At 43.3% G+C, this 72,089-nt stretch overlaps 1 protein-coding gene across 1 annotated transcript; it reads right to left on the bottom strand.

Moving 5' to 3' along the window:
- Positions 1-12,725: 12,725 nt before the first annotated feature.
- Positions 12,726-65,957, bottom strand: LOC138740795 (NACHT, LRR and PYD domains-containing protein 12-like). Its single transcript, XM_069893897.1, has 17 exons — positions 65,365-65,957; positions 61,841-61,969; positions 58,351-58,517; positions 49,344-49,515; positions 49,188-49,241; positions 42,002-43,739; positions 40,445-40,531; positions 37,379-37,549; positions 36,515-36,685; positions 35,780-35,950; positions 34,720-34,890; positions 33,663-33,833; positions 18,755-18,913; positions 17,849-18,019; positions 17,010-17,180; positions 16,211-16,378; positions 12,726-15,829 (listed from the first exon to the last, which is right to left on the bottom strand). Exons 2-17 carry the CDS (start codon positions 61,935-61,937, stop codon positions 15,742-15,744), a joined length of 3,927 nt encoding a protein of 1,308 aa, XP_069749998.1. The 5' UTR covers positions 61,938-61,969; positions 65,365-65,957; the 3' UTR covers positions 12,726-15,741.
- Between the last annotated feature and the right edge of the window lie 6,132 nt (positions 65,958-72,089).

Genomic DNA, 72,089 nt, shown 5'->3' with positions numbered 1-72,089 from the left:
GCAGATTCACCAGTGAAGGGGAAACACATTTCAGGGCTTCGGACAATCGCTTCAAGGGTGGTGAAAATCCGGATCGATTTCACAATGCAATTTTTCACACTATGTATTAATCAAAATACACACAAACATTTCCCTCTTGAATATACACAGTGGCATTTTCTCCCCTCCCTTCCCATCCCCCTCCAAACCCACTAAACGTTCAACATATACAATACAATAAACACATTAAATAAAAACATGAAAATAAACAAGAAAATTGTTTGATCTACTTTTACACACTGGGTCAGTTCATTTCATCTTCTTCTCATTCTATCATTTTAGGGGGTGGAGGTCCGTGGTAGGCCTGCTCTGTTGTGTTCCATGTACGGTTCTCAAATTTGTTCAAGTGATGTCTTTATTTTTTAAATTATGTTATTTTTTCCAGTGGAATACATTTATTCATTTAGCCTTTGCTGTAGCAAAAAAATGTTTAATGTCAACTTAGAAATCAGAAGAGAGCCTGAGAATACAGCAGTGGTACGTGGAAATGAATAAATGTATTCCATTGGGTCTCACTGTTGAGGTCATCAATTCCTTGCCAATGTATGGAATTTCCCCCTTTTAATCAACAGCACCCTGGTTCATTTTAGTCAGTCAGATCTGAACGCCAACGGGAGGAACGAACTGAGAGATGAGAGACCCGCACAGGTTGATGGCGTTGTGAAAAGGGCGTACAGTCCAAGGGCCTTCATTAACTCTGCGATCGCATTCAAGAGCCGCGAGGTAATTTGGCGGCAATGCAACTTTAGTCAGGCCCCACTTGGAATATCGGGTTCAGTTCCGGCTGCTTCACTGCAGGAAGGACATTTCTCAAACATTTTTAGACCATTTCGGCCCCACAAGCCTGTGCCTGCCCAATTTACACTCACGGTACATTTTGAACAGCGGGAGGAAACCGGAGCCCCCTCCCCTGGGTAAAAACCCGCGCAGACACGAGAGAGAATGCACAAACTCCTTCTGGACAGCATGGGATTCGAACCCTGGTCTGGTCCCGATCGCCGGCACTGCGCCAAACCGCACCATCCTGATTTACATGCACACTGCTTGGATTGGAGAGAACAGGTGGAATGAACTTGGCCTTTTCTCCTTGGAGCGACGGAGGAGGTGTCCTGATAAAGAGCTGCATAAGACGATTAGAGGCAGAGGCACAGCTACAGGCCATTTCGGCCCATGAGTCCGCGCCACCCAATTAACCTACACCCCGGGGGAAGTTTTGAATGGTGGGAGGAAACCGGAGCCCCCGGGGCCCACGCAGACATGAAGAGAAACTCGGATGAGATTCAAACACTGACCCCGATTGCTGGCGTTGTAAAGGCATTGGTGCTAACCACGCCAGAGCACATACATGGCAATACATATAGCCCTGAAATTCCTCTCTCCTGTGGGTGCCACAGAATTACAATTGCAAAAAATAAACTGTACGCAACGTAAACAAACTGATAACAAATAACAAATGTAAACAAACTGACTGTGCAATACAGAGATCAAAAAGAAAATCAATGAAGTGCACAAGAGTCCTTAAACGAGTCCCTGATTGAGTTTGTCATTGAGAAGCCTGATAGTAGAAGGGTAGCAGCAGTTCCTGAACCTGTTTGTGCAAGTCTTGTGGCCCTGAGTCCTCTTTCCTGATGGCAGTGGTGAGAACAGAGCACGTGCTGGGTGGTGAGGGTCTTTGATGATCGCTGCTGCTCTCCGACAGGAGTGTTCCCCGTAGATGTTCTCAATGGTGGGGCTTCGCCCGTGATGTCCGGGGCTGTGTCCACTACCTTTTGGAGGGCTTTCTTTGGCTTGGCTTCGCGGACGAAGATTTATGGAGGGGGTAAAAAGTCCACGTCAGCTGCAGGCTCGTTTGTGGCTGACCAGTCCGATGCGGGACAGGCAGACACGATTGCAGCGGTTGCAAGGGAAAATTGGTTGGTTGGGGTTGGGTGTTGGGTTTTTCCTCCTTTGCCTTTTGTCAGTGAGGTGGGCTCTGCGGTCTTCTTCAAAGGAGGCTGCTGCCCGCCAAACTGTGAGGCGCCAAGATGCACGGTTTGAGGCGTTATCAGCCCACTGGCGGTGGTCAATGTGGCAGGCACCAAGAGATTTCTTTAGGCAGTCCTTGTACCTTTTCTTTGGTGCACCTCTGTCACGGTGGCCAGTGGAGAGCTCGCCATATAATACGATCTTGGGAAGGCGATGGTCCTCCATTCTGGAGACGTGACCCATCCAGCGCAGCTGGATCTTCAGCAGCGTGGACTCGATGCTGTCGACCTCTGCCATCTCGAGTACCTCGACGTTAGGGGTGTGAGCGCTCCAATGGATGTTGAGGATGGAGCGGAGACAACGCTGGTGGAAGCGTTCTAGGAGCCGTAGGTGGTGCCGGTAGAGGACCCATGATTCGGAGCCGAACAGGAGTGTGGGTGTGTCCCCATCCCAGGCTGTGACGCAGCTGGTCAGCGCACTTTCCACCGCACCTCTGTAGAAATTTGCCAAGGTTTCTGGTGTTGTACCGAACCTCCTGAAGAAGTCAAAGTGCTGACTGGCTTTCTTCATGATGTCACTGGTGTGTTGGGTCTGAGATAGTGACTCCAAAGAACATAAATGTTCATCCTCATCTGATACCCCAATGATCACTGGATTGTCCACCTCTGGTTTTCCCTTCCTAAAGCCAACCATCAGCTCCTTGGTTTTGGTGACATTGAGTGTGAGATTGCTGTTGGTGGACCATTCAGCCAAGTTTTCAATCTCCCTCCTGTAAGCTGACTCATCCCCTTCCTTGAGACAACCCACTGCGTGGTATTGTCAGCAAATTTGTAGAGTGTACAGGACTGAGCAACTATCGTGAACTCTCACCCTTCCCTGGATCCATCTCCCAATCCACCACATCATCCTCCCCTCCCTGACACCCCACTGACCCTTCTCCCTAACCCTTGCCTGGTCTTCACCATCCCCTCCGGCCTTCCCCTCTCGGAGATGGAAAGCTCTGTCCTCAGAGTAGACACCTCACCCTCATCCGCACCTCAACGGGTTCTGCACACCGCAAACTCCGTGCCCACCTCGACAACCAGGATTCTCCCCTTCGCTTTGAACCTTCGTTCTCGGAGTCACGTGATGGAGTAGTGGCCGGTATGGGAACTCTAGACCTCTCCAGAAAAGTTTAAAAAAGATAGAGAAAAAACAAAGGCACAAACATAAAAACCATAACAAAGTGAAAGTAAAAGTGTGGAGAAAATGGCAGCGAAGAAAGAAAAACCAAAAACAACGGGAAGAAAAGAAGGAAAGACGTCAGAAGAAGATGAAGGCCTTACCTATATGAGGAGGCCCGCCGTGGAGAGAGAAGCCCGCTCCCTGAGGTCAGTCGAAGCCCCGAACTCGGAACTACAAAAATGGCTCACGGAGCCAAACAAAAGTGGGCAACACAAAAATAACACTGACGGGAGGGGGGACCAGCTGAGGAGTAGATCTCCACTGCTGAAACAGACAACTACAATACAACAGCAAGAGGAAAACATAGAAAATAACGAGAACAAGAAGGAAGAGAATAAAAATAAGAAATCAAAGAAACAACAGATGACCAACCCAGAGGAAGAAGACCAACACCAAGACACTTCTAATAAAAATAAGACCAAAAATACCCAACAAAATAAAACAAACAACCCAACAAGAAAACCAGAAGAGACAGAGGTAAAGGACACAGATCCTGGAGTGGACTCAGAAGAAGAGAAGGAAGAACACAGAGAAATGGAAGATGAAGGGAAGGGCAAGTACATGGATATATATTTTTTTTAAAGAATATATGGAAACAGTAAAAGAATGGCAGACGCAAGAATTCAGTGAAATAAAAAGAATAAAAAGTACAGAAGAAAAAGTGAATAGATTAGAGATGATCATGACAGATATAGGAAAAAGAGTAGACAAGGTGGAAGAACGAGAAACAGCCGTAGAAATAGAGGTAGATGACTTAAAAAAGAAATTAGAAGAATCTGATAAAAAAGTTAGAGTCACAGGAGCTGTTAGCTCAGAAGATAGATATAATGGAAAATTATAATAGAAGAAACAATATAAAGATAGTGGGCCTTAAGGAAGATGAAGAAGGCAAAATTATGAAAGAATTTATAAAAGAATGGCTCCCCAGGGTCCTAGGAAGACCAGAATTACAGGAAGAAATGGAAATAGAAAGGGCACACAGAACATTGGCCCCTAAACCACAACCACAACAAAAACCAAGATCCATTCTAGTAAAATTCCTAAGATATACAAGAGAAAATATATTGGTGAAGGCAATGAAAAAAATAAGAGAAGACAAAAAACCACTGGAATACAAGGGTCAAAAATTTTTTTTCTAACCAGATATAAGTTTTGCACTCCTGAAGAAGAGGAAGGGTTATGGAAAAAGGGTTATAAATGTATGTTAAAATACCCAGCGGTACTTAAAATAGTTATTCCGGGGAAGCAAAACTATTCTAGGATCCGGAAGAAGCACGAAAATTTGCAGTACAACTACAAAACAGACAGAGAGATGAAGAGATGTAACAAGAACAAAAATGACAACAAACTACATGTATGTGTGAATGTAGGTGTATATGTGTGCATGTACATTAAAATGTACTTTGAAATAAATACGGAATCAGTGAAAGATAAGTTTATACTATGGGACGCAATGAAAGCGTTCATCAGAAGGCAAATAATAAGTTATGTGTATATATATATATATATATATATATATATATAAAATAAAGTATAGGTAAGAACTAAGAAGGGAAAGAAAGGAAGTAAGGAGGGAATTAAGAGAGTGACTTTTGTTATACATGAAGATTAAAATCTTTTCTGGGGTGGGCTGGGTGGGGAAGTATTACAGTCACTGCGAAATCAGTTGACACTTGCGAACGGATTCGCAAATCCAAGTGGAAAGGGGAGATGTGGTTGCCTAACAAGGGACAAAGGGCAACTCAGAAAGGGGAGGGACTATTGGGGTTAAAGGAATTTTAGATATGAGAATAGTGGAAATATTTTATGTTTTAGAAATGTTGTCTTATAATATGTTCAAAAAAAGAAAGCAGAAATGGATAAGAAGGAAAGGTGATGATGAGGAAACGGAAAGGAAAGATAAACAAAGTATGAAATGGCTACGTTGAACTATATGACTTTAAATATTAATGGAATACATAACCAAATCAAAAGGAAGAAACTTAAATTTACTGAAAAAAGAAAAAATTGATATAGCATTTGTACAAGAAACACATCTAACTGAAGTGGAACACAAGAAATTAAAGAGAGATTGGATAGGACATGTAACAGCAGCATCATATAATTCAAAAGCCAGAGGAGTAGCTATATTAATCAATAAAAATGTACCAATCAAAATAGGAGAGGAAATAATAGATCCAGCAGGGAGAGATGAAATGATAAAATGTCAAATATATTCAGAATTTTGGAATTTACTCAATGTATATTCACCTAATGAAGAGTATCAAAAATTTATGCAAGATATCTTTTTGAAGATAGCAGATACGCAAGGGAACATACTAATAGGAGGGAATTTTAACCTTAATTTGGACTCAAACATGGATAAAACTGGAAAAAAAAACTAACAGAAAGAACAAAGTAACCAAATTTATAATTAAATCGATGCAAGAAATGCAACTTTTGGATATATGGAGGAAACAACACCCAAAGGAAAAGGAATATTCATATTATTCGGGTAGACATAAAACATACTCAAGGATAGACCTATTCCTGTTATCAGCCCACATTCAAGGGAGAGTTAGGAAAACGGAATATAAAGCTAGACTATTATTGGACCACTCACCCCTGTTATTGGCAATAGAGCTAGAGGACATCCCACCAAGAATGTATAGATGGAGATTAAACTCCATGCTACTTAAAAGACAGGATTTTAGAGAATTCATTGAACGACAAATTAAAATGTACTTTGAAATAAATACGGAATCAGTGAAAGATAAGTTTATACTATGGGACGCAATGAAAGCGTTCATCAGAAGGCAAATAATAAGTTATGAAACTAAGATGAAGAAGGACTACAATCAGGAAAGAGAACAGTTGGAAAGGGAAATAACAAATATAGAAAAAGAATTAGCAATAAAGAAAGATACAACGAAAAGAAGAGAATTGGCAGTTTAAAAAAAAATGAAACACTACAAACATATAAGGTGGAGAAGAACATAATGAAGACAAAACAAATATTATGAGCTAGGAGAAAAAAACGCACAAAATTCTAGTGTGGCAGCTTAAGACAGAACAAACTAAAAGAATGGTATTGGCATTTAGGAAAAAGGACCAAAAAATTACATATAATCCAACGGAGATCAATGAAAACTTCAGGGAATTCTACGAGCAATTATATCAAACTGAAAATGAAGGGAAAGAAGACAAAATAGATGAATTTTTAATTAAAATTGAACTACCGAAATTACAAACAGAGGAGCAAAATAAATTAATAAAACCATTTGAAATAGAAGTATTACAGGAGATATTAAAAAAAACTACCGAACAATAAAACACCAGGAGAGGATGGATTCCCAATAGAATTCTATAAAACATTTAAAGACTTATTAATTCTTCCCCTTCTGGAAGTAATCAACCAGATTGATAAAACACAAAGCTTACCAGATTCATGCAAAACAGCAATAATTACAGTAATACCAAAGACAGGGAAAGATCCACTCGCACCAGCGTCATATAGACCAATATCTTTACTTAACACAGATTATAAGATAATAGCTAAACTATTAGCAAACAGATTGGCCGACTATGTACCAAAAATAGCAAATCTTGTCCAAACTGGATTTATTAAAAAAAGATGAACAACAGACAATATCTGTAAATTTATTAACTTAATTCATGCAGTAGAAGGAAATAAAACTCCAACATTAGTGGTTGCTTTAGACACAGAGAAGGCCTTTGACAGAGTAGAATGGAATTATTTATTGAAAGTACTACAAAAATTCAGCCTACCAGAGAAATATATTAATTGGATTAAAGCATCATATAAGGGGCCATTGGCGAAAGTGACAGTAAATGGATAAATATCAAAACAATTTAACTTAAGCAGATCAACAAGGTAGGGATGTCCACTATCTCCCTCACTGTTCGCGTTAGCTATAGAACCACTAGCAGAACTGAAAAGAACAGAAAATAAAATAAAAGGTATAAAAATAAAAGACAAGGAATATAAAATCAGTCTCTTTGCAGATGACGTTATAATATACTTAACATAACCAGAAATATCAATAAAAGAATTACATAGGAAATTGAAGGAATATGGAGAAGTATCGGGGTACAAGATCAACGCAAATGAAAATGAAGCAATGCCAATGAATAATGCGGATTTCACAAAGTTTAAGAAAGAATCGCCATTTAGATGGCAAACACAAGCAATGCGATACCTAGGTATACAACTAAATAAAAACCTTTGCCATCTATATAAACTCAATTACCATCCATTAATGAAAAAATTACAAGACGACTTAGAGCATTGGAAAGACTTACCACTAACACTGATAGGAAGGATAAACTGTATTAAAATGAACATTTTCCCAAGGATACAATACCTATTTCAGTCATTACCAATACACCTAACAGAGAAATTCTTCAAGGAGTTAAAGAAAATAATAAGGAAATTCTTATGGAAAGGGGGGAAACTGAGGATAGCACTAGATAAATTAACAGAACGGTACAAACAAGGAGGCTTACAACTACCAAACTTGAAGAATTATTATAGAGCCGCACAATTAAGATACCTATCAGATTTTTATCAAACAAGGGAAAAACCAGATTGGACCAGATTAGAACTAGATAAAATAGGGGAGAAGATACCTGAACATATTCTATATAAATGGGATGAAAAATTGGTGCAACGTAGGAATTCACCGGTATTGCATCATTTGCTCAATATTTGGAAGAAGATTCATGTAGAAAGGAATAAAACAAATTACCAACTACCAAAACTAATATTGACGCAACACCTGCTCCCTCACTGCTGTTTGGGGCCCCACATGCTTTCCAAGCAAGGCCGCACTTCACTTATGAATCCACAGGAGTCACCCATAGTGGTCTCCTCTACATCGGGGAGACTGTGAGGGCGCTGCCTTGAGCGCCTTCCCTCAGTTACAGTGGGGATCTCCCAGTGACCAACCATATCTCAATTCCCCTCCTCGCCCCATGGTGCCTGAGACTGCCACAAATTAGAGGAACTCATATTCTGATGCCAGGAATAAAAAGATTAGTGTTTGAGGAACAATTGTCAGCCATTAATCCCTTTCACAATAGATAACCTTTCCTTTAGAGAATGGGAGAGAAAAGGGATCAAAAGAATAGAAAATTGTTTTTTTGGGAAATAAATTATTATCCTTTGAACAAATGAAGGATAAATATAACTCACGATACAATGTTTGCATCCTACCAACTGAAAACCTACTTGAAGGACAAATTGGGAAACAGTCTGAGGTTACCAGAAGGAAGCAATTTTGAATATGTGATTACAGACACAATGATAATTAAAAAATTTGTAACAAACATGTACATCAAACTGCAAGAAAAGGAGAACGAGGAAACAAACGGTAAACCTAAACAAAAATGGGAACAAGATCTAAACATAAAGATAAAGAATTAAACATGGGAGAAGCTATGCTCCGGAACTATGAGAAATACAATAAACTCGAAGTTACGCATGATACAATATAACTGGATACACAGGCTATACATCACACCTCAAAAGTTAAATAAATGGGACCCAACAGTATCAGACAGATGTTTTCGCTGTAAAAAGGAAATGGGAACAACAATTCATGCAATTTCGACATGTGAGAAAGTGGAAAAATTTTGGGAAGATCTAAACCAGACATTAAATAAAATCACAAAAAGCAATACACCAAAAAACCCACAGATCTTCCTCCTAAGTAATATAAGAAACAAAGAATTTGGACTCGATTTGGATGGAGCACAAAAAAGATTTGTTATGATAGCTCTAGCCGTAGCAAAAAAATGTATTATGTCAACCTGGAAATTAGAAGACAACTTGAGAATACAACAATGGTATATATAAATGAATAAATGTATTCCATTAGAAAAAATAACATATAATTTAAGAAATAACATTACAATATTCGAACAAATATGGGAGCCAATCATGAAACACAATAGAGAAATCCTACCATGGACTTCCACCACCTAAAACGACAGAAGGAGAAGACAACGAAAAGAACTGACTCAGTAAAATTTCTTGTTTATTTTTATTAAGTGACAACATTGTTTAACGGGTTTAATGTATCTTATAGATTGAACTTTAAATAAATGGGGAAGGGAGTGAGGGAAGGGAGGGGGGAAAAGGACACTATATATTTAAGAAAAATGTCTGTATGTATCTTGGTCAATGTGGTTTATAGTGTGAAAAATAAAAAATTTAAAAAAAAACCTTAGTTCTCCTCCTGGACACCTCACTTTGATCTTCTGCTTGCCCAGATGTCACCGCTCCCCTCACGTTCCAGTCTCAGAATGCTTGGCCCTCCACTCAATCCCAACCCCACCGTCAAACCCACAGGCAAGGCTGGTGCTGTGGTGGTCTGGCACACTGACCTCTACCCAACTGGTGCCAGACGACAGATCTTAGACAAGAGTGAAACACGGAAATCTGCAGTCACTCTGATTGTAGTATTTCATTGTTTTTGAGATTTTCTCCTTCTGGCTTATTCTTTGAAGGGCTCAGGCCCGAAATGTCTTCTATGGGTGCTGGAAAGACAGACCAAGTTCCTCCGGAATTTCAGTGGGGCAAACCCCATCATGTCCGTGCACTATTACCCCACCAAATTGGCCTCCACTCACCTCGACTCTATTTTGTTCCCCCCGGTCCAGTCCCTTCCCACCTACATCCGGGACAGCTCACACACTCTCCATAACTTCAACAACTCGCAGCTCCCTAAAGTGGATCACAGACATCCAATCCCCATACACCACCATCCCCCATACCAAAGGCCTCAAAGCCCCTCGTTTCTTTCTGGACAATAGACCCAACCGGTCGCTCGACCACCAACACCCTCCTCTGACCAGCAGAACTTCTCCTTTGACTCATCCCACTTTCTCCAGGTTAAAGGGGTGGCCATGGGTGCCCGCATGAGGCCCCGGTTATGCCTGCCTGTTGGTTGGCTACGCAGAGCAATCCCTGCTACAGGACGATACAGGCCAGGCCCCTCAACTCTTCCTCTGCTACATCGACAACTACTTTGATGCTGCCTTGTGTGTCCGTTATGAGCTTGGTCAACTTCCACCCTGACCTAAAATCCACTTGGTCCATCTCTAGCAACACTCTCCCCTTCCTTGATCTCTCTGGCTTCATCTCAGGAGACAAACTCTCGACAGACATCTATAAACCCAAGGCTACCTTGACAACACCTCTTCTCACCATGTCCCTTGTAAGGGTTCCAATCAATTGTCTCAGGTCCTCCATCTCCATTGCGTCTGCATCCAGCACAAGGTCCTCCATGTTAGATCATGAGATGTCATTCAATTCCCCTCCACAACCCTCACCCACATCTCCAGCCCCCTCTGCTCCCATGCACAACAAGGACAGGATTCTTCTTGCCTTCAACTATCGACCCCTCGTGCCTGCCATTTCCATCCCATGATCTTTCCACCAGCAACACCCCCCCCCCCACCAATTGCGCACCTTGGCACCGACCCACACTGCAGGAGATGCTTCACTTGCCCCCCCCCCCCCCCCCACCCCGGCAACACCTGCTCCCTCACTGCTGTTTGGGGCCCCACATGCTTTCCAAGCAAGGCCGCACTTCACTTATGAATCCACAGGAGTCACCCATAGTGGTCTCCTCTACATCGGGGAGACTGTAAGGGCACTGCCTTGAGCGCCTTCCCTCAGTTACAGTGGGGATCTCCCAGTGACCAACCATATCTCAATTCCCCTCCTCGCCCCATGGTGCCTGAGACTGCCACAAATTAGAGGAACTCATATTCTGATGCCAGGAATAAAAAGATTAGTGTTTGAGGAACAATTGACAGCCATTGGGAGCACAGAAGGAGGAGGGGACTTCATCGAGGCATTTCAAATGCCAAAAGGCCTGGACAGAGAAGATGCAGTACGGATGTTTCCTGTGTCAAGGAAGTCTAGGACAAGAGGGTCCAACTTTAGGATAAAAGGGTGACCATTCAAAAGATGCAGAACTGTTTAGTCAGTGGGTCGAGTCTGTGGATGGTGCCACAAGTGGTTCTGGAGGCCAGGTCATTGGGTGCATTTAAGGCAGAGACCGACAGATATTTTATTAGTCAGGACCTCGTTATGGGGAAAAGATGGATCAGATCGATTAGACACAATGGGCCGACTTCTGCTCCTTACATGAACAAAATGGCATTAATATGGACTTCTCTGGTTTCCAATGCCCCCCTCCCTCCACACCTATTCCCTGTACTCCAGCTCTACATTTCAAGAGCCACCCCCTCCTCCAAACAAAAACTTACCTTCCCTCTCCAGTCCCCATTCATATTCCATTTTGCCTGTGCTCCTCCCCCGGTCCTTTCTTTCCCCCTACCCCGGCCTTTCCATACGCCTGCCTGCTCTGCGCTCCTTGGTTATTTGACTTTGACCTCTGTACACAGGGTGGGACTGGCCAAGTCTCTCCAGCACTCCTGCTCGCCAACATCGATGACTCCGGTTTCCGTGAACCCCATCCCTGTCCTGTTTCCTCCAGCTTCCCTCTATCAGAGCGCTCCCCGACCACTCCTCAGCTTCTCTTCTGCCCTCCTGCTAATTGGACGTGCTGTGGAGTAAATGGATTATTGTTTTGAAAGAAACAGATGAATGGGCTCAGAAGTTTGGGTCCAGTGCCACAATCTGTCTGGTTGAAGTTTGCTGTAGTTTCGGAGGCAGAGAGAGAGAGAGAGGGAACTGGTTGCTGCAGGCATGGCGAGCTGACAGCTTGTTGAAACCCCATTTTGAAGACAGGTTGTGAGTTCTGAGTTATGCCTGTCGAAAAACCCTTGTGGTCCTTACAAGAGGAAATGGCTGGTTAGTCTTTCACCTGAAATCAGGGAAACAAGAGGAACTCTGTGGTGACCTGCAGAAGAAGAGGTCGTCATTTGGAAAACCCTGATGGGCAAGTTTCTTTGGCAAGACACTGAAGTGGCCGATCGGAGGGAATCAGTTTGTGTGTGTCCAACAAATCTCTCTCTGAAACCAACAAGAACCTTCCTGAACGGTAATCAATTACCTTTAAGCACCAGAGCCTGGTGAAAATTCATAAACGTTAAATTCTGTGCACAGTATAAGAATTGCCTGATACCAATGAACTTGGAGAAGTGAGATTGGACCTTTCAAATCAAAGAACCTTTCACACATTACTTACACGTGCGCTTAGAATTAGGGGTTAAGTTAAAGTGTGATTCTGTTTTCATGTTTAAAGACAATTAAAAGCAACTTTTGTTTAAGTAACCATTTATCTTGGTGAATATCTATTGCTGCTAGATTTTGGGGTCCTCTGGGCCTGTCACATCATCGTTATTGGTGATGGATGCTTTGGCTGGCGCTATATTCTATTTCCCCCCAGTGTGGAATAGAGTATTCAACTTTTATTGCTTTCACCTCATCTTGGAATATTAAAAAGTGAAAAAAAATACATCTAACACCAAAATAAACTAAAAAGGCTGGGCGGCCAAAACCAAGTGGTCACTACAACAGATCGATGCAAACTATTTATTTGGTCCTTGCTAATAAAAGAAAACCTGAAATCCAAAACAGTTTGAGAGGTGAAGTCAAAGTACAGACGAACTCGTACGAAAATAGGACACCTGAGTCTTCAAAACTTAATGGAAGTACCAAAAGTTCAACTTGTAAATTTTTTTTCTAAACATAAACATGACATAGTTTGAGAGAGTTAAGGCGTCAAAGTCGGCGAATCTTTCCGTTTAAATGAAGTGGCTGTTCTGGCCAACGTTGAAGGTGACCGCCCCGATGTGCGGAAGTGGGACCTTGCCCCACCTCTGGGACTGTCATTCCATTAAAAAAACTGGCAGTTAATGTTTCTGTTCTTACTATTCGATTCTGGATTCTATTTTCATTATTGTTTACATTTAATAAAAAGATTGAAAAAAAATGTTTTAATTATAAAATAGGGTCTGTTTTAGATATATTTGCCCAGTTGTAGGCTTCTAAGCATGTTTAAGCTGGGCTAGGCTATGATGTTCAGTTGGTGGGGTACTGTATTCTTTGTCAACGTACGATTTTCCCCATTTACGATGTGTTTATCAGAACGCAACCCCATCGTAAGTCAAGCAGCACCGGCACTTAAGGGCCCAGATCCGAAACATTCCTACAATTTTACTCCCTATTGATGCTGCTGAGTTTCTCTGGCACGTTGTGTGCATCGCACTTGACCCCAAGCATCTGCAGACTTTCTTGTTTGATTGGGAGTGGCCTGGGTGCCAGCCAGGTAGCCATCGTGTTGTCTTTGCAGACCTGAGCAGGAATCAGTTTTGAAATTAAAAAGGCCAGTTTTGCAACAAACCCACTGACTGGGACAGTAATCCTGCAACTGCAGGCTCGACAGTGGCCTCGAGGGGTTACAAACTCCGGGGAGGCAAAGGGCTGGTGCAGGACACCAGAAAACGGGAAGAACACACACCACCCCTCCTCCACTTGAGAAGGCAACTCTAAGGGACGGTGACCAAGCTGGGGTTCCACGAGGCAGTGGACTGCTGGTGACGCAAGGCGGGGAACCCCCGCAGGCTGCCGGTGGCTCACAGTCAAAGGACTCGCGTTGGGCCGTGGACTGCTGGAGATCGGCCAGCAGGGGTGACCAGGTATCGGGACCGGGATGTGAGAGGGCACAGAGATCTGGATCTGGAGCTAACCGAGCAACAAATATTTTTTTCCCAAAAAAAGGTTTACTTTCTGATTGTGTGAACGTGTGGCAGGTTGGAAGTGCAGAGGGACTAGGGCCACAGTTCAGGGCACATACTGTGGGACATGCTTAGTAGCCTACAGCTGGGCAAATATATCTAAAACAGACCCTATTTTATAATTAAAACATTCTTTCTTTCTTTCTTTTTCAATCTTTTTAAATGTAAACAATACATGAGAATAGAATCCAGAATCGAATAATAAGAACTGGTTTGGCTGGCGGCGAATGGGGGGGGGGGGGGGGGGGGGTGTGGAGTCGGGGAAAGGAGAGACATGGTGACTGTGAGCAGGCCTCAACAACACAGGGTGCAGGAACAATATGGGGGCTGTGGATCATCCCGGGAATGGCCTGCATCAAATAAAGGACCTAAGTCTGCGGACACTGGTGGTGAAAACACAGGGTTGCTGGAGGAACTCAACTGGTCCCAGTGTCCATAGGACATATTACTGACGTTTCAGGCCTGAGCCTTCGTTCAAGGTATGAGTAAAAAGCAAGCAGGCGCCTGCATTAAAAGGCTGGGAAGGGAAAAAGGGGCAGGGGGAGGCGCACAGACCAGCAGACAAAAACTGATAACATTGAACAGCCAAATTTGGTCAAAAGGTTTTGCTTCCTGAAAAAATATTGGGGATTATGAACACAGAGATAATTTCAGATTTTCTGCATCACATAGGGAGTTGGAGAAAAACTTAAGTGTTATTGAACTTAGCACGTTTAATCGCATAATGATGCTGGCGCATTGGGTGAGTTCAACTGACCTAAAAATGCGTTTCCGCTGATTTTCGTTCGTACTTGGCATCTAATGCCTCTCGCGTTAGTGTCCAACAACGGCCGGCACTGATGGATTCCAGTGGCCCCGACACTGGCTTTTTCATGGTCGCCACGTCCCGGCAAAACTCCATCACTGAACGCGCCACGGTCAGCAGGGAAGACGTCCAAGGCTGAAGGCAGAAAATGAATTTTCAATGGCGTGTGGCCCTTCAGGGTTTTGTCTGCTTTTGGAGCAGGTGGTCAATCGGCTGGTTGTAATTTGGAGCTTGGTAGTTGTCCAGAAAATTGTCTGCATCTTTAAATGCCTTCCATGCTATGTTCTCTGCCTTCAAAATTTTGCCCAGGCATGCTTGGACTGTCTAAAACAGCTTACTTTGTGGGTAATATACTAGTAGACTTAAAACCAATGCAGGAAATTTAAAAAAGGCTATATCTAAAATATGGTACATGATAGGTGCGTTAAGAAACTTTTCGTGATCATCAGCCCAAAATCCATAAAATACATCCAGAAGTAGTCGTGAAGGATAATCGTTGCCGCCAGCATGGTTTGGACTGGGGTCTGTGTGGCCGCGGGAAGACCAGAGGCAAATCTTTGGGACGCTCAGTGACTTCGGAGGGACCATCATTTGCTCCTTTCACTGACGGCAAGGGGCACTGGAGGGTGACCACCCTCGTCATGCTGGTCGGCGATGGTGTGACTGAGCACACAAAGTAGGCGCACTGAACGACAGGCTGACTAACCATGTCCATGTATATTGTCATCTGACTGCACATATACAGCCCAATGAAAACACTTCAGGCCAGCGTCCAAAGTCATTGCAGATCCAAGTGAAATTCCCCAGCACTGCAGGGAGAGGGGTGGGCTACACTGACCCGGATAGCATGGCAGAAAGAGCAGTGCAGCAGTTATCTGATATCTCCAGTCTGAACTGAAAACCCTGGGACCGTTCAGGTTTGATCCCAGAGTCCAGAAATATCGGCCAAAAGTATTTCCATCCTGAGGGCAGCTACATTCGCATTGAGACGGTCACAGAGACACATAGAGTCCCAGCCTGAATCCCCGCAGGGACCGCAGCTTATCCACTCCATCTGAACTGAACTGATTCTCCGACAGACTGAAACAGATCAAAGGTTGAGAAGGAAATAAAGGGATTGTACAACAGGGGACTGGGATTGACATTTCCAACAATACTTGCGGACAAATATCATCAGAACTCTCTGCATATATGTTAAATTAAATGACAAGTGTTTAGCAGCAATTTGCATGTTTAACCACTGGAACAGCGAGTAAAAGCAACCTATCTGTTGTAGCAGGTCTGTCTGTTTTAGTGTGTCTCACGTGAATGAACAGTGTGTGATGATCTCTGTTGTGGGACCCCCCCCCCCACCCACCACCACTGTTTGTGATCAAACTGTGTCCAGTCTCGTCACTTCTTGGATCCCCCCCAAACTTCTCACCACCACACCATTTGATTACATTAAACATGAACACTCACCCGATCTGCTCCAGTCTCGGGAGAGCCAGTATGAGGCTGCGTAGGACAGGCACCGATTGGTCTGTGAAGGCGTTTGAGCTCAGGTCTACATTTGTCAACAAGTGGTTTGTATTGAGAGCAGAGGCAAGAGCCTCAGTGCAAGCATCGGTGAGCCCAATGTTGTTCAGCCTGGATATCAGAGAGAGCAAGGGTGAGGGACACAGACAGGAAACGGAGCAAATCCCCTCTGGAGACTCCATGTCGATGCAATTATGAAGGCTGGCCTGCACCTATACTTTTGTGAGGAAGTTGAAAATATTCGGTACATCACTGAAGACTCTTGAAAATGTCTACAGGTTACCGCGGAGAGCATTCTGGCTAGTTGCATCACTGTTTGGTACAGAGGGGCCAACGGTCAGGACAGGAAAAAAAATTGAGGGTTGTTAACTTGGCCTGCAACATGAGGTTGTGACTTAGGAAAGCAGCCTCTTTCCTCAGAGACCCCCCCCCCACCCACCCCCCAGCCCACGCCCTCTTCACTCTGCTACCATCGAGGAAAAAGGTCCAGGAGCCTGAAGACGAGCACTCAGCGGCACAAGGACGGTTTCTTCCCCTCTGCCATCAGATTCCTGAATGATCAATGAACCAAAGACACAGCCTCACTTTTGACTTTTTCTTTCGGTCTTATTTATTTCACAAGGTGATGCTGCCGCAGAACAACAAATCTCATGGCATGTCCATGACAACGATACTGTCACAATGGTCAGCATCAGACACCCCAGTGAGGGTAAGCACGGTTCCTCTTCAATCCGATACTTACCTCAGCTTCTGTATTTGACTGTTTGTGTTCCTCAGAACTGCAGACATCCGTTTCACTCCTGATTCTCCCAGTTTGCTATCACTCAAATCCAGCTGCATCAACGAGTGGTTTGTACCGAGGCCCAAGGCAAGTTCCTTCGCGCCAGAATCCGAGAGCCCATTGTACCTCAGCCTGGCGATTCAAGAGTGAAGGTTGAGGACACAGAGACACAGGAGGGGCATATCAGACACAATTACTGATCAAGTTAACGGCCAGCGTCAAACACCGAGTGATGTACAGCATAAAGCGTGCCGACCAACTGCATCGCGGACTGGTGTGGGGGCACCAACCCCTCCAGATGGAAGGTAGCGGACACACCCCAAGACACCACGGGCAAAAACTCCTCCCCATCATACGAGAAAATCTATGGCGAACTCTACCGTCGGGAGAGCAGCAGCGATGATTGAGGATCCACACCGCCTGGCATATGGCTCTGTTCCCGCCGCTGCCATCAGAAAAGAGTTATCAGTGCCACAAGACTCGCACCCACCAGTTTCAGGAACAGCCACTAGCCTCCTCAATCAGGGACTCATTTAAGGACTCTGACTTTGCACATTATTTATTACTGAATATTTATTTTCTGGATTGCACAATTTGTTTACATTCTCCTCATTTACATCTCTGTTTTGTACCTGTATTTTTTCTTGAGTACAGTTTTTTTGCACTATTGATAAGTAGAAATTCTGCCGATCCCACAGGAAACAGCAATCTCAGGGATGTATGTGATGTCATGTACGTATCCTGACAATAAATCTGAATTGTGAGTGTAAATGCAACCCCCTTCACAGGTTGGTACATACCATAGTTTCTGTAGTTTACATTCTGGGTTGCTCAGAACTGCAGATGCCAATTTCACTTCCATATCTCTCAGTTCATTCGTCCCCAGGTTCAACTCCGTCAGTGACGGGAGTGCAGCGAGAGCAGAGGCTAGATCCTCAGCACCAGTTGCTGTGAGACTGATGTTGTTTAGCCTGGAGACAAGCAAGAGTGAGCAACAAGGAGAGACCGGATGGGGTGCGCACGGCTGCACTGGGTGGAGGGAGTGGGAGAGGTGGGCTTATGTAAGGGGGTGCAGTTACTCTAGGGCTTTCAAACTGTCCCCCTAAATGCACCTACCACTTTAAGTAATCCCTCTGCCATTGAGGGCTCTGTGATTAGTCATGGATTGCTTAAAGTGGGATGTGGATGGGAAGGGAAGGTTGAGGATCACTGCTCCAGATCCGATTGTTACTGAAATATTTGGCTTGAGAAAAATTGTCATTGGCCCATTTCCTTTGGAGTTCTGAAACCGGCAAAGAGGGACGATTAAAACAGTGGGCTTCAAACTTTTTCTTTCCACGCACATTCCACCTTAAGCGATCCCTTACTAATCACAGAGCACCGATGGCAGAAGGATTGCTTAAGGTGGAATATGAGTTTAGAGGGCAGTTTGAAAACCGCTGTCCTGGGGGTGCAGTTACACTGGGGAGAGAGGTTACACTTGGGGGTGTATTTACTCTATGGGCTGTGATTACACTAGGGGTGTATGACCACCCTAAGGGTTGTGATTTCCCTCAAACGTAGGATAGATCAGTTACATGTGTGGATGAAGAGATTGTGCAGAAGAGAGCGCTTTGTATTCCTGAAGCAATGGGACCATTTTTTGGGGAAGATGTTCAGTGTCAGGTACCCAGCGATGAAACAGTCTCTCACACCCCAGCACTTACTCCAGTTTCTGTATTTTGTAGCTTGTGTCCCTCAGAGCCGCAGACACCAGTTTAACTCCCAAATCTCCCAGCTTATTTAAACTGATCTCCTTCAGCAAAAGGTTCGTACTCAGACTGAGATCCATGGTCAAACAATCCGACAGCCTGGCTTTGTTCACCCTGAAGATTAGAGAGATTTTTTTGTTTTTAAAAATTAACACGTACAACATGGTAACAGGCCCATTCGGCCCACAAGTCCGCGCCGCCTAATTACCCCCCCACCCCTCGGTATGTTTTGGTGGAAGGAAACTAGAGCGTCCAGGGAAAATTGACATAGACATGGGGAGAACGTAAACTCCTTACAGACAACGCTGGATTCGAATCCCAGTCCCAATTGCTGGTGCAGTAACAGTGTCGCGCTAACCGTGATGCCCAGTGAGGGTTAAGAGACGGGAGAGTGCAATTCACCAGTGACAATTCGCAAGACTACTCACGTCAAGTCTGCAGACACCACGATTGAAACAAATAACACAACGCTGGAGAAACTCAGCAAGTCAAACAGTATAGCACAGATAAAGATACAATAACCAACATTTCAGTCTTGAGCCCTCCATCAAGGTATGAGCAAAATGCAGGCAGCCACCAGAACAAAATGGGGAGGTATGGGGTGGAAGGGGCCAGATGGTGGAGCACAGCCCCAAAGGCAGGGTGGTCACTGGGAAATCCCTGTCGCTGATGCGGACAGAGCGAAGATGCTCAGCGAAGCAATCTCCCAGACTCCGTTGGAGAGACCGGATTCAATAATGACTCCCATGTGCGCACAAGTAAAATCCAGCTTCACCTGAAAGGACAGTTTGGGGGGCAGTCCCCCGAATGGTGAGCGGGGAGGCGTGGGCTCCAGGTGCGGCCCTTCCTGCGGCCTCAGGGGCAGGCGCCAAGGTGGAGTGACTGGTGGGTGGGGGAGGGACGAGAAGACAAGGGAGTCAGGGAGGGAGCGGACCCAAAGACGGAGAGATGTGTCTGGTGGTGGTATTATGTTGGAGGTGACGGAAATTCCAGAGGGTAATGTGTTAAATGCGGAGGCTGGTTGGGTGGTAAGTGAGGACAAGGGGAATCCTGTGTTTGTTGCGTCTGGGGGCAGAGGGGTCTGGGGCAGATGAGTGGGAAATGCCTCCCTCCCCTGCTTGATTATGTCCTCCCTCCCTGTGCCTGTGGGACTGTGCTCCTCCCCCCCCACCATTTTGTTCAGATGCCTGCCGACATTTTGTTCGTACCTTGATGAAGGGTTCAGGCCCAAAATGTTGGTTATGTTTCTTTATCTTTGCTACATAAAGTCCACTGTTTGACCTGCTGAGTTTCTCCAACATTGTGTTTTTACTCAAGTTTATTTATCATCTGAATGCACAAATAAAACCCACTGAAACAGCATTCTCCAGTCCTCAGTGCTAAACACGCAGACACACAACCAGACATAACATACATACAGACCAACAATACACATGCAGGACAAGTATTCATAGACACAAATAAATGAATGCTATTTCGTGAATGTGAGAGTCTCGGAGGGGGAGTTCTTTTGATCGTTCAGCATTCTCACTGCCTGCAGGGAGAAGCTGCTTGTCAGCCTGGTGGCTGATCCTCCTGTATCTCTCTATCCCCCATGGGAGCGGCTGGAAGGTGCTGTGTGCGGGGTGGAAGGGGTCCTCGATGATTCTGTGCACCCTCTTCAAGACAATGATCCCGGTCGATCACATCAATGGTGGTGGGGGAAGAGGAGGAAGACTCCAGTGATCCTCTCTGCTGCTCTTAGAACCCAATTCACTTTTCTGCATCAACTGTTCCCACACTGTGATGCAGCCAGCCAGGACACCCTTGATAGACCTCCTGTAGAAGGTCGACATGGTGGTGGCCGGTAGCCTTGCTCGCTTCAGTCTTCTCAGGAAATTCTGTCGCTGTTGCGCCTTCCTGACAAGTGAGATGTCGTGTGGTCACTAGTTAGTGTGGTCAATAGGTCACTAGTTAAATGAACTCCAAGGAACTTGATGCTCTCCATTCTCCCCACTGCAGCATGGTTGATGTGTAATGTGGGTGGGGGGGCTTCGTTCCTGGTCTTCCCGAAGTCCACGTTGAGATTCAGTTTGTCACTCTCCCGCCATTTCATGAGATCTTCTCTGTCGTGCGACTCATCATTGCTGGAGAGGAAGCTAACTCTTGTGGTGTCATCTGCGAACCCGATGACTCTGTTGGGAGTTGGATCTAGCGATGCAGCTGTGGGTCAGGACCATGTAGCGTGAACAGGGGTAGGCTGAGCGCACAGCACTAAGGCGCTTGCTCAGTGTGACGGTTCTCAGTGTTCAGCTACCGATCCGGGCTTTCCACCAGGATAGTGCTTGAAAAACATCTAAACCAGAACGGGTCCAGAACATGTCAACACCTATTTTACATTTGTCACGTAAAGGATTTATGTCTGAATAAAAACAGGACAATTTAACTTTGGACATATGTGCGCTGTGGACTTTAAATTGCATCAAACAATGCTGTGTACAAAAGGAAGTAGTGTTAATTAAATTAAAAACGGAATCCCAAACCTCATCGGACAATTGACAGATTCAAATCCTGTTCCCAGGCATTCTTGATTTAACTCGCGGGGCTGGTCCTAGATCAGCCAAGTTATCATAAATAAAAGATATTAAGCTGATCAGTAATTCTTAAAACTGGAACCTTGCCCTTTAATTGCTCTTTTTGGATCACCTCAAGACGTTGAAGTTTGATTGACCTTGGTTCAAAGCCTAATTTGATCTTTTACGTCAACGATGGCCAGACGTGCAATTTTGAGGGATAGTACGTCTTGTTTTAACACTCAAAAAAAAAATTAGATATGCTAGCAAGGATACGGATCTCGAGTTCCAAAAGACGTGGGCCCCATTTACAGACTATTGGTGTAATCTCAAGAATTAGTGCTGTTCAGAAATTTTGACGCGGTGCTGTCCCTCTCCAAGCCAGTTCGTTCATGTCCACTTTCAAACTTGCTTAGAGGACGAGGTCTTGAAATTTTTCTTTCTCTTGGGGCTGTTTTCTTGTTGTTAAATTTTACAACTGTGCCCTTTTATGGCTTTGCTTGGTTCTTCTCCAGAAGAGAGGGTTTCCTTGAATTCAACTCAGAATGGAATAAAAGCTTATATTCCATCGATGGCCAGGCAGGCAATTTGGATCAGATGAAGAGGCAACAGAGCTCCAGCTCACATGTACTGGTTACAGGATCTTACGTCTTGCTTGAGTTTGGAGAAAATTAAATCTAATGCTAAAGAGATCAAGGTTTAATTTGACAAGATCTGGAGTCCATTCATGGACTACAATCATAATTTGATTACAGGTAGCCCTCGACTTCCGACTTACGCAAGTTACATCCACCCACACATACGACCAAATTTTAAGAAAAACTTTATTAAAATTACTGTACATAGTTTGTCTTAAAAGTACTGTATACAAGAAAAGATTTATATCTGAGATGCATGCTTTATTTCAAGATAAAATGCTTAAGCCAATCTTCATAAATCTAAATTAAAATGAGAAAAAGATCTGTCCATATCTACTTCTCAGGATGATGGGATAACCTTATGTGAGGACAGGATGACTAAAATTGTAAATGTAAGATATAGATTGATTCATTATAATTTTCTTCATCAGTTATATTTAACTCCTGAGAAATTAAGGAAATATGTTTATTTCTTCTGATTTATGTTTTAGGTGCCATATACAAGATGGTTCCTTTTTACATTCTACTTGGTCATGTGAGATGGTGAAACTTTTTTGGAAGACTGAAGGAACCTTTAGAAACTATATTCAAATTTAAAATTTCACTTGTCCCTATGGTATTTTTACTGGGTTGTAGCTGGCCGCTACAAGCTATGGCTCTGCAAAGCCTATAGCACAGGAGAGGTTATAGCTGCAGACAGGTTACACGCTGTTCCCAGAAAGAACAACACAAACCCCAGTTGAGTGGAGTTAACACACTGACAGCTTTATTGGGCTCACAGCCCTGCTTTTATTCTCAAGCTGAGAGGCCTTGATTGGCCAGTTAAGCTCTTTTGGTTGTGGCCAAATGGAGGGCAGCGCTGTGGGCCTTGGGCAGCCTGCTGGATTGGCGTGTTCATCCTTCATTTTGTGAGGCCCTTTGGGAGGAGCTGCGAAGGGCCACCACAGGGTTATATTAAGACATTGAATTTGGAATTAAAATTAGATAAGTTTCAAATTGCTTTTTTGAGATTGGCCTTAGGTGTGGCTAGAAAATGTTTAGCAATTACTTGGAAAAACGAGACCGATTTGAGCATTCAATCGTGGCATTTGGAAATGAGATCTTGAATTCCACTGGAAGATAACTTATAATTTATGTAATAATTATTCTTTCTTGGAGCCCATATATGAGATATATGAAGTTGAATTTGTAGTAGTTCTCTTTCCACCCCCCCCCCCCCCCCCCGCAAAATTGTTGGAGATGTCCCGAGCAATGGCAATGATTGAAGATTGTGTGACAGAGTACATAGGTATGTTTTTGGGAGATAAATTGGGAAAGATTTGTTAGCGAGTAGGTCCCATGCAAACACTTTAAAACAGATCTTATTTGAAATACTGGAGACATAGCGGCTTCTCATACCTTTTTGCAAGAGCTTTGAAGAGTGCTCAAAAGACATCACTAACGGATTCTTGTTTATCAAGGCAACAGATGAAAGAGCAGGCTGGAGCCGCTACTGTCTGCTGGAGACTTGATGTTGTTAGAGGGTCTTGTGGTTTTGCAAGCAGAGAGTCAAACAGGCTTTCTCTCAGTCTCAGAGTGAGAGAGAGAGAGAGAGAGAGAGAGAGAGGGAGAGAGAAGCAGAGATCACTTGACAGTGTCAGCCAGCTGAAGTTGCTGGGACTGAAACAGGACAAGCTGGCAAGCTTCTGGAATCCACAGCCCTTGTGGTTCATGCAAGAGGAGAGGACTGGCTGTCTAATATTTCACTTGGAATAAGAAAAATAAAAAGGAACTCTGTGATGACCTGAAAGAAAGAGGTGATCATCTGGAGGACCCTGAGGGGGTGGTGGGGGGCGGGGGGGCAAGTTTCATCAGCAAGACATTGAGGTGACTGATCGAAATACCTCAGTTGTGGATGACCTGGAACATCTCTCTCTCTCTCTCTCTCTCTCTCTCTGAAAACCAACAAGAACCTTCCTGAGCGGTAACCATTTATCTTTCGAGCACCAAAGCCTGGTGGACTTTATAAATGTTAAATTCTCTGTACAGCATAAGAATTGCCTGCAACCAGTGAACTTGGAGGAATGAGAAGTGAGTTTGAACTGTGAACCAAATAATTTTTCTGAACTTACACACACATTACATACATGTGTGCTTAGAATTAGAAGGGGCTTAAGCCAGGTTAAGTAAGTCAATAGAGATAAGTTAAAGTTTGATTCTATTTTCATGTTTAAAGATGATAAAAAGCAACTTTTGTTTAAGTAACCATTTGTTTGGTGAATATCTATTGCTGCTGGGTTTATGGATCCTCTGGGCTTGTTACAGTTGTTATGTTAGTTGATCTCTTCTACTCTATTCTCTTTCTTTTGGGGTAGTTTAGAGGGGAGGTTGGGAGGGGTGGGGTAAAATATTATGTATTTACTTGTATTTTTATGGTATGATTTATGATTAATAAAATTTTCAAAATAAAAGTACTGTTATACAGAGCCCGAGGTCAATGTTCCCCAACTTATGACCAACCCCAAGATACAACCAATCCTTCGGTTTCCATTACGGTTGTAAGTCGGGGACTACCTGTACAAAGGCAGGGGTATTCCGGTGTCTGACGTCTGAGACTTGATTCTTTACAATCTATTTGCTGGTGACTATGTTTAGTGGGAGAGGTTTGATTAGTACAGGGCGGAGGGGGAGGAAAACCATATTTTTCTTTTGTTCTTTTTTTTCTATAACTGGAAGAGATTTGGTCTATTTAGATAATTACAATGTATATCTCAGTACTGGAATATGAGGCGAAATCCTCATAAGGATTTTTCACTTTATATCAATAAAAGAATTACATGGGAAATTGAAGGAATATGGAGAAGTATCGGGGTACAAGATCAACGCAAATAAAAGTGAAGCAATGCCAATGAATAATGCGGATTTCACAAAGTTTAAGAAAGAATCGCCATTTAGATGGCAAACACAAACAATGCGATACCTAGGTATACAACTAAATAAAAACCTCAGCCATCTACATAAACTCAATTACCATCCATTAATGAAAAAATTACAAGACGACTTTGAGCATTGGAAAGACTTACCACTAACACTGATAGGAAGGATAAACTGTATTAAAAAGAACATTTTCCCAAGGATACAATACCTATTTCAGTCATTACCAATACACCTAACAGAGAAATTCTTCAAGGAGTTAAAGATAATAGGGGAGGAGTCACGTGATGGAGTAGTGGCCGGACGGTGAACTCCAGCCCTCTCCAGAAAAGTCGGGAAAAACAAGAGAAAATACAAAGGCACAGAAATACAAGTTAAAGAAAAGTGAGTATAAAGGTGGAAAGAAGATGGAGACTAAAGGAGAAAAATCAAAATCAACGGAAAGAAGAGAGGAAGAGAAGACAACGGAGGAAAAGGGTGAAGGCCTTACCTGTCCGAAGAGGCCCGCTGTGGAGAGAGGACCCCGCTACCTCAGGTTGGTAGAAAAAGAACTACAACAATGGCTCACAGAGCCGAGTAAAAGTGCGCATGCGCGATGCGCATGAAAAAAAACACACCGACGGGAGGGGGGACCAGCTGGGGAGTCGATCTCCACAGCCGGCAACGACAGCTGCAGAACACCTGCAGCAAGAAGAGACCACAGAAGACAATGGAAACAAGAAAGAAGAGGAGGAAAGGGCATCAAAGAAACAACAGATGGCCAACCTAGAGGAAGAAGAAGAGGAAGAATACAGTGAAATAGATAAAGGGAAAGGCAAGGTAAAGGATATACTTGCTCTTGTTAGAGGATACATGGAGTCATTTAAAGAATGGCAAACACAGGAATTCAATGATTTAAGAAGAAGAATAAACAACACAGAGAAGAAAATAAATAAAATGGATATGACCTTAACAGAAATGGGGAAAAAAATGGACAAGATGGAAGAACGGGCAATAGCAGCAGAAATGGAGGTAGAAGACTTAAAAAAGAAATTGGAGGAATCTAATAAAAAAACTAAAGAGACACAAGAATTACTAGCCCAAAAAATAGATATAATGGAAAATTATAACAGAAGAAATAACATAAAGATAGTGGGCCTTAAGGAAGATGAAGAAGGCAAGAATATGAGGGAGTTTATAAAAGAATGGATCCCTAAGGCCCTAGGATGTCCAGAACTACAGCAAGAAATGGAAATAGAAAGGGCACATAGAGCACTGGCCCCTAAACCACAACCACAACAAAAACCAAGATCTATTGTAGTAAAATTCCTAAGATATACTACAAGAGAAAAGGTACTGGAGAAGACAATGGAAAAAGTAAGAGAGGGCAACAAACCACTGGAGTATAAAGGGCAAAAAATCTTCATTTATCCAGATATAAGCTTTGAACTCCTAAAGAAGAGAAAAGAGTTCAATACAGCAAAAGCGATTTTATGGAAGAAAGGATATAAATTTACACTGAAGCATCCTGCGGTATTGAAAATATTTATTCCAGGACAACAAAACAGACTATTCTCGGATCCAGAAGAAGCACGAAAATTTGCAGAACAATTACAAAAATAGACTGAGGGATGAAGACGGGTAATGAGAGCAAAAATGATCACGATTGATATGTATGTGGGTAAAGAGAAAAATAGACTGAGGGATGAAGACGGGTAATGAGAGTAAAAAAGACCACGATTGATATGTATGCGGGTAAAGAGGTATAAGAGTGAATAGAGACAATGGGCATATGTGAAAGTATCTGTAATTAGAGGAAAACATAGATAGAACATAGACAAGTATCTGTAATTAGAGGAAAACATAGATAGAACATAGACAAGAATTAATAAGGGAAGGTAATGGAATAGAGAGAATAAGGAGGAGGGAATTAAAAGAGTGACCTTTGTGACATATAAAAAGCGAAATCTTTTCTGGGGGGGGGCTGGGTGGGGGAAAAGAGCGGTCACTGCAAAATCAGTTGACGCTTGCGAGTGGATTCGCAAATCCAAATGGAGAGGGGAGATGTGGTTGTCCGACAAGGGATAAAGGACAACTCAGGAGGGGAAGGGGAGATTGGGGATAAAGAAGATAGAAATAGGAGAATAAGGAAAATGTTGGATGTTGTAGGAATGTTGTCTGGTAAAGAGTTGAAAATAAGAAAACAGAAATGGAAAAGGAGGAAAGGTAATGATGGAAAAACGGAAAGAGAAGATAAACAAAATATAAAATGGCTACGCTGAACTATATGACTCTAAATATTAATGGAATACATAACCAAATTAAAAGGAAGAAACTACTAAATTTACTGAAAAAGGAAAAAATAGATATAGCATTTGTCCAAGAAACACACTTAACTGAATTGGAGCACAAGAAATTAAAGAGAGATTGGGTAGGACATGTAACAGCAGCATCGTATAATTCAAAAGCAAGAGGAGTGGCTATATTAATTAGCAAAAATGTGCCATTTAAAATAGAAGAGGAAATAATAGATCCAGCAGGGAGATATGTTATGATAAAATGTCAGATATATTCGGAGCTTTGGAATCTACTTAAATATATATTCACCTAACGAAGAAGATCAAAAGTTTATGCAAGATATCTTTTTGAAGGTAGCTAATACGCAAGGGAACATACTAATAGGAGGGGATTTCAATCTGAATTTGGATCCAAATATGGATAAAACGGGGAAAAAAATTAACAGGAAGAACAAAGTAACCAAATTTATAATTAAATCAATGCAAGAAATGAAACTTGTGGACATATGGAGGAAACAAAACCCAAAAGAAAAGGAATACTCATACTACTCGACTAGACATAAAACATACTCAAGGATAGACCTATTCCTGTTATCAGCCCACATTCAAGGGAGAGTTAGGAAAACGGAATATAAAGCTAGACTATTATCGGACCACTCACCCCTGTTATTGGCAATAGAGCTAGAGGACATCCCTCCAAGAATGTATAGATGGAGATTAAACCCCATGCTACTTAAAAGACAGGATTTTAGAGAATTTATTGAAAAACAATTAAAAATGTACTTTGAAGTAAATACGGAATCAGTGGAAGATAAGTTTATACTATGGGACGCAATGAAAGCATTCATTAGAGGGCAAATAATAAGTTATGCAACCAAGATGAAGAAGGACTATAATCAGGAAACAGAGCAGTTGGAAAGGGAAATAATAAACATAGAAAAAAAATTAGCAATAAAGGAAGATACAACCAAAAGAAGAGAATTGGCGGATAAAAAAATAAAATATGAAACATTACAAACATATAAGGTGGAGAAGAATATAATGAAGACAAAACAGAAATATTATGAACTAGGTGAAAAAACACACAAAATCTTAGCATGGCAGCTTAAGACAGAGCAAACTAAGAAAATGGTATTGGCAACAAGGAAAAAAGACAAACAAATTACATATAATCCAAAAGAAATTAAGGAAAACTTCAGAGAATTCTATGAACAATTATACCGAACTGAAAACGAAGGGAAAGAAGGGAAAATAGATGAATTTTTGACTAAAATTGAACTACCAAAACTACAAATAGAGGAACAAAATAAATTAACAGAACCATTTGGAACAGTAGAAATACAAGAGATAATAAAAAATTTACCAAATAATAAGACACCAGGAGAGGATGGACTCCCAATAGAATTCTACAAAACATTTAAAGATCTAATAATACCGCCCCTCCTGGATGTAATCAACCAGATTGATGAGACACAAAACTTACCAGATTCATGTAAAACAGCAATAATTACAGTGATACTAAAACAAGGGAAAGATCCACTCTCACCAGCGTCATATAGACCAATATCTCTGCTAAACACAGATTATAAGATAATAGCTAAACTATTAGCAAACAGATTAGCAGAACAGGTACCGAAAATGGTAAATTTAGACCAAACTGGATTTATCAAAAAAAGACGCACAACAGACAATATTTGTAAATTTATTAACTTAATTCATGCAGTAGAAGGAAATAAAGCACCGGCAGTAGCAGTTGCTTTAGACGCAGAGAAGGCCTTCGACAGAGTAGAATGGAATTACTTGTTCAAAGTATTGCAAAAATTCAGTTTACCAGAGAAGTTTATTAATTGGATTAAAGCATTATATGAGGGACCGTTAGCGAAAGTGACAGTAAATGGACATGTATCAAAGCAATTTAACTTAAGCAGGTCAACGCGGCAGGGATGCCCACTATCACCATTATTGTTTGCGCTAGCTATAGAACCACTAGCAGAATCGATAAGAATAGATAATAATATAAAAGGAATAAAAATAAAAGACAGGGAATATAAAATCAGTCTATTTGCGGATGATGTGATAGTGTACTTAACAGAACCAGAACTATCAATAAAAGAACTATATAAGAAATTGAAGGAATATGGAGAAGTGTCGGGATACAAGATAAACGTAAATAAAAGTGAAGCAATGCCTATGAATAACGCGGATTTCTCAAAATTTAAGGAGGAATCCCCATTCAGATGGCAAATGCAGGCAATAAGATACCTAGGTGTGCAAATAAACAAAAATCTAGGCCAATTATATAAACTCAATTACAATCCACTAATGAAAAAATTACAGGACGATTTAGAGCATTGGAAAGAGCTACCACTAACACTGATAGGAAGGATAAACTGTATTAAAATGAACATTTTTCCAAGGATACTATACTTATTTCAGGCATTGCCAATACAACTGACAGAAAAATTCTTCAAAGAGTTAAAGAAAATAATAAGGAGATTTTTATGGAGAGGGGGAAACCGAGGATAGCACTAGATAAATTAACAGAATGGTATAAACAAGGAGGCTTTCAATTGCCAAACTTCAAAAATTATTATAGAGCCGCACAATTAAGGTACCTATCAGATTTTTATCAAACAAGGGAAAAACCAGACTGGACGAGACTAGAATTAGATAAAATAGGGGAAAAGATACCTGAACACATATTATATAAATGGGACGAAAAATTGGTACAACATAGAACTTCTCCAGTATTACACCATCTCCTCAATATATGGAAGAAGATTCATGTAGAAAGAAATAAAATAAATTACCAAATACTAAAACTAATATTGACGCAAAATAAGCTACTCCCTTTTACAATAGACAACCTTGCCTTTAGAAAATGGGAAAAAAAAGGGATTAAAAGAATAGAAAATTGTTTTTCAGGAAGTAGATTCTTATCCTTTGAACAAATGAGAGATAAGTACAATATAACTGGAGATACAGCGCTGGCATATTACCAACTGAGATCCTACTTGAAAGATAAATTAGGAAGCAATTTGAGTTTACCAGAGGGAAGTAACCTTGAATATGTGATTACAGATACAATGTTAATCAAAAGATTTATAACAAATATGTATATTAAACTGCAAGAAAAGGAGAATGAGGAAACAAATGGTAAAACTAAACAAAAATGGGAACAAGATTTAAATATAAAGATAAAAAAGGAAACATGGGAGAAGTTATGCTCTGGAACGATGAGAAATACAATAAATACGAGGCTGCGTATGATACAATATAATTGGTTACACAGACTATACATTACACCGCAAAAGTTAAATAAATGGGACCCAACAGTATCTGATAGATGTTTTCGATGTAAAAAAGAAAGGGGAACAACAATTCATGCAATCTGGACATGTGAGAGAGTAGAAAAATTTTGGGATGATCTCAATCAGATATTAAATAAAATAACAGAAAACAATATACCAAAGAATCCAGAGATCTTTCTCCTAAGTAACATAAAAAATAAAGAATTTGGAATAGACTTGGAAGATGCACAAAAAAGATTTGTCAAGATAGCCCTAGCCGTAGCAAAAAAATGTATTATGTCAACCTGGAAATTGGAAGATAATTTGAAAATACAACAATGGTATATAGAAATGAATAAATGTATTCCATTAGAAAAAATAACATATAGTTTAAGAAATAATATTGAAATATTCGAACAAGTATGGGAGCCTTACATTAAATACAATAGCGAAAACCTACCGGGAACAAACATTACCTAAGTTGATGGAAGGAGAAGAAAAGAAAAGAATGGACTCAGTAGAATTTCTGGTGTATTTTTGTTGAATGACAACATTGTCTGACTGAATTAATGCAACCTAGATTGTATACCTAAAATGGATGAGAGGGGGGGGGGGGTGGCTTGGGAGGAGGGAGGGGGGAGGGAGAAAAAGTCACTGTAAATGTGTGGAAAAGAAAAAGTGTATATCATGGCTATTGTGATTTATGGTGTGAAAAATAAAAAATTTATAAAAAAAAGGAGTTAAAGATAATAATAAGGAAATTCTTATGGAAAGGGGGGAAACCGAGGATAGCACTAGATAAATTAACAGAATGGTACAAACAAGGAGGCTTACAACTACCAAACTTATTATAGGGCCGCACAATTAAGATACCTATCAGATTTTTATCAAACAAGGGAAAAACCAGATTGGACCAGATTAGAACTAGATAAAATAGGGGAGAAGATACCTGAACATATACTATATAAATGGGATGAAAAATTGGTGCAACGTAGGAATTCACCGGTATTGCATCATCTGCTCAACATTTGGAAGAAGATTCATGTAGAAAGGAATAAAACAAATTGCCAACTACCAAAACTAATATTGATGCAAAATCAAGTAATCCCTTTTACAATAGATAACCTTTCCTTTACAAAATGGGAGAGAAAAGGGATCAAAAGAATAGAAAATTGCTTTTCAGGAAATAAATTATTATCCTTTGAACAAATGAAGGATAAATATAACTCACGATACAATGTTTGCATACTACCAACTGAAAACCTACTTGTAGGACAAATTGAGAAACAGTCTGAGATTACCAGAAGGAAGCAATTTTGAATATGTGATTACAGACACAATGATAATTTAAAAATTTGTAACAAACATGTACATCAAACTGCAAGAAAAGAAGAACGAGGAAACAAACGGTAAACCTAAACAAAAATGGGAACAAGATTTAAACAAAGATAAAGAATGAAACATGGGAGAAGCTATGCTCTGGAACTATGAGAAATACAATAAACACGAGGTTACGCATGATACAATATAACTGGATACACAGGCTATACATCACACCTCAAAAGTTAAATAAATGGGACCCAATAGTATCAGACAGATGTTTTCGCTGTAAAAGGAAACGGGAACAACAATTCATGCAATTTGGACATGTGAGAAAGTGGAAAGATTTTGGGAAGATCTAAACCAGATATTAAATAAAATCACAAAAAGCAATATTCCAAAAAACCAAGAGATCTTCCTCCTAAGTAATATAAGAAACAAAGAATTTGGACTTGATTTGGATGGAGCACAAAAAAGATTTGTTATGATAGCCCTAGCTGTAGCAAAAAAATGTATTATGTCAACCTGGAAATTAGAAGACAACTTGAGAATACAACAATGGTACATAGAAATGAATAAATGTATTCCATTAGAAAAAAATAACATATAATTTAAGAAATAAAATTACAATATTCGAACAAATATGGGAGCCATACATGAAACACAAAAGAGAAATCCTACCGTGGACTTCCACCACCTAAAATGACAGAAGACAACGAAAAGAACTGACTCAGTAAAATTTCTTGTTTATTTTTATTAAGTGACAACATTGTTTAACAGGTTTAATGTATCTTATACATTGAACTTTAAATAAATGGGGAGGGAGTTGAGGGAGGGAGGGAACGGAGGGGGTAAAAGGGGGAGAAAACAACACTATATATTTAAGAAGAAAAATGTCAGTATGTATCTTGGTCAATATGGTTTATAGTGTGAAAAATAAAAATTTATAAGGATTTTTCACTTTTGAGAATTACGTAAGACCATGTACAGTACAACTCCGATTATCTGAAATTGGATTCTCCAAAATCCCCATTTATCCTAAACATTAAAAATTTTTTTTGATAAATTAGGAAACAAATCAAAAATCCTCATTTATCTAAAATATTTTCGGAGTCAAATTGACCATGGACCTCGGGCTCCCGGCGGCAGGAGTGGGAATCTCAGGCTCCCAATGGCAGGAGCGGTGGGGACCGCAATCAGGAGCGGGAACCTCGGGCTCCCGGCAGCAGAAGCAGGGACCTCAGGCTCCCAGCGGCAGCAGCGGGAACCTTGGGCAGGAGCGGGGATCTTGAGCTCCAGGTGGCAGGAGCAGAATCTCAGTGGGAAAGTGTCGGTGATCGGTGGCAGCTAGCAATTTTTTTTTCGGTGAGAATTAAATATTAATTTAATGCTTAAAAGCCTTCCCTTGATGTTTGTTGGTGTTTAAACACTGTTACAAGTGATTTGCTGTTGCTACTGGGCCGGTCCCGAACATTTTGGATAATCGGAGTCGTGTGTGACTCATATTCTGTTTTGCACAATAGAAAATCCATCTAATTAATATCTAAACAATATATAAAAATGTGTAACATTTCTCTCTATTAAATTAATAAAAATATTTTAAAAGAAAATTTAACTTCATTGTCAGGATTGCGCTCTGAACTTCCTTAATATTCCTTAATATTCGCAAATTTTTTTTCAAATCTTGTAGTACATTGTATAATTGTACCTGCTTAATTGTTTACACTGTAAAATATTTTAAGAAGAAAAGGAAATCCAAGAGCCAGGTCGAGAGGGTTGTCAAGTCCCAGCTATGACAACTTTCTCACCAGCTGTTGAGGGATGACAGTATTAAACTCCCGGCTGAAGTTACGTTCAGTGACAGTGATACTTACCACAGTATCTGTATTTTACAGTCCTGGTTCCTGAGAGCTGCAGACACCAATTTCATTCCCAAATCCCCCATTTTATTTTCCTCCAGGTATACCTCTGTCAGCGAGCGGTTTGCACCGAGAGCCAAGGCAAAGTCCTCAGTGCCAGAATCTGTGAGACCAACGTTGTTCATCCTGGGGTGGGGGAATCAGAGAACGAAGGTGAAGGGTGCAGAGAGAAATGGCAGGACCCTGATGGTTATCAGTGATGCAATAACATGCAAATGTTCAGTGTCAGACTCCCAATGATTGTAAACGCAGGCTCCCTCTGTGAAACACAGAAGCCTGTAGATGCTGCGATTGCAGTAAAAACACTGACGGAACTCAGCCAGTCTTGCAGTGTCCACAGGAGGTAAAGATATGTAAGTGACATTTCAGCCCTGAGCCCTTCTTCAGGGTATCAGCAAAGAACAGGGAGGCGTCAGAATGAAGACTGGCCGCGGGAAGAAGTCCAGGCCAACAAAGGGTGCTTTTTGGATAATGACATCTGGTTGGAGGGAGCCCAGACAGAAGATGCGTCGTTCCTCCAATATGCAGGTGGTCTCAACTTGGCAGTGCTTGAGACCGTGGAGAGCCACGCCAGCAAGGAAATGGGACAGGGAATTGAAATGGGTGGCCGCTGGGAGATCCACGCTATTATGGCAGAGGTGTTCAACAAAGCGGACTGGACTCGCAGTCTCTCCGACATAGAGGAGACCAACAGCAGGATTCACAAGTGAAATGCTGCTTCACCATTTGGTGCCCCCCAAACGGTGCTGAGGGAAGAGGTGTGACCACAAGTGGAGCATCTCCAAGGGGACGACGGGTGGAGGGGGGTGAGCGAGTCACGGAGGGAGCGGTCCCCGCAGAAGGTGGAGAGGGGAATAGGTGTCCAGTGGTGGGATCACACAGTAGGTGGCAGAGGAGGACAGGTTGGGAGTGGAGGCTGGTAGGTGAGGGCAAAGGGAACCCTGTCCTTGTCACGCATGGGGGCGGAGGCCAGATGTACAGGTAATGGAGGATGTGCAGATGAGGCACTTACCCCAGCTTCTGTATTTTGCAGTCGGGGTTCCTGAGAGCTGCAGATATTCGTTTCACTCCTGAATCGCCCAGGTTATTGTCACTGAGGTTCAGATCTGTCAGTGATTGGTTTGTACTGAGAGCATCGTAGAGATCCTCAGTGCAAGAATCTGTGAGACCGGTACTGTTCAGCCTAGGGATCAGAGAGATGGAATCATTACAAACACCTGGTGCTCAACAGTGACCCAATTATCGATCAGGTGAATGTTCAGATCAGATACTATGAATTGTCATGTGATAAAAGAGAAATGTAACATTACACAAAATTGCCCTTCACCTGCCATGAAGCAGACAAAGTTTTGCCCCTGACAGTCAATAGGGCTTTCACGCTGCAATCCCACTAAATTGGCGTGTCAATGATCGGTGTTTAAAGCTGGGTCAGGTCAGAACGTTCACAATGAACCAAGAAAAGCCAGTTTCAGTGCCACCTTTTACACAGGGACCCGGCAAAAGGAGGCAGGGCCTGCAGCGCGACAGCGTCCTGGGAAGACGGTTAAGCCTTTTGCACTGAAGTTGATGTGAAACACATCAGCTCCGACACTACCTACCTTGGCGGGTAAGTAGCAGGGTGAAAATTACCCCCCAATCCCAGTCTCGTCGTGTTCACGCAGGCAAGTGAAACAGTAGAAGTGCAGGCTTTCAGGAGCAGTGTGAAAGGGAAGCAGAAGAGTGCCACCCCCTCCCCCCGAGCATCTGCGGATTCACCTCTAGTGCTCCCGCAGCCTCTCGATACTCCAACTCAATTCAAACCATCGGCAACCTGAGCCCAGATCTACACCTCCAACGTGAGGTTTCAGCACCCTTCTGGGATCCTTCTTGCCCTCAGCACCCTGTCGAACCCCGGTTCCGGTACCTAACTGGCTCTCATGACCCAGCCTCCAGCAGCACGCATGGGTCCCTTGCCTGCACGTCCCCAGCAGTTCGCCACCTGGGTGCGTCCTGCAGCTGCAGAGCCCCTCGCTGGTACCAGCGTCAAGACACCCAGTGATTGCCAATGCGATCTCTTACAGTCTGGTACTTACCCCAGCTTCTGCATTTTACAGTCTGGATTCCTCAGAGCCGCAGACAGCAGTTTCGCCCCTGAATCTCCCACGTGGTTAACACTCAGATCCAGCTCCGTCAGTGAAGGGATCGCACAGAGAGTGGAGATGAGATCTTCGGCTGAAGGATCCGTGAGTCCAGCTTTGTTCAGCCTGGAGGTCAGACAGAGAGGGAGAGGGGGAAGTCAGAGAGAGGGACACTGTGCAAACCCCTGGTGTTCATTGCTAACACAACTACCGATTATATTAATGTTCGGTGTGAGAAATCCAGGCCCTTAGGAGCAGAAATAAGGCTATTCGGCCCATCGAGTCTGCCCCACCATTTAATCATGATTGGGGCAGCATGGTTGGCTCCAGAAATCAGGACTGAAGTTTGAATCAGACACTGTTTGCATGGTTTCCCTGCATCTGCGTGGGCTTTTCCCCGGCGGGGGGGGGTCCTGTTTCCTTCCACCGTTCAATAAATAAAATACTTGGGGGCTGTAGGTCAATTAGGAATAATTGGGTGGCACGGGCTCGTGGGCCGAAAGGGCCCGTTATCATGTGACATGTCTAAATTTAAGACTTTTAGAAATTTAAGAGCCCCACTGCCCATAACCTTTGATGGCCTGGCTAATCAAGGAGTTAGCAATCTCCACCAATAAATATGCCCTGTCCTCCTCAACCAATTTCCAAAGATTTACAACTGCAAATAATCTCCCACACTCTGGTACTCACCACAGCCGCTGAATTTTATATTTGGTGACACGTAGAACCTCGGACAACAGTCTGACTCCTGAATCCCCCAATTTATTTTTACTCAGTTTGATCTTTGTCAGAGAGTGATTCATACTGAGCCCAGAGGTGACATCCTTGGTTGACAGATTTGGGATGTTGGTATCACTCACCCTAGGGGGGGTGAAATTAGACAGAAAGTGAAGTGCACAGAGAAACAGATGATGCAAATTCAGTATATCGGTAACATAAGTCATATTAATGTTCAGCATTAAACTATCCATAGTCTCATGCACTGCCAGACTGTGACCACCCCCAACCTGGAGGAACAACACCCATCTTTCACAACACCTTTCAACCAGATGGCATTAACAGACTTTTCTGCGCCCCACCCCCTTCCATCTTTGTCCTCCTTCTGTCTCTCTCTTCCCTCCCTCCCTCCCCTCCCCGTCTTTATTCTGACACCTTCCTGTTCTTTGCTTATTCCTCAAAGAGGGGCTCAGACCCGAAACGCCATGAGTACGTCTTTATGTCCTGTGGACGCTGCAAGACCAGCTGAGTTCCTCCAGCATTTACTGTGTATGTTTTTACTGTAATCACAGTGCCTGCAGACTCCAAAGTCAATTCTCACCTCCTCTTTTAACATATCCAATTGACACCTTTTGTCTGTTGGTCTGGACTCCTCCCCCCCTCCCATTCTGCCCCCTTTCTTTCCCTAGTCTTTAATTCTGATGCCTGCCTGCTGCCTGCCTCCCGCATGCGCCAGGCTGAAACATCGGTAGTTTATCTTTACCTGCGAGACTGACCGAGTTCCTCTGGTTTTTTACTTGCATTCAACTGTAAACTGTCCCTCAGTCTGGTACTTACCTCAGTGTCTGTATTTTACAACCTGGGTTTCTCAGCGCAGCAGACACCAGTTTCACTCTGGATTCTCTGAGATTATTGCCACTCAGGTCGAGCTCTGTCAGCGAGCAGTTTCTACTTAGCGTGGAGGCGAGATCCTCAGTGCCAAAATCTGTGAGGCCGACGTTGTCCATCCTGGGAATCAGTGAGAGTGAAGGTTGAGGGTCACAGAGACAGGATTTATTCATCAGCTCTATTCAACCTTGGTTAGACCAGTCCCTCTCGATGGGGGGCTGCAGCACCTTTAAGTAAAAGCCTAGTTTTATTTTCACCTTGCGTAATGCAAATTTTTCTTTATACTCCCCGACTTACGACTGTAATTGGGACCAAACGATCGGTTGTACCTCAAAATGGACACAAGCTGGAATTCTGCCCGCGCCAAAGTCTAATTAAATCTTTTTTTCCCCAACGAAGATTTGACGACAGTATCTGAAAGCTTCCCGAATTTGTCAATCAACCTCGGCAAAATCTTTCTACCTCCTGGTCCAGGCTCACCTTGTTAGTCGGCATCCCCGGGGTCCACAGGCTGGCCGTGGCCATCTTGAGAGAGTTAAGGGCACGAATTCAACACCATCAGGGCGCTTAACTCTCCCGCATGCGCCAATCGAAGACTCGCGCACAGGAATCAAGATGGCTATGCCCAGCCTATGGTCCCCAGGGACGCCAACTAACAAGGTAAGTGCACACATTTTTGCTCTTACATCCCTGTAATAGTTTGTCACACACAACATAATCTATGCACATTTTATATTCTTTATATACTAAAACAAAATTAGGCGTAGATGCAGTTGGACATAAGTCATATCGGTAGCAAGCCAGGGAAGTACCTGTACAATAAAAGTTACAAAAATCTGGACGCCAGAAATCCAGACCACCTGAGAATTCAGACTTCGACAACTCTCGGCTTCTGTGTGTCACAGATCTACTGCTCGAGAATCTGGAAAATACAGACCAACCAAACCCCAAGCAGTCTGGACTTTAGACTGTATTTTTTTTAAAAAAAACATAGTCGGTGGGAGAGAAGCACAGAAGAAACCAAAACTTGACTGTTTCACAGAGGGAAGGGGGCCCATAAACTTTGAGCAGAGTCCTTGGGCAGCCAGAGCTGATAAAGAAAAAGGGGTTGAGAATAGCTGGGTTAGCCCACACTTGCAGAATTGCCTTCGGTCTGAGTCACCTCACTACAGGAAGGATAGAGGCACTTCAGGGAGGGGGCAGAGATGTGGCCAGGATTGGAGAACACATCTTTATGAAGCAAGGTGGATGGAGCCAGGGGCTTTTCCCTTACAAGCAATGAAGGACGAGAGATGATCTGCTGGAGGTATGCAAGTCATGGGGTGAACAGCCAGCACCTTTCTCCTAGGGTGACAAAAGTGAGTGGAGGAAAATTAGGGGAGACGTCAGAGGTCCGTTATTATTTTACAGAGTGGTGGGTGCTTGGAATGCATTGCTGGGGGACGTAGGAGATTGGTTCAAGATGGGTACATGAATGTAAAACAAGTAGAGGGATACGAGTGTGAGGAGGCAGACTGGGAAGGATTAGATTGTTGAAGAGTAGGGTTAAATAGGCATCATGAGCTGACCTACTAACGTTCTATGATTGATAAGACATCAACAGACCCAGAGTTTCAATTTTTTTTTCTTTAGACATACAGCACGGTAACAGGCCCTTCTGGATCATGACGTCCAATTACATTCAATTGACCTACAAACCCAGTACGTTTTGAAGGGTGGGAGGAAAGTGGATCACCTGAAGGAGACCCACGCAGACCTGGGGAGATTGTATATACTCCTCATGGGGCAGTGCGGGAGTCGAACCCTGGTCACCAGTGCTGCCAGAGCATCGTGCTAGCCCGATTATCCAAATACAGGTATAGCCCATGTTTGTAAAAGTGAAAGCCCATTCAAAACTTTTCATAAAAGCGGACATGGCTTTCTTTGCAAAAGCAAATTTTCATAATATAAAGCAGGTTATTGTGATGGAATATTTGAGAATGTTTTTGGGAGAAAAATTTGAGTAGGTTACATACACACTTTAAAACAGATCTTATTTGAAGTACTGAAGAATTCATATTCAGTGACTTCACAGAAACTATGGAGAATACTGTGCACATTTCACAAGTAGGTTCTAATTGAAATAATGTAATGAAATGAATAGACCATTGTCTTGAAAGAACAACCAGAGCCAGGTTTTCTGTTTTGGACCTTTTTGCAAGGCTTTTGACCTCTCTGCAAAGTGCTCACTCAGAGGTCATTGAGAGGTTATTGTTTACCTAAAACAACAGATGGGAGCAGAAGACTAACTCTTATTGTTTGCTGGAGAAGGTCAGGGGTTTTGCAAGTGAGAGAGAGAAGGACATACTGCTGGCAGTTTGGAGTAACAAGCCAGGAGAAGCTTGTTGGAACTGAAACAGAAGCTCCAGAGTGGCGGATGGCTGGAAGTGCTATCTGTCTGATGTTTCTCTTGAATAAGTGAAACAGAAAGGAACTCTGTGATAAAAAGAGGTTATCATCTGGAGAACCCTGATGGAGCAAGTTTCATAAGCAAGACATTGAGGTGGTACCTCAGTTGTGGAAATCCTGGAACAACACATCTCTCTCTGCAAACCTACAAGAACCTTCCTGAGCAGTAAACATTTACCTTTCGAGCACCAAAGCCTGGTGAACTTTATACATGTTAAATTCTGTGCACAGTATAAGAATTGCCTGCAGTGAACTTAGAAGAATGAGAAGAGAGATTGAACTGCGAACCAAAGAACTTTTCTTAAATTTACACACACATTACATATACATGCATTTAGAATTAGAAGGGGGTAAATAGTGATAAAATTTGATTCTGTTTTCATGTTTAAAGATAATTAAAAACAACTTTTGTTTAAGTAACCACTTGTCGTGGTGAATATCTATTGCTGCTGGGTTTTGGGGTCCTTTGGACTTGTAACAGTGTACCTGTACAATGTTTATCCAAATGCAATGAATGATCATGTCAACATTCAGCGTCAAACACCCCATCATTGTGATGGTACTTACCACAGTTTCTGGATCTTACAGTCTGGGTGCTTCAGAACCACAGACATCAGTTCCACTCCCAAATTTCCCAGGTTGGAACTCCCCAGTCTAAAGAAGAACAGGGAGAGAAACAAACTGATTCAATCCACGACGCCCTTTCAATGCCAGCGATCGGGACCGGGGTTTGAATCCCGTGCCATCTGTAAGGAGTTGGTACGTTCTCCCCTCATCTGCATGGGGTTTCCTCCCACCATTCGAATCATACCGGGGGTGTAGGTTTAATTGGGCAGCATGGACACAAGGGCCGAGATGGCCTGTCACTGTGCTGTATGTCTAAAATTTAAATTTAAACCAAAATTTTCCTGCTTCACAGGGAAGGGGGGGGCAGGGCCATAAATTTTGAGTAGCATCCTAACGGGGCCACAACCAAAAAAAGGTTGAGAATGGCTAATATTACTGATCTGATAAAACTTCCCTTCACAAGGAAACATTTAAGTCCCTGGGCAACAACAGACCTCCACGATGAAATGTACTGGGGAAACTCAACAGGTCACACACAGCACCCATAGGAAGTAAAGGGTCACCAACATTTTGGGCCTGGGCTCTTCGTCGGGTAGAAGCAAGAACAGGTAGGTGCCTGAACAGAGAAATGGAGGGAGGAGCACAGGGTAACAGACTGAGGTCATAGGTACTTATAGGCGAGAGGGTAGAGAAGAAAAAAAAAGCTGAGAAGCCATAGGGGGAGAGGAAAGCTCTCCGACAGGGGAGGGAAGCAGAAGGAAACAGGACTGGAGAAAGAGAGACTCAGGTGAGGAGCCTAATGGAAAATGCAGGCCAACGCATTATTCCTCCAAACTTGGTTTGGAAGTCCATGAGGCCACGGATGGACAGGTGAGTGTGGGAATGGGGTAGGGAATTGTAATAGTTGGCCACTGGGAGGTCCAAGATGTGGCCACAAATAGAGCAAAGGCGCTCAATTAGACCATTCCCAGTCTGCATCCTGTCTCCCTCGACCCCTGCAAACTTTTTCTTGTTTGACTCAATCCTCCAATCTGTTTTTGTTTCTTTTCCATTACAGTTACTCGCCGACGTATGTCCATAGTTCCGTTCTGGATGACCAGTCGTATCCCGGATCGGACGCATGTCAGGGAATTGCCTTATACTGAAGAGTACAACGATCGATTTCCTTCCATTCTCTATCTCTGATTATCTCTGGTGGTGTGGATCCTGAGCCCCCTGCGGACTCTACTGACCTCTAAAGTCTGTCTGACCATCGGAATATCAAGTGACAGAATCGGGGAAAAAAAATGGACACAAGGAGTTAAAATGCGGTGAAATATTTCAACATGGCGGCCACCAAGGCCAGCTCTCACAAGAGGCTAGCCACCGCTGCCAACCTCTTGTGAGAGGCGCTGTTTTCCGATTTTCACCGCAATCGTGCACGTTTTGGATTTCTTTCTTGAAATTTCGGTCATAGGTGCAGGTGGACGCAATGTCGCAAGTCAGGGAGCACCTGCACGTGAAAAGAAAGCAGGAAAATTTTTTAAAGTTTTGAGTTTGAGACAAAATAATAGTTACCTCAACTCCTGGCATCTGTGCAGTTCAGGTGCCAGCCTCTCAAGCCCTTCGTGCTGAACGCAGCAGTCATCTAGATCGAGCTGTTTTATTGTGTTGCACAGCCCAATGACATGCGACAGGACCACACAGTCAATCAGGGTCAGAGGTAGACCACGAAATGAAAGTGTCTGTACTGATCCCAGTGTGGCCTGAGCCAGTCCAGTGTTCTGAGACTCAAACAGGTAGTGCAGCGCGTTGAGGAGGTTCCTTTTGCCGGCACTGCTCCCCGAGTTGCCAACCTGCCGGCGTATCTCCTCTTTCACCCAGTCAATCACGCAGTAGGTCACTTCGCGCGGGAACGGACCCAGAAACTCCTCCAGGCGCCAAGCCGACCCGGGTGAGGAGAGGCCGGCAACAAAGCGGAGGAACACCTCAAATCGGCCATCGGTCACACTGTTGGCTTCCGAGAGTAGCTTCCGGATGTCCTTGCGATTGGGAGCCAGAAAGAGCGCCAGCGCGGCCACAAACTCTTGGATGGTGAGGTGTGGGAAGGTGTAGACCACGCTCAGGGCCGTATCCTCCCTCTCCAACAGTTCCACCAGGAAGCTGGTCAGGAACTGGGAAGGCAGCAGGTCGTACTGGAGCAAGTCTCCGTCGGTGAACACGATGTTCTTCTTGGACACTCCTGTGAAGGCCATCTGGCCGAGCCTCAGAAGCACGCCGCGGGGGCTCTTGCTCTTGCGGCAGTGGTTTTGCAGGATGTTGTAAATGTAGTAGGAATAGAGCTGGGTGATTGTCTTGGGAACGCCCCGCAGGCTTTGATCTCTCTGTGTGAAGAAGGGGCCCAGCGCCTGGCTGAGGATCCAACAGTAGGAGGGGTTGTAGCTCATGGTGTACAGGATCGCGTTCTCCTCCACGTGCTTGAACACAGCCGCCGCCACCATTTGGTCTTCAAAAAACCTTTCGAAGTACTGTTTTCTTTCCTTCCCGGCAAATCCCAGGATTTCAGCCCAGACACTGATCTCCGCCTTTTCCAATAAATGTAACGCCGTGGGGCGGGTAGTCACCAGTATGGAACATCCTGGGAGCAGTTTGTGCTGAATCAGACTGTACACTATGTCAGACACTTCACACTGGAATTGGGGATCTGTGCAACTGTGTTCTGGTTCTGTCTCTCTCCAACTCTCCTCAAAATTTATTTGGTACTTGAATTCATCCAAACCATCGAATATGAAGAGCAATCCTTGTGGGCTCTTAAAGACCTCTCCAAGGATATTTTCAAAGTAAGGGTATTGATCCAGTATCAGCTCCCTCAGACTTATTCTGCAGTTCATGGAATTCATATCCCGGAACTTGAAGCTGAAGACAAATTGGAAGTATTGGAATATTTTCCGTGTGGCCCACTCATATACAATCTTCTGCACCATGGTCGTTTTCCCAATCCCTGGGACCCCGGCAACTGCTGCCGAGCTCCCGGACTTGAATTTACTCCGCGAGAAGCTGCTCTGGAACAGCTGGTCGGTCTGGATCACTTCCAGCTCTCTCTGGAGATGCTTTTCCCTCCACTCCTCATGGTCCCGGCCCCTCACCAGCAACTCGTGCTCCACGAGCCTCCGGTCCCGGACAGCGGAAATGACCGTCAGCTCGGCATATTGGTCCTCCAGTCGGAAAACTCTCACCTTCTCCCGCTTCAGGATGGTGTTCACTCTCAGCATCTCGGTTTGTGCCCGTAGAGTCTCCCTGTGCTTCTGTTGAACAACTTCCAAGGGAACACACAGAAAAGTATTGAATTAAGCGAATACTTAAGTGCACATTGTACATAAAAAGTAGATCTGGATGGACATTAACAGTGAGCAATTACCAAATATCAGATCTTTCCAATACATTAAAACCCCTGGTATCCAGAATTCAAGTAACCGGCAAAAATAAAATAAATTTAAAAGTACTCATTTAAAATTGTAAGTAAATGTTCCCTGAAGTAACACCTGTGGTGAAGAGGGGGGCAAATATTCAACCAGCGGAGAGTCTTGCTCGTAGCAGCTGCTTGAAATAATGCTGTATGAAACAGCAACAGTGTCGCCCCAACGAAGAGCTGGTCGATGCCGCTCGCCGTTGGGGCGACTCTCTTAAAAGGGGTCTCCTTATCCCTGCTGAGTAAGAGCTGGCCCGGTCAGAGGTTTTATCTGTAAACTTTGGGGGAGGGGGTTAATTATCTATAATGTTATCGTTCGGCTCCCGTGGAGGGGGAGGAACCTGCAGATGCAGCGATGGTTAAACATTTTCAAGAATGCAACAGAAAATAAAGTAAAATGGTTTATATATTTATGCAAGTGTTCAGTGTAAGGGCAGTATTTTTGTCTTTTAAAGTGTATTTTCTTAATGGAGGTGTATTAGCTAGACATGGAAAATATACTCATCCGGCATCTACCCATCGGCACCAGATACTAGGGGCTTTACTGTATTTGGATATTAACTGAGCTCCGAAGGTGCACCCTCTGATACCCTCGTCTGCCCTACCTGCACTCATTACAGAGAAACAAAAAATACAACATCACAGATACAGACCCCATCTAGACTATGCTGGACTATTTTTGGCCGAGACCACCTGGACCATAGGCCTCGTACCCCTCCCATCCATGTACCTGTCCAAGTCTTACTTAAATGTCAAGTTAGAGATGCATTCATCACTCCACAGCTGTGCTCAGGAAGGACAGACCAGAGGGCTCATCTACTGAGGCCACATGGGTGGCGCTGAGGAACGGGAAAGGTATGACCACAGTCATGGGGGTGCATTATAGAGCGTTCAATAGTCAGTGAGAATTGGAGGAGTAAATCTGTGGAGGTAACAGACATCTGCAGGAACCATAAGATTGTGAAATTAGGAGATTTTAAGTATGGGACTCCCATACTGTGAAAGGGCTGGATGGCTTGGAGTTTGTCAAATGTATTTAGGAAAGTTTTCTAAATCAATATATAGAGGTACCAACTCGAGAGAGAGAGAGCAACACTGGATCTCCCATTAGGAAACGAGACAGGACAGGTGACAGACGTATGTGTAGGGCAACATTTTGGATCCAACAATCAGGATGCCACGAGGTTCAAATTAATTCTGGAGGATAGGTCTTGGCCTCGGGGTGAGATCCTAAATTGAGAAAAGCTAACTTTGAGAATGAGAAAGGATCTAGAATGCATGGATTGGGATAAATTGTTTTCAGGCAAGGATGTGCAAGTTTGTTTGTTCCTGTCAGGATTTAAAGAAGAGTTTAACAGGCACAGGGAATCTTGGTTTTCGAGGGATACTGGGGATCAAGTTCAGAAGGACAGATGTGTATAGCAGGTATTGGCAACTTGAAGCAAATGAGGTACAGAAGAAGAACAAAAAAATGAAAGAAATCAGAAAGGTTAAAAGAAAACATTGGGTTGCTTTGGCAGACAATGTGAAGGAAAATCCTAAGGTTTCTCCAGGTATATTAAGAACAAAAGAATAGTACGGGACAAAATTAGTCTCCTAGAAGATCAGAGTGGTCAGCTTTGAATGGAGCCAAGAGATGGGGGAGATCTTAAGTGTGTTTTTTTTCCATCAATATTCACTCAGGAAATGGGCACAGAGACATGGGAAGTGAGGAAAACAAGCAGCGAGGTCATGGAATCCATACGGATTAAAGAGGAGGAGGGGGTGCTTACTGTCATAAAACAAATAAGGGTGGATAAATCCCCAGGACCTGACCAGATATTCCCTCGGACCTTGAGGGAAGATAGTGTAGAATTTGCAGGGGCTCTGGCAGAAATATTTAAAATGTCCTTAGCCAAGGGTGTGGGGCCAGAGGATTGGAGGGTAGCTCATGTTGTTCCGCTGTTTAAAAAAGACTCCAAAGTAACTCTGGAAATTACAAGCCAGTTAGCCAGACGTCAGTAGTAAGTAAATTATTGGAAGATGTTCTACAAAATCAGACATACAATTATCTGGACAACCAGAAACTGATTAGGGATAGTCAATGTGGCTTTGTGCGTGGTAGGCCATGCTTAACCCATCTCGTAGAGTTTTTGGAGGAGGTTACCAGGAAAGTTGACAAAGGCTATGGATGTTTGCTACAGTAAGGCCTTTGACAAGATTCCACATAGGAGGTTACTCAGGAAGGTTCAGACGGTGTTCATGGCAAAGTAGTGAACTGGATTCGACAAGGGCTGGAGGGATAAGCCAGAGAGTAGTAGTGGATGACGGCTTCTCAGACTAGGGGTGTGCCTCAGGGATCAGTGCTGGGACCACTGTTGTTTGCCATCTTGATCTGGATGATAATGTGGCAAACTGGATCAGCAAGTGGAGGCGTGGTGGACAGCGAAGATTTTCCAAGCTTGCAGAGGGATCTGGACCAGCTGAAAAAACAGCAGATGGAACTTAATAGAGACAAGTGTCAGGTGTTGCATTTTAGAAGGACAAACCAAGAAAGGACATACATGGTGAATGGTTGGGCACTGAGGAGGGCAGCAAAACAGAGGGATCTGAGTATACAGATACATAATTCCCTGAAAGTGAAGTCACAGGTGGACAGGGTTGTAAAGAGAGCTTTTGGCATATTGGCTGTCATAAATTAAAGTATTCAGTACAGGAGTTGGGATGTTATGGTAAAGTTGTATAAGACATTGGTGAGGTCAAATTTGGATATTGTGTGGTCACCAAACTACAGGAAACCTATCAATAAGATAGAAAGAGTGCAGATTTACTAGGATGTTGCCCGGACTTCAGGAACTGAGTTACAGGGAAAGGTTAAACAAGTCAGGACTTTATCCCCTGGAGGGTAGAAAAATGAAGAGAGATTTGATAGAAGTATTTAAAATTGAGGGGGACAGACAGAGTAAATGCAAATAGGCTTTTCCACCGAGGGTGGGTGAGATACAAATCAGAGGACATGGGTTAAAAGTGAAAGGGGAAACATTTATGGGGAACGCGGGGGGGAAGTTCACACGAAGAGTGGTGGGAGTGTGGAACGAGCTGCCAGCTGAGGTCTATGTCGGCTCAATTTTAACATTTAAGAATTTGGACAGACACGTGGATGGGAGGGCTATGGACTGGGTGCAGTTACATGGGACTAGAAAAGAAAATGGTTTGGCACAGACTAGAAAGGCTGAAGGGGCCCGTTTCTGTCCTGTAGCACTCTATTGTTCAGCTGGCAGGTCATTTCACACTCACCACTTTTTGTGTGAAGAAGTTCCATATTACAGTAAAACCCTGGTATACAGCACCTATCGGGATTGGCAGATACCAGATAAGTGAACTTTCTGGATGCTTGAGATTACTCGTTGCATGGATTGGCATGAGGTGCACCAATATTAAATGTCTGTATTTTTTTCACTGATTTCTTTTCTGCATTTTTTTTTGTGTGGAGATGTCACAGTGAGTAAGGGACCCTGCCAGAAGGGTGTGGGGATTTACAGTGTGTCAGGGTCCTGCCAGGAGTGTTTGGGGTTTCACAGTGTGTCAGCGAGTATGTAGTGTGGGGTTTCACAGTGTGTCAGGGCTCTGCCAGGAGTGTTTGGGGTTTCACAGTGTGTCAGGGCTCTGCCAGGAGTGTTTGGGGTTTCACAGTGTGTCAGGGCTCTGCCAGGAGTGTTTGGGGTTTCACAGTGTGTCAGGGCTCTGCCAGGAGTGTTTGGGGTTTCACAGTGTGTCAGGGCTCTGCCAGGAGTGTTTGGGGCTTCACAGCGAGTCAGGGAGCGTGTGGGGCTTCACAGCGAGTCAGGGAGCGTGTGGGGCTTCACAGCGAGTCAGGGAGCGTGTGGGGCTTCACAGCGAGTCAGGGAGCGTGTGGGGCTTCACAGCGAGTCAGGGAGCGTGTGGGGCTTCACAGCGAGTCAGGGAGCGTGTGGGGCTTCACAGCGAGTCAGGGAGCGTGTGGGGCTTCACAACGAGCGTGTGGGGCTTCACAGCGAGCGTGTGGGGCTTCACAGCGTGTCAGGGAGCGTGTGGGGCTTCACAGCGAGTCAGGGAGCGTGTGGGGCTTCACAGCGAGTCAGGGAGCGTGTGGGGCTTCACAGCGAGTCAGGGAGCGTGTGGGGTTTCACACTGTGTCAGGGAGCGTGTGAGGTTTCACACTGTGTCAGGGAGCGTGTGGGGTTTCACACTGTGTCAGGGAGCGTGTGGGGTTTCACACTGTGTCAGGGAGCGTGTGGGGTTTCACACTGTGTCAGGGAGCGTGTGGGGTTTCACACTGTGTCAGGGAGCGTGTGGGGTTTCACACTGTGTCAGGGAGCGTGTGGGGTTTCACAGCAAGTCAGGGAGCGTGTGGGGTTTCACAATGTGTCAGGGCCCTGCCAGGAGTGTGTGTGGTTTCACAGTGTGTCAGGGCACCAGAAACAGGGAGTCCATTTCTCCTACCCCCCACCCATTGAGGAGGAGCATAGGAGACAAGCCCATAGGACAGTGACCATGGCAGCAGATCGTCGAGGGGCTCAGCAGCTGAAGGACCTTCATGGGCTGTGGGCTGCTGCCACCTTGCTGTTGAAGGACCTACACAGGTTGCGGGCTCCTGGAGACTGGCTCGTGGGAACTATGCATCAGAACCGGGAATCTAAAAGAGAGCTGAAGGCAAGACAGGCTCCTGAAAAGGCTCGGGGGATGATCGTGCCGAAGGCTTGGAACTGGAGCGCAGGTTGCCAACGGATAGGACAGGGATCCGTGAGGCTGCAGAAGCGTCAGAGGTGAAGCCACAGACACTCAGTGACTCTGAAGGGACTCTCTTTTTGTTTACTCTTACCGTGCGAGGCAGTTACTCTGCCACTTTACAGCAGGCAAAAGGACATTCTCCATATTACATTTTCTGCTTTTAACTGAGTGTCAGGGCTGTGGAAATGCTCACAAAAAGGAGGAGTCACTTGAAGCTAGACGGTGGATGGCTTCTACAAGCAGATTCTACAAATTGGAATTTATGGTTGTAAAACTAAAAACACCAAGCAGCTGAATTGGCGGATTAATGGCCAGGGTTACCCGTCCAGTACGGACACGGCAACAGGAAACCACGGCAGTATTTGTATAATCATGGACGCAACATCGACAATGGTCTCAGCTCAAAGAGGGAGCCTTCACTGAAGAAGAGCAGGGTTACAATTTGAAGGGTCAGTGACCGTGAAGGATAGAGAGACATGATCGCCCTGAATAATGTTTTAATTCACGGCAATAAAACAATCTCAAACTGTGCACTTTGACACTCACCTTTCAACAGAGTGGTCAATTCACCGAAACAAATGTATTCATGTGGATCAGGACCTGTTTAAATGAACAAGGTTTCATTAAATCAGCACTGACTGACATTGTTGGGTCTTGCGTGTTACAATGAGATTCTGTCTTCAGGGAATCGTTTTACCATACCAAGCTCCTGGATCTCTTTCAGTATTTTATCCAGCTTCGGTACTTCATTCCGCAGTTTTACAAACGACTGCCACATTGCTCTCCGGGCAAGGGAGCCCTTCCCCATCACCAAGCTGAAGAGGAGTCTGGAACAATCTTCCCGGTTCCCATTCTCCGCAAGCTCTCTCACTTTCTGAAAACAACAAGTCAATGTGTTGAGCAGGGCACGTAACAACGAAAGCAAGGAGAGAAATAGCTTTTCAGTGATGGGACATTCAGCTTCTTTTGAACACAGGCATAGACACTGGACTGTGGCCAGTACGCCATCGCACGGTCCTGCATGCTGTAGAATAGCACACACTCCTGGCAGGACCCTGACACATTGTGGACAGTCCTGAAACACCAGGGAACACCACACACTCTTGGCAAGGTCTCTGACACAGTGGAAGGCCAGACACTTGTGGCAGGATGCTGACACACTGTGGAGCCACACATATTCCTGGCAGGGCCCCGACAGTGTGAATCCCCCACACAATCTTGGCAGGTCCCTGACAACACTGTGAATCCTCACATAACCTGAATCCTCACATAATCCCGGCAGGGTCCCTGACACACCGTGTATCCCCACACACTACTGGCAAGGTCCCCGACACACCGTGAATACCCACACACTCCTGGCAGGGTCCCTGACACACCGTGAATACCCACACATTCCTGGCAGGGTCCCTGGCACACTGTGAATCCCAACACACTCGTGGCAGAGTCCCTGACACACCGTGAATCACCACACACTACTGGCATGGTCCCTGACACACCGTGAATCACCACACACTACTGGCATGGTCCCTGACACACCGTGAATCTCCACACACTACTGGCATGGTCCCTGACACACCGTGAATCTCCACACACTACTGGCATGGTCCCTGACACACCGTGAATCACCACACACTACTGGCATGGTCCCTGACACACCGTGAATCTCCACACACTACTGGCATGGTCCCTGACACACCGTGAATCTCCACACACTCCCGGCAGGGTCTCTGAGACACTATGAATCTCCACACACTCCTGGCATGGTCCCTGACACATCGTGTACCCCCACACACTTTGTTGTCTCTGACAACACTGAATCCCCACACACTCCCGACAGGGTCTTTGACATAATGTGAATACCCCCCTCACCACAATCCTGGCAGAGTCCCTGACATACCATGAACCCCCAAACATTCTTGGCAGGGTCTCTGACACCACTGTGAATCTCCACATAATCATGGCATGGTCCCTGATAACACTGAATACCTACACACTCCTGGCTGGGTCCCTGGCACACTGTGAACTTGGAGGACCAGGGGGTATCCTGTCGGTGTCCCATCATGTCCTTATTCACAAACCTGCCTTTGTTCTAATTCCACACCTTCCCGACTATCAGGGCTACAACCTTCTAAGGGTAGAAGACCCTTATCTTATCCAAACAAACTTTACTTCCTACATTCTATTGTCTATTATCTATCCTTATCCTATTCATACTGGCTTTATTTATTACACATATATCTATACTAGTTTCCTCATCTGCATATTTTTATATCAGTTTTACTCATCTCTCACATCCTCACTTTTCTTTTAGATCAGTGTTACTCATCTCTCACAATCCTCACTTTTCTTTTAGATCAGTGTTACTCATCTCTCACAATCCTCACTTTTCTTTTAGATCAGTGTTACTCATCTCTCACAATCCTCACTTTTCTTTTAGATCAGTGTTAGTCATCTCTCACAATCCTCATTTTTCTTTTAGATCAGTGTTACTCATCTCTCACAATCCTCACTTTTCTTTTAGCTACGCTTCGTGACTTCTCAACTGGAATGTATTACTTGCAAACTTGGTCTTTTTCCCAAGCTGGTCAGTAAACGAACAGCAGTCTCAGCAACATCAGACAGAATTAGGGGGGAGGAGTCATGTGATGGAGTAGTGGCCGGTCGGGGAACTCCAGCCCTCTCCGGAAAAGTTAAAAAAAAAACACAGAAAAAACAAAGGCACAAACACAAAAACTAAAATAAAGTGAAAATAAAGCTGTGGAGAAAATGGCAGCGAAGAAAGAAAAGCCAAAAGCAACGGGAAGAAGAGAAAAGACGTCGGAAGGAGAAGGTGAAGGTCTTACCTGTCCGAGGAGGCCCACTGTGGAGAGAGAAGCCCGCTCCCTCAGGTCAGTTGAAGCCCCGAGCTCAGGACTACAAAAATGGCTCCCGGAGCCAAACAAAAGTGCGCAACCGCGCATGCACGATGCGCAAGACAAAAAGAACACTGACGGGAGGGGGGACCAGCTGAGAAGTCGATCTCCACAGCTGAAATTGACAACCACAACAAAGCAGCAAGAGGAGAACATAGAAAATAATGAGAAGAAAGAAGAGAGTAAAAAGAAATCAAAGAAACAACAGATGACCAACCCAGAGGAAGAAGACCAACAGCAAGACACATGTAATAAAAATAAGAAGACCAAAAATAATCAACGAGATAAAACAAACAACCCAACAAGCAAACCAGAAGAGACAGAGGTAAAGGACACAGATCCTGGAGTGGACTCAGAAGAAGAGGAAGAACACAGAGAAATGGAAGAAGAAGGGAAGGGCAAGTACATGGATATATTTTTTTTAAAGAATATATGGAATCAATAAAAGAATGGCAATCACAAGAATTCAGTGAAATAAAAAGTAGAGTAAAAAGTACAGAAGAAAAAATGAATAGAGATGATCATGTCAGATATAGGAAAAAGAGTAGACAAGGTGAAAGAACGAGAAACAGCCATAGAAATGGAAGTAGATGACTTAAAAAAGAAATTAGAAGAATCTAATTAAAAAGTTAAAGAGACACAAGAGCTGTTAGCTCAGAAGATAGATATAATGGAAAATTATAATAGAAGAAACAATATAAAGATAGTGGGCCTTAAGGAAGATGAAGAAGGCAAGAATATGAGAGAATTTATAAAAGAATGGATCCCCAGGGTCCTAGGAAGACCAGAATTACAGGAAGAAATGGAAATAGAAAGGGCACACAGAACATTAGCCCCGAAACCACAACCACAACAAAAACCAAGATCCATTCTAGTAAAATTCCTAAGATATACAACAAGAGAAAATATATTGGAGAAAGCAATGAGGAAAATAAGAGAAGACAAAAAACCACTGGAATACAAAGGTCAAAAATTTTTTTCTATCCAGATAGAAGTTTTGAACTCCTGAAGAAGAGGAAGGAGTTTAATACAGCACAGATAAGAACTAAGAAGGGAAAGTAAGGGAAGAAAGGAAGTAAGGAGGGAATTAAGAGAGTGACCTTTGTTATATATTAAGATTAAAATCTTTTCTGCGGGAGGGGGCTGGGTGGGGAAGAATTACGGTCACTGAGAAATCATTTGATGCTTGCGAGTGATTTCGCAAATCCAAATGGAGAGGGGAGATGTGGTTGCCCGACAAGGGACAAAGCGCAACTCAGGAAGGGGAGGGGATAGTGGGGTTAAAGGAATTTTAGATAGGAGAATAATGAAATATTTTATGTTTTAGAAATGTTGTCTTATAATGTGTTCAAAAAAAGAAAGCAGAAATGGATAAGAAGGAATGGTGATGATGAGAAGACGGAAAGGAAAGATAAACAAAGTATGAAATGGCTATGTTGAACTATATGGCTTTAAATATTAATGGAATACGTAACCAAATCAAAAGGAAGAAACTGTTAAATTTAGTGAAAAAATAAAAAATTGTAATAGCATTCGTACAAGAAACACATCTAACTGAAGTGGAACACAAGAAATTAAAGAGAGATTGGATAGGACATGTAACAGCAGCATCATATAATTCAAAAGCCAGAGGAGTAGCTATATTAATCAATAAAAATGTACCAATCAGAATAGGAGAGGAAATAATAGATCCAGCAGGGAGAGATGAAATGATAAAATGTCAAATATATTCAGAATTTTGGAATTTACTCAATGTATATTCACCTAATGAAGAGTATCAAAAATTTATGCAAGATATCTTTTTGAAGATAGCAAATACGCAAGGGAACATACTAATAGGAGGGGATTTTAACCTTAATTTGGACTCAAACATGGATAAAACTGGAAAAAACTAACAGAGAGAACAAAGTAACCAAATTTATAATTAAATCGATGCAAGAAATGCAACTTTTGGATATATGGAGGAAACAACACCCAAAGGAAAAGGAATATTCATATTATTCGGGTAGAATAATATGAGCCCACATTCAAGAGAAAGTTAGGAAAACGGAATATAAAGCTAGACTATTATCGGACCACTCACCCCTGTTATTGGCAACAGAGCTAGAGGACATCCCACCAAGAATGTATACTTGGAGATTCAAGCCGTTGTCATACCCACACTCCTGTTCGGCTCCGAATCATGGGTCCTCTACCGGCATCACCTACGGCTCCTAGAACGCTTCCACCAGCGTTGTCTCCGCTCCATCCTCAACATTCATTGGAGCGCTTTCATCCCTAACGTCGAAGTACTCGAGATGGCAGAGGTCGACAGCATCGAGTCCACGCTGCTGAAGATCCAGCTGCGCTGGGTGGGTCACGTCTCCAGAATGGAGGACCATCGCCTTCCCAAGATCGTGTTATATGGCGAGCTCTCCACTGGCCACCGTGACAGAGGTGCACCAAAGAAAAGGTACAAGGACTGCCTAAAGAAATCTCTTGGTGCCTGCCACTTTGACCACCGCCAGTGGGCTGATATCGCCTCAAACCGTGCATCTTGGCGCCTCACAGTTTGGCGGGCAGCAACCTCCTTTGAAGAAGACAGCAGAGCCCACCTCACTGACAAAAGGCAAAGGAGGAAAAACCCAACACCCAATCCCAACCAACCAATTTTCCCCTGCAACCGCTGCAACCATGTCTGCCTGTCCCGCATCGGACTTGTCAGCCACAAACGAGCCTGCAGCTGACGTGGACATTTACCCCCTCCATAAATCTTCGTCCGCGAAGCCAAGCCAAAGAAGACTTAAAAGACAGGATTTTAGAGAATTAATTGAACGACAAATTAAAATGTACTTTGAAATAAATACGGAATCAGTGAAAGATAAGTTTATACTATGGGATGCAATGAAAGCGTTCATCAGAGGGCAAATAATAAGTTATGTAACTAAGATGAAGAAGGACTACAATCAGGAAACAGAACAGTTGGAAAGGGAAATAACAAATATAGAAAAAGAATTAGCAATGAAGGAAGACACAACTAAAAGAAGAGAATTGGCAGATAAAAAATAAAATATGAAACACTTCAAACATATAAGATGGAGAAGAACATAATGAAGACAAAACAGAAATATTATGAGCTAGGAGAAAAAAAACGCACAAAATTCTAGCATGGCAGCTTAAGACAGAACAAACTAAAAGAATGGTATTGGCATTAAGGAAAAAGGACAAACAAATTACATATAATCCAACGGAGATCAATGAAAACTTCAGGGAATTCTACGAGCAACTATATCAAACTGAAAACGAAGGGAAAAAGACAAAATAGATGAATGTCTAACTAAAATTGAACTACCGAAATTACAAACAGAGAAGCAAAATAAATTAATAAAACCATTTGAAATAGAAGAATTACAGGAGATATTAAAAAAACTAACGAACAATAAAACACCAGGAGAGGATGGATTCCCAACAGAATTCTATAAAACATTTAAAGACTTATTAATTCCTCCCCTTCTGGAAGTAATCAACCAGATTGATAAAACACAAAGCATACCAGATTCATGCAAAACAGCAATAATTACAGTAATACCAAAGTCAGAGAAAGATCCACTTGCACCAGCATCATATAGACCAATATCTTTACTTAACACAGATTATAAGATAATAGCTAAATTATTAGCAAACAGATTGGCCGACTATGTACCAAAAATAGTAAATCTAGACAAAACTGGATTTATTAAAAAAAGATGAACAACAGACAATATCTGTAAATTTATTCATGCAGTAGAAGGAAATAAAACTCCAACAGTAGCAGTTGATTTAGACGCAGAGAAGGCCTTTGACAGAGTAGAATGGAATTATTTATTCAAAGTACTACAAAAATTCAGCCTACCAGAAAAATATATTAATTGGATTTAAGCATTATATAAAATGACAGTAAATGGATATATATCAAAACAATTTAACTTAAGCAGATCAACAAGGCAGGGATGTCCACTATCTCCCTCACTGTTCGCGTTAGCTATAGAACCACTAGCAGAACTGATAAGAACAGAAAATAAAATAAGAGGGATAAAAATAAAAGAGAAGGAATATAAAATCAGTCTATTTGCAGATAACGTTATAATATACTTTACAGAACCAGAAATATCAATAAAATAATTACACAGGAAATTGAAGGAATATGGAGAAGTGTCGGGGTACACGATCAACGCAAATAAAAGTGAAGCAATGCCAATAAATAATGCGGATTTCACAAAGTTTAAGAAAGAATCGCCATTTAGATGGCAAACGCAAGCAATGCGATACCTAGGTATACAACTAAATAAAAACCTCGGCCATCTGTATAAACTAAATTATCATCCATTAATGAAAAAATTACAAGACGACTTAGAGCATTGGAAAGACTTACCACTAACACTGATAGGAAGGATAAACTGTATTAAAATGAACATTTTCCCAAGGATACAATACCTATTTCAGTCATTACCAATTCACCTAACAGAGAAATTCTTCAAGGAGTTAAAGAAAATAATAAGGAAATTCTTATGGAAAGGGGGGAAACCGAGGATAGTACTAGATAAATTAACAGAACGGTACAAACAAGGAGGCTTACAACTACCAAACTTTAAGAATTATTAAAGAGCCACACAATTAAGATACCTATCAGATTTTTTTAAAACAAGGGAAAAACCAGATTGGACCAGATTAGAACTAGATTAAATAGGGGAGAAGATACCTGAACATATACTATATAAATGGGATGAAAAATTGGTGCAACGTAGAAATTGCATCATCTGCTCAACATTTGGAAGAAGATTCATGTAGAAAGGAATAAAACAAATTACCAACTACCAAAACTAATATTGAAGCAAAATCAGCTAATCCCTTTTACAATAGATAACCTTTCCTTTAGAGAATGGGAGAGAAAAGGGATCAAAAGAATAGAAAATTGTTTTTCGGGAAATAAATTATTATCCTTTGAACAAATGAAGGATAAATATAATATAACTCACGATACAATGTTTGCATACTACCAACTGAAAACCTACTTGAAGGACAAATTGGGAAACAGTCTGAAGTTACCAGAAGGAAGCAATTTTGAATATGTGATTACAGACACAATGATAATCAAAAAATTTGTAACAAACATGTACATCAAACTGCAAGAAAAGGAGAACGAGGAAACAAATGGTAAGCCTAAACAAAAATGGGAACAAGATCTAAACATAAAGATAAAGAATGAAACTTGGGAGAAGTTATGCTCTGGAACTATGAGAAATACAATAAACACGAGGTTACGCATGATACAATATAACTGGATACACAGGCTATACATCACACCTCAAAAGTTAAATAAATGGGACCCAACAGTATCAGACAGATGTTTTCGCTGCAAAAAGGAAACTGAAACAACAATTCATGCAATTTGGACATGTGAGAAAGTGGAAAAATTTTGGGAAGATCTAAGCCAGATATTAAATAAAATCACAAAAGGCAATATACCAAAAAACCCACAGATCTTCCTACTAAGTAATATAAGAAACAAAGAATTTCGACTCGATTTGGATGGAGCACAAAAAAGATTTGTTATGATAGCCCTAGCTGTAGCAAAAATATGTATTATGTCAACCTGGAAATTAGAAGACAACTTGAGAATACAACAATGGTATATAGAAATGAATAAATGTATTCCATTAGAAAAAATAACATATAATTTAAGAAATAACATTACAATATTCAAACAAATATGGGAGCCATACATGAAACACAAAAGAGAAATCCTACTGTGGACTTCCACCACCTAAAAGGACAGGGGAAGATAACGAAAAGAACTGACTCAGTAAAATTTCTTGTTTATTTTTATTAAGTGACAACATTGTTTAACGGGTTTAATGTATCTTATAGATTGAACTTTATATAAATGGGAAAGGGAGTGAGGGAGGGAGGGAAGGGGGGGAGAAAATGACACTATATATTTAAGAAGAAAAATTTCTGTATGTATCTTGGTCAATATGGTTTATAGTGTGAAAAATAAAAATTTAAAAAAAAACATCACCTGCCCCTGCAGCTACCTTTCTATCATCCTCAAACCTCGCGACAGAGCCATTTATTCCGCAATCCAAATCATCAAACACCAACTTCTGGGTGAAAAGGTTTTTCCTCCACTCCGTTCTAAATAGCCTACCTCGTATTCAGAAACTATGGCCTCTGGTTCTTGACTCCCCGAAGGTCAGGAATATGTTTCCTGCCTCTAGCAGGTCCAATTCCTTAACTCAATCGGATCCCCCTCTCATCTAAATTCCAGTGCACACAAGCCCAGTCGCTCCAATCTTTCAGCATATGAAAGATAGCAGGTTACAGCATTTACGTCCTCCCACAGCTCTCAGGTGTCTCCTTGATGTTTCCATTTTCATTTGGAATCACCACTTCACCCGGGAGATAGTTTTATTCTATATGCACGCTTCAAAATAAAACCGTTGGCTCCTGTAACAGGCCATTTAAAGCTGACAGCAGTCTGACTGGGTGTACCGGAGCGCCGAGACGTCACAGACAACTAAGGGGGCATGCGCAAGATTGCATCGGAGTTGGCGGGAAGAAGGCGGCAGCGTTGAGGCTTAGTTGGCAAGGTAAGAATTTTAGACCCTTTGCAGATGACAGCTTCGCAGATTGTCCTAAACAACACGGCGTATCTGGTGATGGGATCAAGTCGTGGGTGGCTTTGAGTCTCAAGAGGCTATCAGGACAGATCTCGGTATCTCTCCCTTCGGTTCTGTGACAATGCAAAGAATGGGACTCACTGCAATCCGCCCACTCACCTCATGTTCTTGTTGACTGAAATGTCCCTCCTGCCTCAATATCAAGCTGAGCCCCTCGACCCCTTCTTCAATCGCTGGTTTCAGTCTCTCCTGGTAGAATTTAGCAAGCTGGAACAGTTGGTAATCATTCCACTGATTCAGGAGTTCATTGATCGCAGACTTTGGTTCTGGAGATATGAAAAAAAAATGACCCCAGAGACGACATATTTCCAGTAACCCCTCCCCCCCCCCAACTCCAGAAATAATCTTCACAGGGACCAAACCCTTGACTGATGGCCCCACCCCATTATACTCTCCCCGAGGTCCAGAGATCAATTTCTCTGGTTTCCAATTAGAACCCTCCCACCCATCTTTCCCCATGTCTCCTAGCTCTCTCCCCCCCACTTCTCCCTCCATCTCCTTTCACAGAGACAAAAAAAAATCAATTATCTCCTGTTCTAAATTAACTCATTAGGGCAGCAAGGTTAGCACAGCGACTAGCGCCAGTGGTTAGGACCAGGATTCGAATCCCGTGCACTCTCTCGGGAGTTTATACATTCTCCCCTGGGCTGTGTGGATTTCCACCTGGGGAGTGGGGACTCCAGTTTCCTCCCACCATTGAAAATGTACCAGGGATTGTAATTGGATGGCACGGGCTCATGGGCTGAAAGGGCCATGATCGTGCTGCATGAACGTCTAAATTTTGTGTTGGTCTGTATTCCCCTCCTACCCACTCTTCCACCTTTACTCCTCAGACATGTGGTTTTTTTTGATCACACCTTTACAAATTTAAATATACAGCACGGTAACACGCCTTTCCGGCCCACGAGCTCATGCCAGCCAATTAACCTGCATTCAAGGCCATCGGTGCTCTTTAAGGGATTGCTTAAGGTGGGATGTGGGTGGAAATAAAAGTTTGAAAACCACTTTTGAATCGTCCCTCATGGACTCGTTATGTGCACTGTTTCAGAGCTCCAAAGGAAATGGGCCAATGACAATTTTTCTCAAGCAAAATATTTTAGTAACAGTCGGGTCTTGAGCAGCCACACGCGCCTTAAGCATAGAGGCCAAACACAAAATAGACCCTGTCCTCTTTTCCAAAGAGGCAACAAAGTGGTCTTCATTCATTCAAAAGCCACGTGTTTCCCTTCTTCCAGGGGTAACACAGCACAAACAGCATCAATTCTGCATACTGTAACTCAACCCCGTCTTTCACAAGGTTTCTGTCCCTGCACATCACAGGGTTTTCACTTCTGCGAACTCCAAACTGAACCATCCCAAAACTGAAAATAAAATGCCTGAATTTGGTCATATATTTCTCCAAATCATGTGACAGTCACATCGTGGACGAGGTTGGTCCTCAATTCTCGGAAACCACATGACCATTTATTTCTACCAAAACTCTGTTCCTTTTTCAAAACCTCTGACCTCATTTCGGATCAAGAGGCTTTAGTGGCTTGGATTAAAAATAGATGGCTTCTTCAGCAGTTCTTAAGACCCACTTGAAATCCATTAGCTCTGTCTGTCCAAGCATGTTGACTCCAAGAGTGAACTCTCAGAAAAGAATGGTTCTCTATAAATGTGCTGTGACCTGTGTGTGACTCGGTACTAACTAACTTACTAAGAATACAGATACAATATTTTAACTATAATTTACTTTACTAAGACATTTTTATAAAAGAAATATAGTTTAATATTAAAGATTAACATAAATCCAACACATTTACACACAAATAACACCATTTTGAAGAGTCACTGAGTCTGCTCCATTGAATTTAGAGTGTTTGGTGAGAGAAGCACCTGCCCAAACAGATAGCCATTTGCTTCATAACCTGTGTAAACAGGCCAGAGACCATTGGCTCATTGACTCATCTTCCTGAAGAAATGGAACTTTAAACAGAATCAGCAGTGATGTCATGTCATGTGATTACGACCCTTCAAGAAAGCATCTTTAATAATGAAACCACCTTCATCTGAAGTCAAGATTCTGTGAGAAAAGAACCCACTACTGTATTCTCCTCGTCAAGGGAGGATCGCAGGATCAGAGTGACTTCGGAAAAAAAAAGGCCACTTCTACTGTCTTTCTTTGTTAAGGGAGAGCAATGTTTCTGGGGGTCATTTTTAATGGTCATTCTGTCTAAAAACAGTCATTCTGTCTAAAAACCCTTGCCTTTGGTTTGTGAAACCATCGTGGAAATCACAAGTTCCGTGATCTCCAGACAAGAGAGGGAAAATTGTGAAAAAAAAGTCATTCGTATGAAGAAATATTTCTCTGAAAGCAACTCTATAAGAATTCATCAGTTTTGAGAAGTCTGATGTCTCAAATGCATAATTACTTTTGATCAACAGCTAAAGACTCCGAGCTTCAACACAAAATATTTCTTAGACTGAACTTTAAATTTGAATCATCTCTTCAGAATTGTGCTTAAACTGTAAATGTTTGGGATCTCACACACATACATATATATATTTGTGCATAGTGGGGTTTAGAATTAAGTAAGAAATGTTATATAATTAAGTTGTTAATAAAAATTATTGTTTTGAAGATACCATTGTCTTGGTGAATTTCTATTGCTGCTGGTTTAGGTCGTAACACTCACCACCACCCCCACCCTACACAATTGCCCCCACTCCAAGTTCAGAGAGAAGAGCAAGAGGTGCTTGGGAACAATATCACCATCCGCTGGTTGAACACAGTCCTGAAATAGACTTAATAATTGTTCGTATTAAATCCTCTTTAACACCAAATCAGCACTGACTAATATCCCACCACAAGCAGCAAGGGATGGGCAACAATCATGGCCTCATCATGGACACTCACATCCCAGAAACATTCACTCTATCCAGGTGGTAAAATTTCCCCTCTTAACACATCCTGGAAATAGATTCAAGATTATTTTGTAATCACATAATAAAACAGAAAATGTGATATTACACAAAATTTCCTTGAGTCCACCCAAGGCAAAGATTCACTATCAGTATAAATTGCCAGGTGCCCCTTAGCAAGCGAAAGAGATGCAAGAGAGTTCTCCCCTGGGTCAATAAGTATCCTCAGATTCATCTCCAGTGCTCCCTCAGTCACAAAGACTCAGTCCAAACCATTGGCAGCCCAAGCTCTAGATGCACACCCCTGGCTGGATCAGGAAGCCTCCAGCACCCTCACGCATCCCCCATTCTGATACCTGGCACCCCTTCAGCCAGTCTCCAGCCTGGTGTGAGGCCTTTAACCGCAGCCCCCCAGAAGCTCGCATCCAAACTCTCCCCACCTGGGCTAATAGAATTCTGCTGATGCCAAAGACCTGAAGCTTCTGAAACCTCCCCTCCCCCTGGCGCAGATTCCCTGCCTTCACCTACCTCCTTTGTTCTTCAGTCCTCTTTAGTCAGAGCACGTCCTGTCTCCACTTATCCTGGAAACCCCACTGCCCCTCTCCAAGACTTCCTCGCGTTCCCTCCTCCCTGCCACTGATCTTCCTTGCTTCGCTGCCCATGGTCCCCATCCCACATCACTCACCCGATCCTTTGTGTAACGAGGCTCTGGTGGGAAGAACCTCCTCCCTTGAGCCAGTTCCAGGGTTCTGATTTCCATTCCAGTCAGCACCCTCCGCCATGACAGTGAGAGGTGCTCCCAAATTCTAGTGCTCTATGATTTAAAAAAATAACACATTAACAGCAACATTGTGAGTGAGAAAATGTACAGGAGGGAAATAGATCAACTTGCTGAATGCTGTAGCTACAACAATCTTATGCTCAATGTCAGCAAAATCAAGGAGATGAGATGACTGTGGACTTCAAAAAGAAGTCGGGGGCTATCAAGGCTCAGTAGCGGAGAGGGTCAAAAGCCTCACATTCCTGGGCACTAGCATCTCCGAGGATCTGTCCTGGAGCCTTCTTTTTGATGCAACCTCCATGTGAGGTGTCTGAGGAGATTCAGTACACCACCGAATATTCCCATAAACTTCTACAGGTGGTACCGCAGAGAGCATTCCGGCTGGTTGCATCACTGCCTGGCATGGAGGCGTCAACTCTTAGGACAGAATAAACTGTAGAGGGTTGTTAACCCAGCCTGTGACATCAGAGGCCCCAGACTTCACTCCATCGAGGTCATCTTCATGAGGTGATGTCTTAAAAAAGCAGCCTCTATCCTCAAAGACCGCACCACCTCCCACCACCACCCTGGCCAGGCCCTCTTCATTCTGTGCTACCATCGGGAAAAGTGTACAGGAGCCTAAAGATGAGCACTCAATGGCTCAAGGACAGCTTAAAACTCTATCAATGATACAGGTTATTCGATTACAAACCTAATCCCTAAACTGCTCTTTTTAAAATTACAGATGTAGGCTGTTTACCAACTTCTGCATATCAGGTGATAGCTTTTTCTACACAATTAGCTAGACGAGCCCGCTTTCGTTGACAACCTCAGCTGTCTGCCACCACTGCAGCAGGAATCCCGCTGTTCCCCCACTGGCAACCCATTTCGATTCCCTGCCCCATTTTCCTCCCCATAGTCTCACACACTGCCCAACTGAGACCACCCACAAATTAAAGGAACACCTCATCTTCCGTCTGGGCACCCTCCCAACCAGCTGGCATTAACACTGACCATTGACTCCTCAGGTTTCTGTTGGTGTCCCAACCCCCTCTATCCCTATTTCTCCTTTTCTCCAGCTTTCTCTCTCTTAATTAATTTAGACATTCAGCACGGAAACAGACCATTTCAGCCCACATCCACACCGCCCATTAACCTACATCCCCAATACGTTACGAACTGTGGGAGCCCTTGGGGAGAATATACAAACTCTTTACAGACAACCCGGGACTTGAACCCCGGGCCCAATCTCTGGCACTGTAAAGGCATTGCGCTAACCGCTATGCCAACCGCCCAGTTCTTTCCTTGTCCTCCAGCTCAGCATTCACAGCGCCACCCTCTATCGATTCCCACACTTCCTATTCCACCCCCTATCGATTCCCACCCTTCCTCTTCGACCCCCTATCGATTCTCACCCTTCCTCTTCCACCCCTATCGATTCTCACCCTTCCTCTTCCACCCCCTATTGATTCTCACCCTTCCTCTTCCACCCCCCATCGATTCTCACCCTTCCTCTTCCACCCCCTATCGATTCTCACCCTTCCTCTTCCGACCCCTATCGATTCTCACCCTGTCTCTTCCACCCCCTATTGATTCTCACCCTTCCTCTTCCACCCCCTATCGATTCTCACCCTTCCTCTTCCATTTCAGATCATCCAAAATGTCCTCCTCCTTCCAAATCTGTGGCTTCCCCTCCACCACCATCAACTCAGCCCTTAATCGCATCGCCTCCATTTCCTGCTTATCTGCCCTGGCCCCCTTTTCCCCCACACATAACAAAGACATGATTCTCCTTGTCCTCACCTACCACCCCCACCAGCGCAATTTCAATTACACTCAACATTATCCCACCACCAGACACACCTTCCCCTCCTCCTTCTACAGGGATTGCTCCCACCCTCCCCCGACTCCCTCGTCCACTCATCCCTTCCCAGGCTATGGCAACCAAGACATGTGCCCAGTGTGCCACTTGAAGGGGGAGGGAGGGCGCCCCCGCCGCTATTCATACAAGGAACGCACACCTTTTTCTTCCATGCTCAATTCACCCATCTTAGCTTTTGCTATCAATTATACAACCCCAAATACAACATGGCGGCCATCAAAGCCTGGTCTCCTGAGACCTCCTTGTCGCCGTCTATTTTGACGCCCCTGCCATGGGGCCATTTTGTGCCAATTCGCCACCATCCCTTCCCACCAATTGCCAACCCTGGCACCTTCCCCCACGGCCGCAGGGAAGTGCCACGCGCCCACACCTCTTCACTCACCACCATTCAGGGGCCCCAAACAGTCCTTCCAAGCAAAGCAACACTTCCCTTGTGAATCTCTCACCTGCATCTGGCAGTAGCCTTCTCTACATCGGAGTGATTAGGAGATCCCTCCACTGAACACTTCCTCATCTCCACATCAGTGACAGGGATCTCCCAGCGGCCTACCATTTCAATTCCGCGCCCCCCTCCTGCACTGGCGTGTCTGTCCACAGTGTCGCACAGTCAAATCAAGGCCACCCATAAGCTGGAGGAGCAGCACCTATTTAATCTGGGCACTTTCCAACTGGACGGCATGAACGTCGACTTCTCCAGTTTCTGCTAGCCCACTCCCCATTCTCCTTCTCTTCCCCCTCCCTGCCTTCTTTCCTCCAGCTCTCCACCCCCTTCCCTCTCCATTCACAGAGCCAATTCCCCTCCCCCGTTTTCTGATGTAAGTGCCCTCCCTTATCCACCTATTACCTCCTGCCTGTGGGACCATGCTCCTTCTCCCCACCCCACCCCCCACACTCCCACCATTTTGTTCACATGGCAGCCGATATTTTGCTCGTACCTTGAAGGGCTCAAACCCAAAATGTCGGTTATGTAACTTTATAGTTGCTATTTTGAGTACACTGTTTGACTTATTTCTAGCATTCTGTTTTTAATTCAATCACAGTGTCTGCAGACTTTCATGTTTCACTCTAATACCTTTTGCCTGTTGGTCTGTACTCCTCCCCCTGTCCTTTCCTTCTTTCTCCTCTAACTTTTAATTTGGGCACTTGTCTGCTTTTTGCTCACACCTTGGGTCCCCTCTCCTTCTTAGCCCGAGCTGCCTCACTCCCTTCCCAGTCTCCATTCCCCCCAGCTCTCCCTTCCCCTTTCCCAGTCTCCATTCCCCCAGCTCTCTTCCCTTTTCCCTGCTTCTTCCCCCCCGCTATCTCTCTTCCATCCCTTTTCCCCAGCCTTCTTTACTCCAGCTCTGTCTCTCTTCCCTTTTCTGTCTCTCCCTCCATCCTTACCCTTCTCTTTTCAACGAACAAAAATCAATTCTCTCCTCTCCTCCTATCATATCCAAATAAAACACACCTTTTGTGGGTCTGGACTCCTCCCCCAGCAAGTCTTCAGTCTTTATTCTGACGATTGGCTGTTCTTTGTTTATTCCTTGAAGGGCTCAGGGCCACAACCTTGGTAATATATATTTACCTCTTATGGGCACTGCGAGACCCGCTGAGTTCCTCCAGCATCACTGTGCTTGCACCACACGATAGTGTCCGCAGACGATGGGGTTTCGTTGCTTGCAGGCTGACCCTCCCCAGGTGATTGGCGGCCTGGCCCGCTCACCCCTCCCGGTCTTTGAACTCAGTGCACCCTATGTGGACCCCACACCCAATGTGGACCCTGCACCCTATGCAGACCTCTCACCCCCGGGACCCTGCTCCCCGTGGGCCCGGGACCCTGTGCGGACCCTGCATCCCGTGGGCCTTTGACTCCACACCCTATATACACCCTATCTGCCCAGAACTCTGCACCCGATGTGGACCCTTCACCCTACACGAACCGTGCACCCCCGGGAACCCGAACACCCGGGACCCTGCACCCTATGCGGTCCCGTACCCTGCACCTTGTTCAGACTCCTCACCTCCGGGATCCTGCACCCTGTTCGGCCTTGGGTCTGGCACAGCCTCACTTCCCCCCCCCCCCCCCGCCGTACCGGCGCCCACCCGAACTGCGGCCCTTTCGTGCTCTCCCTCACCGCTTACAGTCCACACAGAGCTCGGAACGGCTGCCTCACTCTTTCCCGCCAAAAGGTTCGCGGGTTGGCGCCCGGCCAGCTCCGGAAAACTGGTACCCCCGCCGCAGCGCCACCGGGTGGCCGGAGGCCTAGGAGCGCACTGCCGCCGCTCCCTTCAGCGCCTGCGAACTACCATGGACCCGTGTATAAGGCGACTCGAGAATTTCCATCTAGTTTCGAGCGAACCCTTTGTATAAGACGACGTACTTTGCTGACCTAGTTTAAAAGCCATATCACAATGTTTTAATAATTTTTCATTTTGTGGCGCAGCCAAGAGGCTGCAGTATCACAACTGCTTTTATTTGAATCTCACACTCCAACCTTTAAGCCCCAACTTGTAACGCCCCCAACATCGCAGCTGCCCCACCCTACAAGAGAGGCTGGTTCTCCACTGCAAGAATGCAAGTCACCACAATTTAAAGATTTAAATTTGGATATTTTTCAATAGAATATTGTCGGCTCTTGTTAGAACCTGTACAGTTGGTTTAAGATTCAGTTTATTGTCATTGCAGTAAAACGGTGTCACGTTTGTGAGAAACAAGTACCTTCACAGAAATTGCTGGAGACAAAAATTGAGAACAAAGAACATTTATTAAACAACAATGCAAAGTTGGGTGCTTCCCCTTACCATGGGAATACACACATACACTGGGGCTCACCCAACTTTTATACAGTTTATTTCAGTATAGGAATACCCTCCCCCTTACATTCTTCTCCCTCCTGGATGAGTTTGGCATTAGGCAATCCTGTCTGCCTATGTGCTGTTTCTGTGAACTTGGAGGACCAGGGGGTATCCTGTCGGTGTCCCATCATTATTCACAAACCTGCCTTTGTTCTAATTCCCACCTTCCCGACTCTCAGGGCTACAACCTTCTAAGGCTAGAAGACCCTTATCTTATCCAAACTAACTTTACTTCCTACATTCTATTGTCTATTATCTATCCTTATCCTATTCATACTGGCTTTATTTATTACACATATATCTATACTAGTTTCCTCATCTGCATATTTTTATATCAGTTTTACTCATCTCTCACAATCCTCACTTTTCTTTTAGATCAGTGTTACTCATCTCTCACTATCCTCACTTTTCTTTTAGATCAGTGTTACTCATCTCTCACAATCCTCACTTTTCTTTTAGATCAGTGTTACTCATCTCTCACAATTCTCACTTTTCTTTTAGCTACGCTTCGTGACTTCTCAACTGGAATGTATTACTTGCAAACTTGTTCTTTTTCCCAGCTGGTCAGTAAACGAACTGCAGTCTCAGCATCATCAGACAGAATTAGGGAGGAGGAGTCACGTGATGGAGTAGTGGCCGGTCGGGAACTCCAGCCCACCCGACCTGCGGCCCTTTCATGCTCTCCCCCATCGCTTACAGTCCACACAGAGCTCGGAACGGCCGCCTCACTCTTTCCTGCCAAAAGGTTCGCAGGTTGGCGCCCGGCCAGCGCTGGAAAACTGGGACCCCCGCCGCAGCGCCACCGGGTGGCCGGAGGCCCAGGGGCGCACTGCCGCCGCTCCCTTCAGCACCTGCAAATTACCATGGACCCGTGTTTTGGGCGACTTGAGAATTTCCATCTAGTTTTGAGCGAACCCTTTGTATAAGACGACGTCTTATTCACAAACCTGCCTTTGTTCTAATTCCCACCTTCCCGACTATCAGGGCTACAACCTTCTAAGGCTAGAAGACCCTTATCTTATCCAAACTAATTTTACTTCCTACATTCCATTGTCTATTATCTATCCTTATCCTATTCATACTGGCTTTATTTATTACATATATATCTATACTAGTTTCCTCATCTGCATATTTTTATATCAGTTTTACTCATCTCTCACAATCCTCACTTTTCTTTGAGATCAGTGTTACTCATCTCTCACAATCCTCAATTTTCTTATAGATCAGTGTTACTCATCTCTCACAATCCTCACTTTTCTTTTAGATCAGTGTTACTCATCTCTCACAATCCTCACTTTTCTTTTAGATCAGTGTTACTCATCACTCACAATCCTCACTTTTAGCTATGCTTCGTGACTTCTCAACTGGAATGTATTACTTGCAAACTTGTTCTTTTTCCCAGCTGGTCAGTAAACGAACTGCAGTCTCAGCATCATCAGACAGAATTAGGGGGGAGGGGTCACGTGATGGAGTAGTGGCCGGTCGGGGAACTCCAGCCCTCTCCGGAAAAGTTTAAAAAAAAACAGAAAAAACAAAGGCACAAACACAAAAACTAAAATAAAGTGATAATAAAGCTGTGGAGAAAATGGCAGTGAGGAAAGAAAAGCCAAAAGCAACGGGAAGAAGAGAAGAAGAAAAGACGTCGGAAGAAGAAGGTGAAGGCCTTACCTGTCCGAGGAGGCCCGTTGTGGAGAGAGAAGCCCGCTCCCTCAGGTCAGTTGAAGCCCCGAGCTCGGTACTACAAAAATGGCTCGCGGAGCCAAACAAAAGTGCGCAACCGCGCATGCGCGATGCGCAAGACAAAAAGAACACTAACGGGAGGGGGGACCAGCTGAGGAGTTGATCTCCACAGCTGAAATTGACAACCACAACAAAGCAGCAAGAGGATATAACGAGAACAGAAAGAAGAGAGTAAAAAGAAATCAAAGAAACAACAGATGACCAACCCAGAGGAAGAAAACCAGCAGCAAGACACTTCTAATAAAAATAAGAAGACCAAAAATACTCAAAAAGGGAGAGGAGTCACGTAATGGAGTAGTGGCCGGTGGGGGAACTCCAGCCCTCTCCAGAAAAGTTAAAAAAAAGGTAGAGAAAAAGCAAAGGCACAAACTTAAAAACCAAAACAAAGTGAAAGTAAAAGTGTGAAGAAAATGGCTGCGAAGAAAGAAAAACCAGAAACAACGGGAAGAAGAAAGAAAGACGTCGGAAGAAGGTGAAGGCCTTACCTGTCCGAAGAGGCCCGCCGCGGAGAGAGAGGCCCGCTCCCACAGGTCAGTGGAGGTCCCGGGCTCGGGACTACAAAAATGGCTCGCAGAGCCGAGTAAAAGTGCGCAACCGCGCATGCGCGACTCCTCGCGGATGTCGATCTCCACAGCTGAGAGAGACACCTGCAGCACAGCAGCAGGTGCAGAACACAGACAATAACGACAACAAGAAAGAAGAGGGTAAAAAGAAAACAAGGAAACAACAGATGGTCAATCCAGCGGAAGAAGAAGAAGAAGAACAGAAAGAAGTGGAAGAAGAAGAGAAAAGCAAGACAATGGATGTATCTTTTTTTAAAGAATATATGGAATCAGTGAAAGAATGGCAATTACAAGAATTTGATGAGATAAAAAGAAGAATTAAGAATGCAGAAGAAAAAATGAATAGAATGGAAGTGGCCATATCAGAATTGGCAAAAAGAGTGGAAAATATGGAAAAACGAGAAACATTTGTAGATATGGAAGTAAAAGACTTAAAAGAGAAATTAGAAGAATCTAATAAAAAAGCTAAAGAGGCACAGGAGCTGTTAGCTCAGAAGATAGATATAATAGAAAACTATAATAGAAGAAATAATATAAAGATAGTGGGCCTTAAGGAAGATGAAGAAGGCAAGTATATGAGAGAATTTATAAAAGATTGGATCCCCAGGGTCCTGGGAAGACCAGAATTACAGGAAGAAATGGAAATAAAGAGGGCACATAGAACTTTAGCCCCGAAACCACAACCGCAGCAAAAACCAAAATCCATTTTAGTAAAATTCTTAAGATATACAACAAGAGAAAATATATTGGAGAAAGCAATGAAGAAAGTAAGAGAGGACAAAAAGCCACTGGAATATAAAGGTCAAAAATTTTTTTTCTATCCAGACATAAGTTTTGAACTCCTGAAAAAGAGGAAGGAGTTCAATACAGCGAAAACGATCTTATGGAAAAAAGGATATAAGTTTATGTTAAGGTACCCAGCGGTACTTAAAATAATTATTCCAGGGCAACAAAACAGACTATTCTCGGATCCAGAGGAAGCAGGGAAATTTGCAGAACATCTACAAAACAAGCAGAGAGATGAAGACATGTAATAAGAGTAAAAATGACCACGATCTATATGTATGTGTGTAAAGGGGTATATGTGTGTATATATATATATATATATATATATATATATAGTGTGCATACATGAATGTATCCGTATTTAGAGGAAAATATATAGAGTATAGACAAGAATTAATAAGGGAGGGAAATGGAATAGAGGGAATAAGGAGGGAATTAAAAGAGTGACCTTTGTTACATATGAAAATTGAAATCTTTTCTGGGGGGGGGCTGGGTGGGAAAGAGCTACGGTCACTGCAAAATCAGCTGACGTTTGCAAGTGAATTCGCAAATCCAAATGGAGAGGGGAGATGTGGTTGTCCGACAAGGGATAAAGGACAACTCAGGAGGGGGAGGGGAGACTGGGGTTAAAGAAGTTTTAAATAGGAGAATAGGGAAAATGTTTGATGTTTTAGAAATGTTGTCTTATAAAGTGTTCAAAACAAGAAAGCAGAAATGGATAAGAAGGAAAGGTAATGATGGAGAAACGGAAAGGGAAGATAAACAAAGTATAAAATGGCTACGCTGAACTATATGACTTTAAATATTAACGGCATACATAACCAAATTAAAAGGAAGAAACTGCTAAATTTACTGAAAAAAGAAAAAAATGATATAGCATTTGTGCAAGAAACACATTTAACTGAATTGGAGCACAAGAAATTAAAGAGAGATTGGGTAGGACACGTAACAGCAGTGTTGTATAATTCAAAAGCAAGAGGAGTAGCTATATTAATTAGTAAAAATGTGCCAATTAAAATAGAAGAGGAAATAATAGATCCAGCAGGGAGATATGTAATGATAAAATGTCAGATATATTCGGAGTTTTGGAATCTACTCAATGTATATTCACCTAACGAAGAAGATCAAAAGTTTATGCAAGATATTTTTTGAAGAAAGCAGATACGCAAGCGAACATATTAAAAGGAGGGGATTTCAACCTGAATTTGGATTCAAATATGGACAAAACTGGGAAAAAAATTAACAGAAAGAACAAAGTAACCAAATTTATAATTAAATCGATGGAAGAAATGCAACTTTTGGATATATGGAGGAAACAACACCCAAAGGAAAAGGAATATTCATATTACTCGGCTAGACATAAAACATACTCAAGAATAGACCTATTTTTGTTATCAGCTCGTATGCAAGATAGAGTAAGAGAAACAGAATATAAAGCTAGAATATTATCGGGCCATTCACCCTTAATATTGACAATAAAGTTAGAGGACATCCCTCCAAGAATGTATAGATGGAGATTAAACTCCATGTTACTCAAAAGGCAGGATTTTAGAGAATTCATTGAACGACAAATTAAAATGTATGTTGAAATAAATATGGAATCAGTGAAAGATAAGTTTATACTATGGGATGCAATGAAAGCATTTATTAGAGGGCAAATAATAAGTTATGTAACCAAGATGAAGAAGGACTATAATCAGGAAACAGAGCAGTTGGAAAGGGAAATAGTAAATATAAAAAAGGAATTAGCAATGAAGGAAGATACAACTAAAAGAAGAGAATTGGCAGAAAAAAAAATAAAATATGAAACACTACAAACATATAAGGTGGAGAAGAATATAATGAAGACAAAACAGATATATTATGAACTAGGGGAAAAAACGCACAAAATTCTAGCATGGCAGCTTAAGACAGAACAAGCTAAGAAAATGGTATTAGCATCAAGGAAAAAAGACAAACAAATCACATATAACCCAAAGGAGATCAAGGAAAACTTTAGAGAATTCTATGAACAATTATACCAAACTAAAAACGAAGGGAAAGAAGGGAAAATAGATGAATTTCTAACTAAAATTGAACTACCAAAACTACAAATAGAGGAACAAAATAAATTAACAGAACCATTTGGAATAGTAGAAATACAAGAGATAATAAAAAAATTACCAAATAATAAAACACCAGGAGAGGATGGATTCCCAATAGAATTCTATAAAACATTTAAAGATTTATTAATTCCTCCCCTCCTGTAAGTAATCAACCAGATTGATAAAACACAAAGCTTACCAGATTCATGTAAAACAGCAATAATTACAGTAATACTAAAGCAAGGGAAAGATCCACTCGCACCAGCGTCATATAGATCAAT

Source organism: Narcine bancroftii, chromosome 8, assembly GCF_036971445.1.
Source record: "Narcine bancroftii isolate sNarBan1 chromosome 8, sNarBan1.hap1, whole genome shotgun sequence".
Taxonomy (NCBI): Eukaryota; Metazoa; Chordata; class Chondrichthyes; order Torpediniformes; family Narcinidae; genus Narcine; species Narcine bancroftii.
This window is presented reverse-complemented; position numbering and strand designations above follow the sequence as displayed.

Coding starts and splice junctions, on each gene's coding strand:
- LOC138740795 (XM_069893897.1), bottom strand. CDS start 61,937: ATGGCGGAGGGTGCTGACTGGAATGGAAATCAGAACCCTGGAACTGGC. Junction 18,020..18,754: donor TACAAAATACAGAAACTGGA/GTAAGTGCTGGG, acceptor GCTTGTCTCCAG/GCTAAACAACATCAGTCTCA. Junction 17,181..17,848: donor TGTAAACTACAGAAACTATG/GTATGTACCAAC, acceptor TTGAATCGCCAG/GCTGAGGTACAATGGGCTCT.